The 72,089-nt window shown below is 35.9% G+C and overlaps 1 protein-coding gene and 1 long non-coding RNA gene across 3 annotated transcripts; one reads left to right on the top strand and one right to left on the bottom strand.

The window, feature by feature from the left end:
* Positions 1-19,484: 19,484 nt before the first annotated feature.
* Positions 19,485-28,030, bottom strand: LOC145669103 (uncharacterized). Of its 2 annotated transcripts, none has more exons than XR_014128134.1 (3): positions 27,800-28,030; positions 22,461-22,701; positions 19,485-19,743 (listed from the first exon to the last, which is right to left on the bottom strand). It is a non-coding gene; the product is annotated as an uncharacterized LOC145669103 (long non-coding RNA). The 2 variants fall into 2 exon arrangements; XR_014128135.1 differs by having other exon boundaries at positions 22,473-22,701; positions 27,800-28,022.
* Positions 28,031-41,218: 13,188 nt separating this feature from the next.
* Positions 41,219-71,705, top strand: LOC145667991 (uncharacterized). The gene is made up of 2 exons (XM_081735435.1): positions 41,219-46,299; positions 68,172-71,705. The coding sequence occupies exons 1-2, from the start codon at positions 45,779-45,781 to the stop codon at positions 68,719-68,721; spliced, it is 1,071 nt and encodes a 356-aa protein (XP_081591561.1). The 5' UTR covers positions 41,219-45,778; the 3' UTR covers positions 68,722-71,705.
* Positions 71,706-72,089: the final 384 nt, after the last annotated feature.

The following is a 72,089-nucleotide window of genomic DNA, read 5'->3' as shown; positions in this document are numbered from 1 at the left end:
AATGTTGTGGAGGATCAGAGTTGTCTTCAGCGTTGGGAGGCTGCAGATTTGAGGCTTATTCTGGGGGACATCTATTTTATCTCACGTTCCTTTGTAGCAATCGGACAAAAATAATCAAATTTCTCCCAAAGAACACATTTCAAATCGGATTATTGGGGAGAAGTCCCCCTCAGTTCCAAGATTGGAGGGGACATGTATCCGTCATCCCCCCCCCCCCACGGATTTGCGCCAGTGAGTAGAACATATTGTTTAGTTTACATCTACAACTTTAAAACAATGCTTATAGACAATGAATTTCTCTATTATTTTTTATAGCGACTTTTCACCCAAAATTGGAGTCGTCATATCCCGTTTCGCAAACTTATTGCCAACATTTTGGAAACTGGTTGCGAAGAGAGCTACAATGGATGAGTCGAGTTATTTCGTCGCTTCCGCTGTGAACCTAAGTACAAGATTCCAAAGAGATTAAGAAAAAATGAAATGAAACCTTTGAGTTTTACGTCCCACAGTTATGCCGGTTAGGCTAAAGGAGACGCTGATGATAAGCAATGAATGAAAGGTGGAATGAAGAAAGTGGAAGGAAACGGGAGAACCCCGAGGAAACCCACGCACAAGGTGTTTGTCCATCACAAAGTTCATTTTACGGGGGCTGGGATCGAACCCGGGACCCCAAGTACCGGAGGTGAACGCTCTACCACTGAGCCACCGCAGCTCTTAAGAGATTAAGAGTCACAAACATAGTCACTTTCAATTTTGTAATATATATAGGTCTATATATTGCATCACTGACTAATAACTAAAATCCTTGGATTGTATATATAAAAGTCGCCCCCTGCCCGTAAAAAGCTTCATTCGAACTCGGAATCGAACAATTGCATCTGTAAAACAGTGCTGATTTGATTTTAACGTTCCTTTCAGCAGCAAGGCTGTATGAGACGTGGACCTACAGATTAACGTGGAATCCGAACCACATAAGCTCCGGCCGGGAATCGAAAAAATGAAATGAAATCTTTGAGTTTTATGTCCTACGGTTATGATGGTTAGGCTAATGGAGACGGTGATGAGTAAGGAATTAAATAGTGGAATGAAGAAAGTGGGAGGAAACGGGAGAACCCCGAGAAAACCCACGCACACGGTGTTTGTCCACCACAAGGTTCACTTGGCGGGGCTGGGATCGAACCCGGGACCCCAAGCACCAGAGGTGAACCTTCTACCACTGAGCCACCGCGGCCCCCGGCCGGGAATCGAACCCGGGTGTCCCACGCCAAAGGCGTGTTCACTAACCACTTAGCCACGAGGGAGCTCATCTATAAGGCAGTGTAAGCAAACAAAAAAACGCACACTGGATGTTTGCGCAACTGAGGATCAAAACATTCTCAATGGAGTATGAGAAATAGTTAACGCCAATCAAAGTGTGCTTTTGCTTATTTATTACTTCGTTAATACTTAATTCCTTCTAGAAATAGTGAAACTATACTATGAAGAAACACTAATAAACTAATAACAATTACGTTGTATTTCTTACCACACCACGACCATTTTTACCACCCATAGAATTTGAACCTAGTACTATACTGCATTAGTCACGCCGTAACGAAAGATGAACATCTGGCACTCGTAGCTGTTGAAGCTACCTGTATATCACGCGGCCTGCGTTGGTACTCCTCAACATAAATACCTCACAGCCCAAAGCCAGGAAACATCACAGACAGAAGACAGGGGCACAAGCAGTGCCTGACACTTCACGAACTCTAAACCCGCCAAGACTCAACTCAACATGACCTTCAATTACGTTCTAGAAACCAAACCAATGCTAAGGCACAAACTTACCAACTTCCTATATGAAAACACAAGAAAAAAAATCTAACTTTTTTGGTTCCAAAGTGATGACATAACAATAATACTAAAAAGGTTTTAATTCTCAGTAACCCAAACATTAATTAACTAGGGAACATAACAAAGCAAAAATAAATAAAAATAAAAATAAATTAAATTAAAAAATAAAAATCTGACAAGTAAACTCTCCCGTACTACTTTTTTTTTTTTTAATTTCAGTGAGGCTGTAAAATATGTTAGTATCTTCGTAAAATATATATATTTCAATGTAAACAAGTTCTTTAAACAAAAGAAAGCTTTGTAGTAGAGCGCTTACCTCTGACGCGTTAGGTCCCTGGTTCGATTCCTGCTCCCGACAAATAGCCTTTTGGTGAACACTGTAGGTGTGGTTATTCTTAAGACTTTCCAGTTTCCTTACATTTTCTTGATTCCACCATTATCATGTATCTCATTGTCACCTTCTCTCTTACATTGATGTACAATCATGGGGCGTTAAACTAAAAGCAAAAAAAAAAAAAAAAAAAAAAAAAAAAAAAAATTTGCAAATATCCTAGTAAAAATGAGTTTTCTAGACTACACAAGTGGCCCCGCGTAGGGTAGTCGCTAGCGCTCTCGCCTTCGGTGCGAACGGTTCCGGGTTCGATCCCGGGGGAGAACTCGGTCGAAAAAGTATCAAAAGATTTTAAGTCCAGCCATCCTGAATGAGGTTTCCTTGGGTTTTCCTCATTCACAGCAGGCAAATGCCGGAGTGGTACCTAACATATAGGTCCCAGGCCGTTTTCTTCCTTCCCCAATCCTTTCTTCCCTTCCTTTCCCCGGATAGTGTACTCGCCGAGGAAAGTCATCCCTCATATGGGGTAACAAGGCCATTGATGCCGAAAGCCCAGAAATCTAAATCCTAAATCTTCACTACACAAGGAAATTTCCGCGCTGAAAACGGTTTATTAGCAATTATGTTAAGCAGTCCTGTAGTAAATCTGCACCAAGTAATAAATCGTCACATATAAAATGGAATGAATAAACACATAACATTCATTTTGCTACCTTGAAACATAATATGTTTCAAAACATTAATATTCAAAGTTTTTTCAAAATTCAGATTCACCCATTCCATTCTCCTCAATCATTTATGAGTTACAATAGTAAGAATTGTAGTCATAAACTACATTACTTACTTAGTACTATATTAAAGCAAGTTACACTAAAAGAATATATAATTAATGGGAATATTTAACTAAAGTAATAGTTAACTATTGTACTTACCCAGGCTTCCCAGGTTTCCTTCCTCTCTTCTGTTCCGTTTGTAAACAACCTCGTTTCGCAAGCAAACGACGGTAGTTCAATGACGTCAGCCATGGCGAAAGAAAGAGTGTCTATAGGCGGTCTGGATCTTACACACAGATGGACGTATATAACGTATAGCTGAAGTATTTAACATACGTATACGTATGTAAAATACAGAAGATTGTTAGATATCAGACATCCTGCAGAGACATGATGTAATATCTAAGCGGGTAAAAGGCAGTACCTATGTAGTATATGGATAAAGTACGCTCCGTACAGATTTCCTTAGTAAACATAACGAATCCTTGTATTTGTACAATATACCTCTGTCCGGATAATGGATTTTTCTCAGTGTAGCCTTCGCAGATGATGTTGCAGTAATAACCTCGGCAAACACAAGAAGAGAAATAGAAGAGAACTCGAAAGAAATAATAAGGATATTGCAAGACTGGAGTTTACAGTGTAAACTAAAATTATCAAAGAAAAAAAACTAAATTTATGATGTTCGGAACAAAATTGGTAAGGGATCCAATTATCAAAATTGGAGAAGAAAAAATAGAAAAAGTTAATGAATTCAAATACCTTGGCATTCAAATTGATGATAAATTAAATTTTGGACAACACATAAACTATATAATCGATAAAGGTCATAAGGTTACTAACAAACTTATAAATATTGCAAGTAACAAATACAAGCTCCCACGAAAAGTAATAAAAATTTATCATGACTCAATTCTAGGGGCAACCATGAACTATGCTGCTAGCGTGTGGGCCCACAGATTGTTAGAAAATAACACGTTAAAAGAGAAAGTAGAAAGACCTCAAAGAAATATAATGATCAGATTAAGCGGGGCTTTTGGTACTACTCCCCACAATGCGTTAGCTGTACTGATGGGGTTAAAGCCGATGCATTTATTAATAATCCAACGGGCGGCAACATACTGGCTCAAAAAAAGGGGATAAAAATAGAGTAAAGGACTTAATTGGGATAGAAGTGGATAACATACAAGATATAGAAAAAGCAATATTAGACAAGTGGCAAAGAGATTGGAATAATTCAGAAAAGGCAAGAAGAACATATAGGTTAATCCCAAACATAAGGGAAAGATTTAAATGGCACCACTTTGATCCATCTTGTCCACTTAAATGGCCTTGTCCACTTTCTCACGGGACATGGCCCCTATGGCCAATACCTTCAAAGATTTGGACTAAAAGAAGACGGAAACTGTGATTGTGGCGAATTTGGCACACCGGAACATTACATATTGTGGTGCCCTCTACTAGAGGATCGAATAAACGACAGGAATATCATAAGAACAAGAAGAATGGAAGATGTTATCTCCGATAAAAGAGACTTCAAAGTGGTAAATAAAATAACTTCTGATTTTTCCCAATGGAGTAAAAAATAATATGAGGAAAGGAATTTAGCAAATAGGAACCAATAAGGAATCAACAGATATGGAAGAGAAACAAACGAAGTGTGTTTGTGTCTTTCTTTTCGGACCGGAGGACATCTCATGGAACGCTGGTATTCCGCGTGCCCCGGAAAGAAACGCGTGAGTGAATGTGGGCTCGACACATCCCCGGCACAAACAGGAATGGAACTCCGGATGCGTCGGGCCGGAGTGAATTTTTATTTTCGGTGGCGGGACGTCGTGTTTCTTCAATAAACAAATATATAAGATGTCATGGAACTAAATAACGATACGAATCAATACGAAAGATAACGTGACCCTCCATGACTCAGCAGCGTAGGTGCCATTTCCGTTTCCGGTGCGACGGCGGTGGGACACAATCATTGGCGAAGGGTGATAGTTTCAAGAGGGTAGGCCCAATGTTCAACTATTACTACTAATAATAATAACGATAATAATAATAATAATAATAATAATAATAATAATAATAATAATAATAATAATAATAATAATAATAATAATAATAATAATAATAACAGTAAAATGAAACAGATTGGACACATATTTTACTACAGAAATACAAGAAGACGAATTCACATAAATTTAATGCAATTGTAGTTCATCGACAGCACTTATTCGATCCGGATCTTATAATTTTCATAATGAAATTGACGCATGTGACTCATAGATGATTTTAATTCGTCATAATGCAATTTAATTGTTTTAATTGGCGTGATCGGGTGGGGAAGATGGACTATCACATTATCTGCGCTTCACAAGAAACATATGTTGTTTAGTCTACATGTACTGAAACAAACTCTTAACTATGCTTGTAAAATTTTGTCTTTAATTATATTATTCAAAACACATGACAAGCATTCAATCAAGATATTTTGTGTGTCACTTAATTCCCCTTTAAAAACAGAATCAGAATTAAATAATTTTATACGCTGCTCTTTATTTCAACAACTACATATATATATATATATATATATATATATATATATATATATATATATATATAGTGGCGGATCCAGGATATAATCAAGGGAGGGGCTAAACCATAATTTGCCGTTTGAAGCCTATTTTATCCAGTGTAAACCTGAGCGTCAAGGGGGGGCTATAGCTGTTAGTCCTCTATATATATATATGTACCAGTGCATGCATAACTCTCTTGCCCTCTGCTTGTTTTATTTTCAACACAGGCGTTAGTCTTCGTTCCTTAATAACACATTAATTTTCAAAAGACCACTGACATAGAAGGTTCTTTAATAGGAATTATATTACGTATATTCATATTCTCCACTTACTGACATTTTCTCTCATTCATTTTTGCAAATGTAAGAAAAAAAATCACCCAAAATATCTCAAAAACATACACTCTTTCTAATGAACTCAACGAGTCTGATTTCGTACAGGTTTGCGCCAACGCAACGGAATAAAGAGGCATTAGTTTGCGATAATAGGCGTAGCGCCTTTAGAATTTTTTGTTCCAGTTTTTGCGTTGCGTTAGAGTCCGCAAAATTAAGCAAAGTTGGAACGGAATGGAGCCCACGTTATGTTGCTCTTTATTTGTTTGATATATCGAATCGAAATCGAAGGTCTCGAGAGAAACTAGTAGGTAGAAACGAAAGTCGATAAGCGCTGAGGCCGGTCTCTTTCGCAGGTTATACGCTGGTGAAGAAAACGTCATTTCCAACACGTTCTTTCCGAGTAGCTTGGCGGAGTTCTACTACCGCCTGAGACACTGCTCGGTGAGCCTCCCAGCAGTGGTGCCAACCACGATTTCTTTATCGAACATTTTTTTTATCAACTTAGAAAATATCATGCATTCTGTGCAAGGAAAATGAATTAATTATAAATTATAATTTCTGAAAGTAAATGGGTAGGCCGGGCCTCTTACCACCCTTCGCCACTGGACACAATTGACCAGGGCCCACACTAAGTGCTCTGAGTGGGTCCTAGGCCCCAAGCCGTTGCTCGAGGAATTGAGGACGTACAAAACCACCGAGGAAATAAACTAGAAACAAAATCATCAAACATGAGATAAACAAAGCATTAGAGAAGAACACACGACAGGGGAATGTAGTGAGTGCAATGAGTGTATTGAAATAGTGTTAAGTTGTGTTTCTCACACAGGAGTGAGATAGTGTGTTAGTGTTTAAACTACAAAAAATTAGTGTGGATAGTGCTAAATAGTGTTAAGCGATGTGTGTGATTAGTGTTATAATTGGAGAATGTGGTAAATTCTTGCACAGGAGAGAGTCAAATTACACATACAGGTGAAACACAAAACAAATCATACAGGGAAAAACTTGAACAAAACTGGAAGAAAAAGAGAAAAGGAAATAGTACGGGAAAGGCTAAGTATAGATCAGAAGCAATGAATGATGAAAATGATAGGACTGACATCAAGCTCAACTCGAGTCAAAATCAAAGTAGATTAGCTAGATTATAGAAAGGAAGATTACTCATTATCTATATATATAAAAGAGAACGCACAAATCCTTTGTGAACTCATCACGCTAATACGGCTGAACCAATTTCTTTCATTTTTGGGGGGTTATTATGATTTGGACCCTAGATGGTTTTTATCATATCACTTTAATTTTTAATTACCAGTGTCTTGAGATAATTGACCATTCAAGTGTCCATACGTACAAATCCTTTGTTATTAGTTCATCATAGGTAAAAATAAACGTATTTATATGCAACCCGCATGACCATGTGACTCGGCGGGTTAACATAAATGACAGGCGCTATAATTTTAACATTTACTGCAATTTGAAAGCGAAAAAGTAAAAATTATCTAAGTAACAAAGTTTATTGCGTTCCGGGGTGACCGCAGCGAAGCGGGGTGAACGCTGCTAGTCTTATATATAAAAGAGAACGCACAAATCCTTTGTTCCCTCATCACGCTAATACGGCTGAACCAATTTCTTTCATTTTTGGGGGGTTATTAGGATTTGGACCCTAGATGGTTTTTATCATATCACTTTAATTTTCAATTACCAGTGTCTTGAGATAATTGACCATTCAAGTGTCCATAACGTACAAATCCTTTGTTAGTTCATCATAGGTAAAAATAAACGTATTTATATGCAACCCGCATGACCGTGTCACTCGGCGGGTTAACATAAATGACAGGCGATATAATGTTAACATTTACTGCAATCTACTATGGTTTTTATCATATCACTTGAAAGCGAAAAAGTAAAAATTATCTAAGTAACAAAGTTTATTGCGTTCCGGGGTGACCGCAGCGAAGCGGGGTGAACGCTGCTAGTTAGATAATAATTAGTAGTTAGGATCCTGTTTTTTTTTAAATTTTATTGTTTGTTTTGTTTTGTTTCTTTTCTTGTTTTCTTGTTCAACGTTGTGATTTGTCAAATCCAACCTTGTCCTCGTCCTTGTACTTGTCCCTGTTCCTCAAATAAATATGAATGATAAAATAAAGGTTGAAGAATGATATTGCAATGATGATAGCCCGTCTCGGTTCAAATCTTCAGGTGCCGAAATCGAAGAGGCGCGTCTGAGCAATACAAAAAAAAAAAAAAAAAAACTCTGTCCAGATATTCAGTAGAATTTGAGCTTTCAAAAACAAACTCCCGGAATTTGAGTTTTCAATTTAGAGGGTCAAAGTCCACTTAAAATCTGCAATTTTGAACACATCGTACCAGGACACGAACAGCTCAAATTCCGAAACTTCGTGCAGATATTGAGTAGAATTTGAGATCTGAGAGAAACCAACTCCCACAATTTGAGCTTTCAATTTAAAGGCGCTAAGTCAACGTGAAAGGTGGTCCTGCCAACTTCACATTGCAGGACCACAGAAAGCTCAAATTCTCAAACTCCGTCCAGATATTCAGCAGAATTTGAGCTATCAAAAAAAAAAAACTCCCGGAATTTGAGCTTTCAATTTAAAGGTTCTAAGTCCATGTTAAAGGTGGTTCTGCCACTTCACGCTGCAGGACCACCGATAGCTCAACTTCTCAAACTCCGTGCAGCTATTCAATAGAAATTGAGCTTTCAAAAAAAAACAACTCCTTGAATTCAAACTTTCAATTTAAAGGTTCTAAATCCACTTAAAAACTGCAATTTTGAACACATCGTACCAGGACACCAACAGCTAAAATTCTGAAACTTCGTGCAGATATTGAGTAGAATGTGAGCTCTCAGAAAATCAACTCCCAGAATTTGAGCTTTGAATTTAAAGGCTTTAAGTCCATGTGAAATGTGGTCCTGCCAACTTCACGCTGCAGGACCACCGAAAAGTCAAATTCTCAAACTCCGTCCAGATATTCAGTAGAATTTGATCTTTAAAAAAAACAACTACCGGAATTTGAGCTTTCAATTTAAAGGGTCTAAGTCCACTTAAAAGGTGCAATTTGAACACATCGTACCAGGACACCAACAGCTCAAATTCTGAAACTTCGTGCAGCTATTGAGTAAAATCTGAGCTCTGAATTTAAAGGCTCTAAATCCATGTGAAAAGTGGTCCTGCCAGCATCACGCTGCAAGACCACCGAAAGCTCAATTCTCAAACTCCGTCCAGATATTCAGTAAAATTTGAGCTTCCAAAAAAAACAACTCCCGGAATTTGAGCTTTCAATTTAAATTGTCTAAGTCCACTTAAAAGCTGCAATTTTGAACACATCGTACCACGACACCAACAGCTCAAATTCTGAAACTTCGTGCAGATATTGAGTAGAATTTGAGCTCTCAGAAAAACCAACTCCCAGAATTTGAGCTTTGAATTTAAAGGCTCTAAGTCCATGTGAAAGGTGGTCCTGCCAACTTCATGCTGCAAGACCACCGAAAGCTCAAATTCTCAAACTCCGTCCAGATATTCAGTAAAATTTGAGCTTCCAAAAAAAACCAACTCCCGGAACTTGAGCTTTCAATTTAAAGGGTCTCATTCACTTAATATCTGCAATTTTGAACACATCGTACCAGGACACCAACAACTCAAATTCTGAAACTTCGTGCAGAAATTGAGTAGAATTTGAGCTCTCAGAAAAACCAACTCCCAGAATTTGAGCTTTGAATTTAAAGGCTTTAAGTCCATGTGAAAGTTGGTCATGCCAACTTTACGTTGCAAGACCACATAATGATCAAACTCTCAAATTCCGGCCAAATATTCAGTAGAACTTGAGCTTTTAAAGAAACCAACTCCCGGAATTTGAGTTTTCAATTTAAAGGCTCTAAGTCCATGTGAAAGGTGGTCCCTCAAACTTCACGCTGCAAGACCACCGAAAGCTCGAATTCTCAAACTTCGTCCAGATATTCAGTAGTACAAGGGGTTTCAAAAAAAACAACTCCCGGAGTTTGAGCTTTGAACTAAAAGGGTCTAAGTCCACTTAAAAGCTGCAATTTTGAACACAACGTACCAGGAAACCAACAGTTCAAATTCTGAAATTTCGTGCAGATATTGAGCAGAATGTGATCTCTCAGAAAAACCAACTCCCAGAATTTGAGCTTTCAATTTAAAGGATTTAAGTCCATGTGAAAGTTGGTCCTGCCAACTTCACGCTGCAAGACCACATAAAGCTCAAACTCTCAAATTCCGTCCAAATATTCAGTAGAATTTGAGATTTCAAAGAAACCAACTCACGGAATTTGAGCTTTCAATTTAAAGGCTCTAAGTCCATGTGAAAGGTGGTCCCTCCAACTTCACGCTGCAAGACCACCGAAAGCTCAAATTCTCAAACTTCGACCAGATATTCAGTAGTACAAGGGCTTTCAAAAAAACCAAATCCTGGAGTTTGAGCTTTCAACTAAAAGGGTCTAAGTCCACTTAAAAGCTGCAATTTTGAACACATCGTACCAGGAAACCAACAGGTCAAATTCTGAAACTTCGTGCAGCTATTGAGTAAAATTTGAGCTCTGAATTTAAAGGCTCTAAATCCATGTGAAAAGTGGTCCTTCCAACTTTACACTGCAGGACCACAGATAGCTCAACTTCTCAAACTCCGTGCCGACACTCAATGGAATTTTAGCTTTCGAAAAAACCAACTCCCGGAATTTGAGCTTTCAATTTAAAGGCTTTAAGTCCACGTGAAAGTTGGTCCTGCCAACTTCACGCTGCAAGACCACATAAGGCTCAAACTCTCAAATTCCGTCCAAATATTCAGTAGAAATTGAGGTTTTAAAAACAAACTCCCGGAATTTGAGTTTTCAATTTAAAGAGTCTAAGTCCACTTAAAAGCTGCAATTTTGAACACATCGTACCAGGACACCAACAGCTCAAATTCTGAAACTTCGTGCAGATATTGAGTAGAATTTGAGCTCTCAGAAGAACCAACTCACAGAATTTGAGCTTTAAATTTAGGGGCTCTAAGTCCGCGTGAAAGGTGGTCCTGCTAACTTCACGCTGCAACACCACATAAAGTTCAAATTTTCAAATTCCGTCCAAATATTCAGTAGAACTTGAGCATTCAATGAAACAAGCTCCCGGAATTTGTGCTTTCAATTTAAAGGCTTTAAATCCATGTGAAAAGTGGTCCTGCCAATTTCACGCTACAGGACCACCCAAAGCTCAGAATCTCAAACTCTGTCCAGATATTCAGTAGAATTTGAGCTTTCAAAAACAAACTCCCGGAATTTGAGTTTTCAAATTAAAGGGAAAGTCCACTTAAAATCTGCAATTTTGAACACGTCGTACCAGAACACGAACAGCTCAAATTCTTAAACTTCGTGCAGATATTGAGTAGAATTTGAGATCTGAGAGAAACCAACTCCCACAATTTGAGCTTTCAACTTAAGGCGCTAAGTCCATGTGAAATGTGGTCCTGCCAACTTCAAATTGCAGGACCACCGAAAGCTCAAATTCTCAAACTCCGTCCAGATATTCAGCAGAATTTGAGCTTTCAAAAAAACAAACTCCCGGAATTTGAGCTTTCAATTTAAAGGTTCTAAGTCCATGTTAAAGGTGGTTCTGCCAGCTTCACGCTGCAGGACGACCGATAGCTCAACTTCCCAAACTCCGTGCAGCTATTCAATACAAATTGAGCTTTCAAAAAAACAAACTCCCGGAATTGAAATTTTCAATTTAAAGGGTCCAAATCCACTTAAAAGCTGCAATTCTGAACACATCGTACCAGGACAACAACAGCTCAAATTTTGAAATTTCGTGCAGATATTGATAGAATGTGACCTCTCAGAAAAACCGACTCCCAGAATTTAGCTTTCAATTTAAAGGCTCTAAATCAATTTGAAAGGTGGTCCCGCCAACTTCACGCTGCAGGACCACTGAAAGCTCAAATTCTCAAATTCCGTCCAGACATTCAGTAGAATTTTAGCTTTCAAAAAAACCAACTCCCGGAGTTTGAGCTTTCAATTTAGAAGGTCTAAGTCCACTTAAAACTCGTGCCACTAACAGCTCAAATTCTGAAACTGGGTGCAGAATTTGAGCGGCATTTGCGCTCTCAGAAAGAGCAACTCCCAGAATTTAAGCTTTCAATTCAAAGTCTCTAAGTCCATTTGATAGACGTTCCTGCCAACATCACGCTGCAGGACCCCCAAAAGCTTAAACTCGGTCCAGATATTCACCAGAATTTGAGTTTTCAAAGAAACCAACTACCCGAGTTTGAGCTTTCAATTTAAAAGGTCGAAGTGCAATAAAAATCTGCAATTTTGAACACATCGTACCAGCACACCAAAAGCTCAAATTCTGAAACTCCGTATAGATATTCAGTAGAATTTGAGCTCTCAAAGAAACCAACTCCCGAATTTGAGCTTTCAATTTAAATGTCCATGTGAAAGGTGGTTTTGCCAATTTCACGCTGCAGGGCCACGGAAACCTCAAATTCTCAAACTCCGCCCAGATCTTCAGTGGAACTTGAGCTTTCAAAAAACCAACTACCAGAGTTTGAGCTTTCAATTTAAAAGGCCTAAGTCCACTTAAAACTTGCAACACTAACAGCTCAAATTCTGAAACAGGCTGCAGAACGTGAGTAGAATTTGAGCTCTCAGAAAAAAACAGTCCCAAAATTTGAGGTTGAATTTAAAGGCTCTAGGTCCACTTGAAAGGTGGTGAGAATTTGAGCTTTCGGTGGTCCTCCAGCATGAAGTCGGCAGTACTACTTTTACATGGACTTAGAGCCTTTAAATTGAATGCTCAAATTCCGATAGTTGGTTATTTTGAAAGCTCAAATTCTACTGAATATCTCCGGGGAGTTTGAGAGGTTGAGCTGTCGGTGTTCTGCAGCGTGAAGTTGGCAGGACTTTCTTTCACATGGAGTTAGAGCCTTTAAATTGAACGCTCAAATTCTGGGATTTGGTTTCCCTCAGATCTTGAATTCTACCCAATATCTGCACGAAGTTCCAGAATTTGAGCTGTTGGTGTCCTGGTAGGATGTGTTCAAAAGTGCAGCTTTTAAGTGGACCTAGACCCTTTAACACTGCAGTGGTCGCGCGTTCTACTATTGTAGAACAGGTGTTTTATTTTTGAAATCCTGAGCAGTTGGCAACACGCTCGACCTTGAGCGGTTATGTACCTTTTTCCGACAACCTTTTGTATATTCCAGTCTATTTTCAGCCCTTATTCTTGCACCTGCTCCGATTTGTTACATGATTTCATTAGTGTTCTACTATTGTAGATCACGCGACTATTGGCGTACTGGTTTGTTTCGTATTAGTGATTTATTTCGTTTTACATTTTCCCGTTATTTTTGTGGAATATGTGCTTGTATGTATTTGGAATGTCAGAACATAACAGAGAACAGATGCTTCTTTGGTTAGAGGAGGCAGAAACTGACTGTGAAAGTGTACTTGCGATCGAAGACATGAAGGAGCTCGAGGAAGATTTTGTTGAATAAACAGTTGAGTGTAGCCATACGAAAATGTACCAGTCATTATACCGGAAGAAGAAGAAAACATTCCAGTACAAGCCAGTGTTGAACTCACGGGTCCTGCTACACCACCTTTTGTCGACATAGGTGCGTTTTATATCTGTAGAGGGAAAAGTTAGAACCTCCTCGCTGGTATGTAGATTTCATAACGCCAAGAACCTCACGAACTCACAATTTGAATATAATACCAGCTTTTCGTAGGCTTGGCCTAGAAGGCATTATTTTCATGCCTAATTGGTGATGAACGTACTTGGTGTTAATGATCTTAATATATTTGGAGCAAATAAGAACGATGAAAATGTGTGATGCAAGAATTTTCTGCAGGATTTAACTTTTGACTTGATAAAACCAGCGAATAGCCAACGTTTAGCCATGGTATCCTTGTCAAAAGAGCTTCTACACAGAGGAAGACTTCTGCTTGGCTTCAGCGAAGGTGTTTCATTACCACAAGAGAGAGCTTCAGGGGTAGGAAAATGTTTCCTTCGTGACCATTCTCGCAACAAGTCAACCAGAAAAAAACTTGTGCCAAAAGCCAGAGATAGGTGTGCCCAGACCACCAGAAAAGCGTGTGTGACAATCGCTTGGAGTAGACAATCATTCAGAAAGGGTACATCAAATCATTTTACATGTATGATTTATCATAGAAGAAGGTTTATGCTGTTATTTCAATACTTATACCTAAACATTTATTAGATTTTTGTTCGAAATTGTTAATATGTTAAATAAGATATATATAATGTTTATTTTTGTCAATATTCTTGTATTAATCAAATAAAATAATTTAAAAGCATTTTAAAACCTATATAATAATATAATTAACATACCTAAGACCGAATATTGCTAAAAGTCATAACACTATAGAAAAATAATGATGTTCTACAATAGTAGAACGCGCGACCACTCACGTAACAGCGGAGGGCGCGACCAACGCAGTGTTAAATTGAAAGCTCAAATTCCGGAAGTTTTTTTTTTGAAGGCTCAAACTCTGGGAGTTGACTTTTGAAACCTCGAATTCTACTGAATACCTTGACGGAGTTTGAGAATTTGAGGTTTCGGTGGTCCTGCAGCATGAAGTTGGCAGGACCACCTTTTACATGGACTTAGAGCCTTTAAATTGAAACTTTAATTCTTGGAGTTCGTTTTTTTGAAAGCTCAAATTCTACTGAATATCTGGTCGGAGTTTGAGAGGTTGAGCTATCGGTGGTCCTGCAGCGTGAAGTTGGCAGGATCACCTTTCATATTGACTTAGAGCCTGTAAATTGAAAGCTCAAATTATGGGAGTTGGTTTTTCGGAGAGCTCAAATTCTACTCAATATCTGCACGAAGTTTCAGAACTTGAGCTGTAGGTGTCCTGGTACGATGTGATCAAAATTGCAGTTTTTAAGTTGACTTAGACCCTTTAAATTGAAAGCTCAAATTCCGGGAGTTGGTTTTTTTGAAAGCTCAAATTCTACTGAATATCTGGACGGAGTTTGAGAATTTGACCTTTCGGTGGTCCTGCAGCGTGAAGTTGGTAGGACCACCTTTCACATGGACGTAGACCCTTTAAATTGAGAGCTCAAATTCCGGGAGTTGATTTTTTGAAAACTCAAATTCTACTGAATATCTGGACGGAGTTTGAGAATTTGAGCTTTCGGTGGTCCTGCAGCGTGAAGTTGGCAGGATCACCTTTCACATGGACTTAGAACCTTTAAATTGAAAGCTCAAATTCTGGGAGTTGGTTTTTCTGAGAGCTCACATTCTGTTCAATATCTGCACGGAATTTCAGAATTTGAGCTGTTGGTTTCCTGGTACGATGTGTTCAAAATTGCAGCTTTTAAGTGGACTTATACCCTTCTCAAATTCTACTCAAATTCTGCACCGAGTTTCAGAATTTGAGCAGTTAGTGGTCCTGCCAACTTCACGCACCTGGTAAAGTGTTTCCCTGGCTCGTTGTTTTCTAACATGATATTTTTATTCAAAAACAAGGGAATGAGTTAGCGAAGATTTTAAATGCTATCCAATAATAATAAAGTATAATGCAAAACAAATACGAACTTTTGTTGAGTGTACAACATGTCCATGGTTAGTATCGGTGTGCTTTTTAAGTACCGAAATGCATCGTAGGAATGATACCGAGTCCGGAGACAACTTGCTTGAAGTTCGCGGTATCCAAATAGAAAATAGAAACCATTTTTTCCTTCCCGAAAGGCTTAACTAGCATTAATTAGTGACATCTAGTGAAGGAAAACAAGAAATGCTTAAGGTAAGTCCCGTGTTCGAATCTAGGTAATGCCACAGACACGGAAGTCATAAATTTAAGGCTCATATTGAACTCAGAAAGACCATAATGTTGCATCAAAAAGATGTTTTACAGCACTGTACTGAGCGAGTTGAAACTATTGAAACATGCAGTTAATTCAATTCTATTCTTGCGTTTGATCTCAAAATAAACCAAAATTTATTTCGTACTTGAGATTTTATTTTCACTAGCACCGAAGAAATACTACACTACTTCAAATATTTATTAATCATTGTAATTCAGCTTTTAGCCAGGGAAGCCATATTTAGCATCTTGGTGCAAGATCTATCATATTTCATACGCATCTAGCATCTTCACTTTAGATCTTGGGCAAATCTAGCATAATTTCGTTCTTCCCTACTGGAGAACAGAAACAAAACGAAAATTTGAATTGTTCCAGGACCGGAATCCCTTTTAGTTGTAGCGATGGTTGGTGCAATAAAACCAGTTATTATTTCCGCTGTTGTATTGTTGAATTCACAGAAATGTGCAAAAATTAGCAAAACGTGACTCTGCACAAAATGTTTACTTACTGTCAAGAGTTTTACTTCTGTCAACTGAAACCTGAGTGTGTGGTTATCTGGGATGTTTCTGTTCCTTGTCATATTACAATTTGTGAGGGAAGGAGGTATGAGCGTCAGGGACCACTAGTAATAAACCGCTAAAAGAAATGTTCAATGCTGTGTCGGAAGCGGCATGTTTTGTATATATTTTTTAAAATGTTATCCATTCTTATAATAAAATATAAATTCTACCTTCCTCCCCTAATTCTCTTTGCAATACAGAGATCCGATTCTTTAAATGAAGAAAGAACCATGAACCCTCTGCGAATATGCTAAGAGCACTGATGCGAATCAAATAATGCAGAAATATGGGAAGATGATGACGATGTTTGTTTGAGAATAACAGTGCTTGATGCAGCGAAAGTCCAGATGTAAACAGATTTGAAGGGTTCATATTTGTGTACGTGTACGAGTGTATATGCTTGTTTCTCAGTATTTATACGTGTGCCTTGTAATTGCTATATTAATATCCACTAGATTAAGTGAAATTATAAAATAGATTTGATGGCTGCCATTTGACGTCATCTCTGTAGGTCATTATTTTTTAATATTTAATAATATTAAATTGTAGCGTCGCTTTCAGGAGCAAAGCTCTACAAGACGCAAACTTACAGCGTAACGTCGGATTTGAAACATGAGCTCCTACCGGAAATCAAACTCCGTTCGCAAAAGACGCATACTCTAACCAGGAAGCAATATGGAGCTCAACATTTAGTAATATGTATATTAAGTTGTAAAATTGCATTTGTATAACTTTCACTAATATAATCTTCACAATGTAGAGCCTTCACTAGTCACATTACGTTGTTTAAAAACAAAGCCCATCTCTTATGTTTCAGTCTCGGTTTGGACTGAGGGATGATAGAAATTCGAATTACATGTTTTTATTATATTTTGTTCACTAATCTCCGTGTTTGATAAGAATGGGTGCCCTGGCTCACGAAAATGTATACGTAATATAGCAAGCCACCAGACAATATAGCAACCATGGAGATACTCCCCTAGAAAATTTTCTTCGGGCGCCCATGTCTGGAGGTAGACTATTTCGCAACTCAGTGGATACGATGTAATATTATTCAAAGTCTACTGATTTACCCATCAAACTTACATTTTGTAAGAATATTCTCTATGAAGACTAACCTCAGGATAAAATTCATTTAATGCGATCGCTAACCCACAGAGCACACCGACGTCCAATGTGCATCCATTTAACGTCTGGGCAAGGATTTACGGGATGTCCAGTGGACGTGTGGTTTTGGTCTATACAACATCTAGTGGATGTACACGGGAGAGTACAGGTGGCACAGTTGCCGTGCATCTACTGGACGTCCAGAACGTACATATTATGTCCATTTCTGGTACCAAAACGAACTAATTATGGACGTACAGACGCCCAATGGACGTTCAGAGGACGTGTTCTTTTGGTCCATACGACGTCCACTGGATATACACAAGATGTTACTTTGGGACAGTTGCCATGCATCTCCTGGACGTCCATTCGGAGCTAAAATGGATTTACGGGATGTCCAGTGGACGTGTGGTTTAGGTCCATACAACGTCTAGTGGATGTACACGGGAGAGTACAGGTGGCACAGTTGCCGTGCATCTACTGGACGTCCAGAACGTACATATTATGTCCATTTCTGGTACCAAAACGAACTAATTATGGACGTACAGACGCCCAATGGACGTTCAGAGGACGTGTTCTTTTGGTCCATACGACGCCCACTCGATATACACAAGATGTTACTTTGGGACAGTTGCCATGCATCTCCGGGACGTCCATTCGGAGCTAAAATGGACCTATTATGGACTTCAATCTGATGTAGAGGATGTCCATATGTGGATATCATTGGAACCTGAACGTACAAATTGTGACTATTTTTGGTCCCTACACGGACCAATTATGGACTTCCACTGAATGTTCTAAAGGACTGCCACAGAAGAACTATTTCACTCGAAGCCCGCTACGGAAGCCATACTATCTAGAACCAATCTATTTCTAACAGACGTTACACTTTTACAACATCAAAGTGGCATCTAAATAAACCTTATTCCATCAACTTTTACCAAGAGTCAATAAGTACACACGTCAATATTTACACTATAAAGTTCTATGTGCAAACAAAGAAACAATGAGACATTACTATAGTCACGTTTTTTAAGAATACGTTTAGTTTAATCAAAATTCTGGTTGTGTACCACAAAAAAAAAAAAAAAAAGTTTCGACTTTTATCTACTAAAAGGTCAAACTATTCGAAAATTATGTATGAATAGCAAATATAATTTCAATTTTACATGGATCTTTTTTTTTTTCCTAATTAAGGTTATACCATATATTTATTCATGCATTACTGATCCTCCTCCTTTAATAAAGGTCGGTGGGTTTTACACCGTGCCAATAAAATTAAAATATTCTACATCATGTAGTTATTAATAAAAATCTAAATAAGTATGAAATAGCATGTGCCCTTTACAGCTAGATTAAAAACTACAATAATGCTTCCTTATTTCCCGACAATAAGCACTCAAAATGAAATTAACAAAGTAAAGTATTCTGCCCATACGCTTCAGTTAATAGAATTTGTATCTCAATTTATCATCTTCAAAACTGCATCCTCTTCCACTGTTTGCATTTGCGTAGAGAAATATCGAAAACTGAAAACTCTATAGTAACACTTTCGTTTCATTACCGCCACCTTCCCCATTTCTGTGATTGATGTAAAAAACCTCCATTGATTCAGCCTGAAGTTTCATAGCGTTCACCTCCGGTGCTTGGGGTCCCTGGTTCGATCCCAGCTCGCGCCGTGTGGACTTTGTGGTGGACAAACACCGTGCTCGTGGGTTTTCTCGGGGTTCTCCCGTTTCCTCTCACTTTTTTTTATTCCACCATTTCACTCATCTCTCATCATCGCCGTCTCCTTTAGCCTAACCGGCATAACCGTGGGAAGTAAAACTTAAAGATTTCATTTCATTTCCTGAAGTTTCATAATTCGTTTCTGAAATATCACTTCTCTCTTTTCCTTTATATGGACAACAGGCTGGTCAGCTAATTTTCTTCTTCTAGCTTTTTAACATTGTCCCCAAAACCTCTTTTTTTTAAATATAATCGTACTCATAAGAAATAATAACTTAAACATGACGTCCCTTAATGCCCGAGAACGTTTCAAATACTTAACTTTGAAATTGTATACATTATAAAAATAAGGAAGTCTTAACAAAAAGAAAGAAATAAGATAACAATACACTTTATTGAGTGACCTGTCATTACGTCTTAAAGTTCTTAACAGTTTACTTGATTTATTTTCAAGAAGATTGTAATTTTTTACATTTGTATACAAAGAAAATACATAAAACTATCTAGCTATTTAAAAATAGTAAGATATTTCGCTATAAAACTATCTAGCTATTTCGCTAGGGCCCATGGGCACTAAACACTGAAATCTGGTCACGTACACAATGAGTGATTGACAGAAATCCTTTCTTATTGCTGTTCTCCACATTTCTTTTTTCTGAAATCAAGAAAATGGGAAAATTAATTCTAGATACTATCAACATCAGAACGATCAAAATTATAAAAAAAAAAAAAAAAAAATCAAATTATGAGCTTGTAGTTAAATAAGATTTTATGTTTAATTTTAAAGAGTAAAAATTACGTGACCGGGGTCGGGGATCGAACTTGAGAACTTCTAACTTTAAACTATACAAACGAGACTCAAAGGTACAAAGTTAAAATTCCAAATTCCAAATTGACCCACAAATTACAAAATGTATTGTTATTAAAATGTATTTACGTAAGCATTATGAAAGATTGAGCACTTAAAATAGCATGTTTCAAAGGAAGCCATGTCTTCTGGACAATAGAAAGAATGTGTTGAGATGAATAATTATGGAAATTTACGAAATCATATTTCGGAAAAAAAGGAAGAAAAGCACTTTAAGAAATGCATGCCCTTACACTTTTTTCTGTTATGACAAACTATTACAGAATTAGATATTGCAGTTGGAAGAAAGCTGAAAAATGTATATAAAACCAAGAAGAGATTCAAAGTTTTCTACTGTCAAATGAGAATTGAGCCGCCAGCAAAGTAGAAAAGTACACTCTGATGCTTATCACAATTGGGTGCAACACTGCATGCTTTCCACTAATCTAACATGTTCAGTGTCCTTGCAGGAATCAACCTCCAAAGCACATGAAATCTTCCTAATTATAATGTTTGTATATAATCCCTAATGTATACCATAAAGCATAGTCTATTTATTACTTTATTTTTCTAAAACTATATGGAATATAAAACTTTTTATTGAAAAAAATCTATATTTGAAATATTGTATGGCGCGACATCATCATTTCATATTCTTAGAATGACACTGAGAAAGACATATTTTGACTTCCTTTTTTTTATTAACTTTATCCACCACAATTAACAAAGGAACATAGTGCTTGGAGAAAGTCTTGTCATTGCAATGTGGGAAACAAATTTACTATAAACGGTTACGGTTGTTATTTAGTGTTAAAATTAATTTTAATTTCAAAAGTATTTAAGAAATTCTGAAGGAAAAGGAAATAATAATAATAATAATGATAATAATAATAATAATAATTGATTACACAAAGAAACTGCCTACCTGAACACATTTTTCAATAAAACTAAAATCATACCTCAGCCAATTCCAATTGGGTTTTACTACATGCAAACAAACTGAGAAAGTGAATAGTGAGCTAACAGCAACAGCAGATTATAGCATTCTTCAATAAACTACAGCATACTCCCGATTATACGCTGGCGTCTCCCGGAAAAAAGTTAACTCAATAAAGCTACTGCACGAGTCATACAGAACGAGACTGTTTAAATATAGAGTATAAATTAACTTACAGTATCGTACCTTGGCTTCACTGTAAATATACACTTTTCGTTGATTGTTTTACGTTGTACTGAACAATACCGGTACAAATATTTTTAGTGTTCTGTATACATATTTGCACGCTTTTTCTAACGTTTTACGTACAATACAATAAGTTTTTTAAGCTAGGACAATTTTTATTTTACGAACAAGTATTGTTTGTCATTTTCAGCTATTCGCGGTGCCTCTGCCAGCTAATTCCGCGAATAATCGGGAGTTTATTGTTCTCTTTTTCTCTACTGCTGCTTGTTCGGTTAACCTGAAAGAGCTTTCAACTAATAAGAAAACTTTTAAAACTGAAATGAAATTACGAAAATATTGAGCCCTAAGAAATTACTGAGTCTTTGCAGAATCATTATCCCTTCATTCATTGGAAAACTAAAGAGAAGTCTAATAATCTCCAACAGAAGGATAGATTCGGGATCCGAACCCCTATACTATATGTCGAAATTTTTATACTTTTTACAAGTTTCAAATTTTTATGAAAAGTCTGCTTTGAATGCATAAAGATAGACGATTTCTGCTTCAAACCAAGTAATTGCCCAAACTCAGTATCTCAAACACACAGTTGTAATTATAAATACATTATTGCACTTTTCTCCAGAAAGGCATAAGCAGATATGTCGACTTTTGGCGAAATCAAGATATTTTGCCTTTTTAGCTTTATCATTTGTTAGGTTTAAAACCTTGTAACTATAAGGTTTTAGCAAGATATGAACCATAGCATTTCATTCCTTTTCTGTAATGAAAAAAAAAAAAAGATCTGAATTCGGCTTCAGAGCTACAAATCGACGCAGAAAAGGGGCAGTTTCAACAGAGTTAGCAGCTAATACTGAATAGATATTTTTACCAAATCCTGTACTGTTGATCTACGAGGTTGCTGCATTGAACCGTCGAAATTTGTCTAACAGCTAATAAACTTCCAGTCTAAAGTATAACTACTTCTACTCCTGTATCCCTATACAATTTTGAAAGTAATACAGATTATATAAAACTTTAATATTCTCTTTCGCATGGATCCTCACGAAGCACAAAATTATGCACAGAACTTATTCGTTATTTCTTGAGCTTCATATGTTTTAATAATAGATTTAATTAAGTTGAAAAATAAAACGGGATTAAAATCTATTCGAACTTTGGAATTTCTAATAGTTTCTAACAAAATAAAGTGCCGAATTAAATCCATCAAATTCAGTTCAGCTAGTTTTGCATTTCCCGACCAATGCATATGCCTAAATAGGTGCAATGTGCGTGCAACGCGACTTATCACATGGAAGTGTTAGCGAAGCTTGTCTAATATAGCTCATTTAAATGAGATACTTACTTTGTTCCTTACCTTCAGCAGAAGCAAGGCACACGGAACTAACGCCAAAATCTTGGTTCCTAATAGATTTAGTTGCTTTAGGTGGTGTAGGTAGCATTTCGATCATAGAATTCACTTCGTCGTCCGAAGTTTCACTGTTAACTTCTGGTGTTTCGTTTACGTAAACGTCCTTCATCGTCTGTGTTCAGATCTGAGGTGTACTCAGCCTTTCTCAGCTTGCTACGAGCCTTGTCTTAGCTGTCTGTATTAAATAAGGAAATTTAAAATAGAATTAAAAGTATGGAAATTTATGTAACTTTCGATTTTTATATACAATACACTTATATGTGCAGATATCGTTATTCTGTAACACTACTTTTAATTAAAAAGCTGTAGTAGAATATTTTTAATACTTATACGTGCAAGCATATTTTATTTTTCGAAAATGTAAGTTTTATTTACACAAGTTGAATCAGAAGGTTGTTTACAACGCTTGAGGCGAAATTCTAGAGATCAACAGGAGAACAAAAACCTCAAAGACATCGTGTCTAGCTCTATTTACATGCGTTTTCGTAATTCTAACCTGGCAAGACAAACCGTGATGTTACCTAACGCATAGGTCCTATCCAACTTCTTTCCACTATCTCATACCCTTTCCCTTCAGTGCTGAGACAAATTAGTGTAAAAGTCACAAATAAAAATAAGTTTCCCCGGAGTCAAAAGAGGACCCAGTGCTAAAATGCTAAATGTTCGTCCCATTTTGATCTAGAATCACCTCCCAAGCGTAGGAACGACTTTTTGATACATTCCGTAGATCAAAATTTCTCTCCTTCCCCCCAAAATATATCTACTCAAAATTTAAAAAAAAATGACTCGTTAAAGGTTTCGATGCTCGAATGTAATACTATGGAAGGAAAAAATGAAGCACCTTTAAAAATTGAGTTGCAGATGTGAATGAGGTCACAGTGTTGGGCAATTGTCCAGTTAGAAAAAGCTACATATGTGAGCACGGGTAGAGAAATAAAAGGATAATTTATAGTACGACATTTATGCATAAAATCTTTGATTTCAAGTTCTTTGCACACTTAGGGTTTAGAATGATATTTGTGACTCCTATTGTTCGAAGCTGAACCGAGATAATCATCCTAAAAGAATATACGAACTTCTAAGGTAATTTTTGGTAAAGTTTTATTCGAACAACTTCGTTCAAATGGACAACCGACAAACCTTAAGCCACAACCACGGGCAACGAAGGCTTGCCTGCACCCTGTCTACTACTTTAAGCGAGTGTCTTCCCAGTGTTAGAACTAAATTTCATCAACAGGGGAGCCTTCCAAAGACGTAGAAGAAAGGTGTTTGTAATGTAAGTCAGAGTGGGCTGTGATGATATATAAACCAAAAAAATAATAGTTCAACACACATGCAATGAAGGAAATAAACGAAAGTACTTTTGGCGATTTTACATTGGTATCCTCGTTATTACTAATAGAGTGAATACACAAGCACTGGATTCACGAATGGTTAAAAAACGGTAATATATATATATATATATATATATATATATATATATATATATAAAGCAAGAAGAGCATTAATACGTATCACGTCACTACAGTAAAAAATACAAATTAACCAGTATTTTATTTATTTATTTATTTACTGCTTTTCAACCATTTGTGAAGGAAATACCTATGCATCCTTTTTAAACTGGTAACAACCTAGGATGACGATGTGAAATTGCAGAAACTACTTGAACAACACCCACCCACTCTATATATACTGCATATATATATATATATATATATATATATATATATATATATATATATATATATATATATATATATATGGTATTATAAAAATCGTGGACAAGCTCTACAGGAACTTCTAGAAGTCAAAAGAAGACAAAATAAATTATCTTGCGTTTTTTTCCTGTGGGACCTCCTTTCATTGGAAGAGTCCTTCTAAGGGTCCAAATTTGAATTTTACATTGGCTTTTAGGCAACTTTCGATGAACAATTTGCCAGGAAAGGAAATAGGATATTGGAAAGAAGTCGAATACGAGCTGTTCATAAGGTAACATTCTGCTTTTCTGTTATGCAGTGCGCAGATACAGGCTTGCAGTAAAACTGGACCATTAGGTCAAAATAGACCTGCTAACTACAAACATTTATCTGAGTCCTGAATGACAAAGTAACGACATGTTAATTTATCAATAAGCTTTATCCTACTTCTTTCCAATACCCCACACCCTTTCGTGGTCCTTTGTTTTTCGAAAGTTGCCTATAAACCAAAAATAAAATTCAAAATTGAGCTCTTTGAGCGGCCTTACCAAGGAAAGTAGGGCCCACAGGAAAAAAAAGACTCTTCTTTTGAGCTCTAGCGTAAGTTGCTGATAAAAATGAGGATATTACACAGGCGTATACGATATACTAAAATCTAAAGTATTAGGAATGTAGCCTACCATACAATACAGTTCAATTACTCACCGTCGAGCAAGACATGATACATTATGTGTAATTGAAAGGAAAAATGTTATAAGGTAGATATTTGTAATCGACTTCAAAAATGTTATCTAACATTGAGCCGATTTACTTCGAAAATATATTTATCGCACATTAAATGTGCAACATAAAAATTGTACTATTTCTTTTTTTAAAAAAAGGAGATAAACATATTTGAGTCATTGCACGTCAAATTATTACACTACAGCCCATTTTCAACCCGACCCTTTTCTTTCAAGTAAATTTTATTTCCGTGTTATCCTGGATAAAAAAATCATTAACTGTCTTAGAAGAAATTATGAAATCAATTACAATTTTAACTACGTCCATTATAGCTTACAATTTAGCCTTTAAATATTAAGACTAAAACCAAATCTTTAAATATTAAGACTAAAACCAAATTGATGATGCAATTTTTTTGACATTTTTTTATATTTCAGACTCGTGTCTCTGGTAACATGCTACACGTATGAACCTAACACCGCATTTCTACTAGGACAGTACCGCAAATGCCATTTAATTCTGGAGATGGTGTGCTATAGACTTACAAAACTTACAACCATTTGTTGACTTAAACCGAAACAATTAGCCATAGACCCCCAAAAATGTATGGTCCTCTCAATACAGACCGATTATACTATCCTCAAACCAGTTACCTCAAACCAAGTCTGTGACCAAGCAGAGATACGAAGGAGGACCACCGTTAGAAAGTTCCCCCTTATTAACTGCGTCTTAGTTATTTCGTCTCCGCTAGACGACCTTCAGAAAATTTCTATAGTTACATTGTACGTGTTAATCCAACCCCGATATTCGAAGAAAAGACGCTTCTACATCTCCTACTCCCAGCTTCTAGAAATCTGAGAGCTAAAATCTTTAACCAATGACATTTCTTCTATCCACCTGTGGCAGATGTGACGAAGAAAAAAATATCACTGCTAGCCAGGCCGGTAGCCAGCCCAAAAATTTAGGGGGGGCGGCTGAAGTTAGGGGGGGCCTGATCCAACCATGTTATAGTTCATATCTAAGCGTATCGTAAAATTTTTAAAGGGGGCCAGCAAAAATTTAGGGGGGGGGGCCCGGACCCCCTAGACCCCCCTGGATACGGGCCTGCTGCTAGCATTTGCTAGTAATTATTTCAACTTAATAAATATAAAGGATACTGTAAATAATAAACTTTACTATTATGATCCAAAAAAAAAATGACGCTATAAACCTTTTACGTTCATTTATTAACTGACATTTCTGTTTCTTGGCAAAGCGCTGATACTTAAATACACGATAAAAAATCTATACGGAAAAGGGTATATAAGACGTAAACTTACTGATTAACGTGGAATCCGAACCACCTGAGCTCTCGCCGGTAATCGAACTCGGGTCTCGCACGCCAACTGCTTAGCCACGGAGGAGCTCACATCCGCAATGTATTTATACTTATGGTATTACTGCTGTATTGCCAGAATACGAAAATAAGAAAAGGAATATTATTTGGTTTCTCACCCAAAATACTAGATATTGGCCCTGGCTCACTTGATAATGATTAATGTTCGAAATACGATGTGAACGTATGGCATAAAAGCTAGTCCATAAAACACTGACTAATTTGTGCTACGTGGCCAGTAAAAAGCACGAATGCCATCTAACCGAGTCAAAACAGGAGAGCAGAAACAGCGTCCGTAGGGAGCAGGCGCGTCAGCGGCGATGAGTATACGCATAAACGAGGATAGTGGAAAAACAATTTCATCTAACAGTTCATTTTATAAAATGCACGCCTTATGTGTTGCACAGCTTTGGGGGAGGTACTACATGCAATCCAAAAAAGTACCAAAATGTACTAAATTAGATTATACTCGATTAGGTTTGGTTAAATGTTCCTCTTCTTTTCTGTAGCTTCAATTTGTTTACACTAGTCACAATAAACTTTTTGCCTGTTTAGTAGACCATGCCTTTCACACAATTTCGACAACTGACACTCATTTTTGTATAATTTCATAAAACTCAATCACGATATGACACAACCTTGTCATTTACGCACTGCCTTTCCCAAAAATCATAACAAATATCCCGCCAAATAGTCCCTTCCGCCCGGCAAGGCTCTAGATTACTGGCCCCCCTTCCCATTGAGCAGTAATAAAGACAGAAAACAACGTGCCCTGCGGGGCTCTAACCCGCCTTCACTCGCTAACGCTCGCTCGGTAATACTGTATAAGTTAAATGTATACTCTTTAGTACAGAAAGAAACATACCCAGCTACTAATCTGCATGGGGGACCAGTAATCTAGAACCTTCCCCTTCCGCCCCCCATATATATAGTGTAGTTTACAATATCAAAAATAACTAACGACAAGTATTTTGGTAACTATCACCCTCAACTTACTTTCACTCACGAACCAAAAGAAACTCTCCAATTTATCTGGTAAATTTTCTAAAATTGGTCCGGCGATACAGTAGTTAACCCATACTGAGCCCTCCTGAAGTCAATCTGCAAGTAGTAATGGAGCTCCTCATTTTGTGCATGCTCGGCTAAAAGAAATACAAAACTCTAATCTAACCTGGGAATGTAAGAAATCTGTCAAAATTTGGTAGAACCGTCTTCTCGAGTAATGTCGAATTGAGTCCTGAGCTATGGTACAGAAGGAATGAACCTCACTAGTATCTTATATGAGGGTGTTATTACACCCTTCACCATCTGAATTCACTGATTTATATATATTAGCAATTCCCATGTGCTCATCTACGTTACCCCAGCCTATAATTGATAATGAGTTACTTTTGTCCACATACACAAAAACTTTCAGTTGTATAATAAATGGTGCACCGGAATAAATCTATATAAACAAATCACTCATCATATCTTACCTTTTTCGCAGTTCCTATTCTCTCTTCCTTCTTCAATCCAACATAGAACTAAAAGTATTAATATCACTGAAATTTCTACGCTTCTCAACCACTGAATTCAAACCTGCTGAGAGTGCACTGTGCAAGGATCTGCGCATGTGCCGTCACTAACAATTGAATGTTGTTTTCCGTACGTCCCTTTTTTATCCAGATCATGTAGCTCCGTGGACGTTTCATTCGTGGATTAAATATTGACATCCAATGGACCATCCACTGAAGTCCAGAAAATGGATATTCACTTCTGAACGTAATATGGACATCCAATGGACCGTCCACACAAGTTCAGAATGTGGATATCCATTGCCGAACGTAATATGGACCACCAATGGATGTTACGCATAAGTCAATGTACTAAAACTGGACGTTCTGGATCTAATATGTACGTCCACTGGCTGTGATGTGCTCTGTGGGAAAGGGGATCTTTTTTGGTTGTTGTCCAAAAATTCGTTCTCTGAGGTTTCCTCAAATGTTTCCCCAGGCTGTTAACAAAGCGTTTTTTTTTTTTTGGAGAAAAGGGTCCTCCACGATCTTTATTTAGGTGGTGATATATATATATATATATATATATATATATATATATATATATATATATATATATATAAGGTGGTAGGTAGCTCCAACAAACTTTGGGGGCGGTTCCTTATACGAAATGATAGAAAAAGTTCTAATAAACATGGGCCGAAAAATGCCTCCTTTCAGAGTTATGATCTATTGAAAATTCGAAAAATCATTTTTTAAAACTTCCTAACTTAGCAACTATAGGACCTATCCCAAGAGGTTTAAGGAATTATACAGAAACTAGTAGGTTCTCTATCTAAATATTCATGTTTTACCATCCTCCGTTATCGGTGAAAGGAAATGTAAAAAAGAAGTTAAAGTATAGGAATACTCCTTTAAGTACTAGTAGTGCGTTCGTTTCGCTGGTACCGGTGAATTCTGAAACATCGATATTTAGATAGAGTGTATACCAGTTCCTGTGTGATTCCTTAAACCGCTGGAGATAGCTCCTATAATTCTAAGTTAAGGAGTTTTGAAAAATAGTTTTTCGAATTTTCAATGGATCATAACTCTGAAACGAGGCACTTTTTGGCCCATGTTTATTAGAACTTTTTTCTTTCATTTCGTTTAAGGAATTGCTTCCCAAAGTTTGTCGGTGGAGTTATATACCACCCTATATATCTCTATCTATCTATCCATCTATCTATCTATCTATCTTTATATATATATAATGGGCACGTCTTTAAAATTAGTACGGAAAGATAATTTGAAAATCTGACAATTTGGAAAAATCTAGCATCATTCAGTTCGGGTTTGGCATCATCGCGAGTCTTGAGTGTGGCAACCTTGCTTTGGCCCTGGCAAATTTTACGAACGCGAGAACCGGTGGAAAGGCGCGGGTGGAGTATTCAGTAGTTTGAAGTGTGATGCAAATTCCGTTGCAGTTAAATACTATGCTGCGCGTAGGTGATCATAATTTTGTCTTTAAGGCGTTGTTGGTTGAGAGTTTTGCTTCAGCTTACGTTGAGTCTTGAAGACAGTGATGCCAATTGAAGGGAAATTTCCCTTGGTGTAGGGAAATTTTAAGTAAATTTTGGAGAAAAGGGAAATTGCTTGTATATTGCAGGGAAATTTGAAAATATGTTCAATCATTTATAGATTGAATGTATTTACGTATCTGATTAATCTCATTTAAATTCAGTATAAATTCAACATCCTATTTGTTCCAAACGTAATCCGTTGCACATATGCCACATAAATTCTCATAAGTTATCTTGCTTTGCATTCGTTAATATTTATCAACATTACACATCGATCAACATATTCAGTTAAATTCGAAACATTACAACAATGCTTATTTAAAATCTTTTATCAAAACTAATCTTCTCATTGTTGAATTAAATGCAATGCAATAAGATGAAATATTTCTTAATTAAATTATCACTCAGACTATTATAACAGTTTGGTTTTCCCAATCAGATGATGTTTTTCCCAACCAGAAAATTGATTGTGAAGAGGATTAATCGATGTAAGAGAAGAAAATCTGCGTGTCGTGAATGTAAATATGTATGTAAGGGCGAATACTGTGTCATTAGTGTATGTGTGTTTGTGTAAGTTTACAAATTTTCTGGTAACTGTGCACAAGAATTATAAATTCTTAAGAATCCCGCATCTATAAACTGTGTATTGTGCTTACGAACATTCCTCGTGTACAGCCAAAGACAGTAGCACCTAGAGTTTTCTTTGTAACTGTTCCTATTCGTTTCAGTAAATATGGGAGTGCTGTTCTTAAGTAAGTACATACCAAATATATACTTAATATTTTCTTTGTACCTTAGGTTACATTAGTATTAAAATCTATCATGATATCTAGGATAAAAATTAAATTTACATAATATTTATTTTATATTTTTTATGATTTATTTAGGTTGTCCGTACTGACCGAGGTATTTATAGGGTTTTTCCTCAGTCACACCAGGCAAATGCACAGATTGCATCTTTAACATAGGTCCTGGCCTACATCTTTTCATATCCTTTCCCCTCTCTATCGCTACGCCTTAGATACCTAAACAACAAATCAAGTTCAAATTCTGTGTAAGCTCAAAGGAAGGCTGTCAGGTATCTGCTTGTATGTGGTTATAAGATTGGGGTGATGGGGTGGAAGCGAAAACGATTAAAAATACGTTTACCAAATACAGTACTTGAACGGTTTGGATGAAGGGAAATTTTGTCCGGAAAAGGGAAATTCTGAAGCTTGTGAAGGGAAAATGGCTCTGAAGGAATTGGCATCACTGCTTGAAGATGAGTTGAATCAATGATGCCAATTGAAGGGAAATTTCCCTTGGCGCAAAGAAATTTTGAGTAAATTTTGGAGAAAAGGGAAAAAGGGAAATTGCTTGTAATCTCTCAATATTGCAGGGAAATTTGAACCTCTCTTCAATCATTTATAGATTGAATGTATTTACGTATCTGATTAATCTCATTAAAATTCAGTATATATTCAACGTCGTATTTATTCCAAACATAATCCGTTGCACATATTTCATATAAATTCTCACAAGTTATCTTGCTTTGCATTCGTTAATATTTATCAACATTACACATCGATCAACATATTCAGTTAAATTCGAAACATTACAACAATGCTTATTTAAAATCTTTTATCAAAATTAATCTTCCTCTTGTTGAATTAAATGCAATGCAATAAGATGAAATATTTATCAATTAAATTATCACTCCAACTATTATATTTAAATAACAGTTTGGTTTTCCCAATCAAAAGATATTTTTCCCAACCAGAAAATTGATTGTGAAGAGGATTAATCGATGTGAGAGAAGCAAATCTGCGTGTCGTGAATGTAAATATGTATATATGGGCGAATACTGGGTCATTAGTGCGTGTGTGTTTGTGTAAGTTTACAAATTTTCTGGTAACTGTGTGCACAGAATTATAAATACTTAAGAATTCCGCATCTCTAAACTCTGTATTGTGCTTACGAACATTCCTCGTGTACAGCCAAAGACAGTAGCAGCTTGAGTTTTCTTTGTAACTGTTCGTATTCGTTTCAGTAAATATGGGAGTGCTGTTCTTAAGTAAGTACATACCAAATATATACTTAATATTTTCTTTGTATCTTAGGTTACATTAATATTAAAATCTATCATGATATCTAGGGTAAAAATTAAATTTACATAATATTTATTGTATATTCTTTATGATTTATTTAGGCTGTCCGTCCTGACCGAGGTATTTATAGGGTTTTTCCGCAGTCACACCAGGCAAATGCAGATATTGCACCTTTAGCATAGGTCCTACCCTACACCTTTCCATATTCTTCTCCCTCCTCTATCGCGACGCCTTAGATACCTAAACAACAAATCAAGTTCAAATTCTGCATAAGCTCAAAGGAAGGCTGTCAGGTATCTGCTTGTATGTGGTTATAAGATTGGGGTGAGGGGGTGGAAGCGAAAACGACTAAATACAGTACTTGAACGGTTTGGATGAAGGGAAATTTTGTCCGGAAAAGGGAAATTCTGAAGCTTGTGAAGGGAAAACGGCTCTGAAGGAATTGGCATCACTGAGTTGAATCCAAAACACTACATCTAGTGATGGGCAGTTTGGTTCCTTTCCCGGAATCAATTCCTTTGAATCCGTTCCGAAGAAGGAGTCGTTCCTCTCTGGATCGAATCCTTTGGTTTCGATGAGTTGGAATAATTGTGAGTTCTCATATGGCTCTCCAATTCAATTCTTCCTTTCACCTAAAGTAGTCAAACCACTCTTATCGCCTGAGAAGTTGCTGCAGTGTGGTGGTGTGGGAAATTGGAATGAGTAGAAGCAAAAGAAGGGTTTGCAGTGTTTTGAAACATGTTCACAAGGTTCCATTTTTTCCTGATAAGGCAGACATAATATTGCACATAGGACAAGAACAGATACAGATATTGTTTGTTTCTTTGAATTTTTCTGTTTTATTAAAGCGTTTTGCTAAGAGTTTCCGTTGGAACTATTAAAGAGTAACAAGTGGTCTTCTTTACTTCTCATTTTTTCACATGACTATTAAACGCCAAAAAAAAAATAAAAGTTTGTTATTTTCATTCTTACTATTTATTTAAATACGTAATACCAGCAACATCAAACGAAGTCTCGGGCTTTTTTGTGTAGGAGTGTCATTTGGGGAGGGCAAGGAGCAATTGTCTATCCTGATTTTGAGAATTACATATATTTTTAATAAACTGTATAATAATAATAATAATAATAATAATAATAATAAGAAGAAGAAGAATAAGAATAAGAATACCTAATGTCACATTGCTTCTATACAATAGATGAATATAATCAATTAAATAGTCACAATGTAAATAGTAGTAGCAAAGTAACAAGATAGGTTCATTTATGTATAAGGTATGCTGTAGTATTGGTATAATGATATTTCAAATTACTGTAATGTATAAAAGTATGAATTATGTTTAACAAATGTGTCTAATATATATGTACTGCATCAATTAACCATGACGAATCCCATGTACTATCGGAAAATTTTTTCCAAGTTTGTACAGACTGGAGGATAAATAAAATGAAATGAAATGAAATGTCACTACCCACCGTTTCCTGCTTTGAACAAAGGATGGCAGGTAAATACATTGTTTTGTTAAAGTTATGGTTAATGTTCCGTTAAGGGGGTCCAGTGTCTTTGACACCACTCTTTTCTGTTGATTTTCGTTTGATTACATAATATAACTTTATACTAGGTTTTATTAACTTAGGTTAGGTTAGTTCAGGTCAAGTCAGTTTAGGTTAGCTTAAGGGGGTTCAGTGTAGTTTTGGACCCCCTTAACGGAACATGGACCAAAGTTATCTCCATTGGAATATAAACAAACTTTTTTGTAGAATCGATACAAAACTTAAATGTTCGCTAAATTCTGTTCATATCAGGTTAGGTTAGTTTCCAAATATTTGGTCCCCTTCGTCTAAGCAGAAACTTTTTCCTATAAATAAATAAATAAATAAATAAATAAATAAATATTAAAACATATATATCTCGTAACATAGGAATGCAAAGTTATGTATCATACATCAGTGGAAAATTTTGAACTTTCCTATTTATTTTCGTTTATTATTTTATATATTTTTAGAATATGACAATATTAGAAAATGCATTAGGTATTGCGTAAAATTTACAAATAAATAAATAAAAGGTTAACGTAAGAGACATACAAAAAGGAAGTCGTGTACTATATTTTACCTGCTGTATTTTGTTTATTGATAGTAGCTTTTTTTTAAAAAAAAAAAAAACACTACGGTGTATCCAGTGATGTTAACTTTCTTCATAAATGAAAAAGAAAAATGGAATCAAGTCTCTACATGCTTCGAACAATTTGTCACACACACACATTAATCACATATCAAAAAGAATAGTTTGTTTTGGGTTTTTCAATTGTACAGAATACAAATATTGATCAAAACCATTGGAATATAACTCTGTATGGAGGAACCATAAAATACCTCTGTATGGAAATTCTTCTGGCACTTTCACCTAATTTTTGTTCCAAATTTATGAGCAAGACATCAGTAGACATACCTTCTCGACATTTTTGCCTGAAGAAGACATCCACATGGCTATCTGATATACCTAGAGAATCGTAAGGAGCATTTCCGTATCACCTAGTATCTGAATTACATCTCAAGTATAAACCAAGATTGTTAATCTGTACAAGTATGAAAGAAAACATGAAACACATTTTGATTTGGAAGACGTTCTTGTACGTGATCAAAATCTCCATATGTTCCGCCACTGCCTGTTTATACATAATTAGTATTTCCAGTGTTGATATGTCATTCGAGTAATTTACTGTAGCAATAAAGTATTCAGACTTTTTCTCCCTGAAACTGAAAGACATACTGGGAAAACATTGGTAATGCTGGTAGGTCCTATCGGGAAATAAATTGCCTTTGGTTGTTTCGTGGCTCCGGGAGGTGGCATTCAATGTGGTACGTAAAGAAACTTTGGGGAGTTTGTCTAATTGTTATTATATAAGGGACCAAAAAGTATGTCTCACTCAAACCCACATTTATAAAACAGAAGTACCGGTAAAATAAGACCTTTCCCATCAAAGAAAGAAAAGCTTTATATGAGCAGGCCTTTATTTTTGTAAAACAAATTTATATAGAAAATTTGATCAAGGAGAAAGGTATTAAAGTTCCTTAAACTTTTCTTTCACTTTAATTTTAAAAAGAAATGTTTTTTCGTTAGCATATGTGCCAATAGGACAGTCCAATATTAAGTTTAGGTGGAACTGATGTTGATGTTTTAAATATCGAGAAACATCGTTACATCGAAAATTTCAGTAAAATATATAGTAAGGTAACAGCACCAATAGCTGACACTTTAAGGATGCATTTCTAAATCTAATGCTTTGGTTTGTAAATAAAACAACATAGAAGGAGTATGGCTTTCATAACTAAAAGGTTTAAGTTTAAGGAATGGTTTTCAATTGATATGAGACCTTCAGATAAACATATGTGAGTTACTGAAATTTATATGGAACATAACCCACTTGTACCAGTTGCTGACACGCAGAAAATACCAATGATCCAATGCCTGACATAGTAATGTACCAAAAGCTGACAGTAAAATGAAATAATTTATAAGTGAATAACATCATATATTCTTTCAAAATATAGGTTAAACAGAAGTAACACTACTTATAATAGGTAGAATCTGCTCTTTGGATACTTATTCAAATGTATCCATTTTAAATTCCAAGACATTTCTTACCTTTTGTTAACATGGTATTTCTCAATTTCTTCTATCAGATATGCACCCATCTGGAAATCATATTAGGTATTGATTTTTTTTTTCAAAATGTCTTCATATGCATAGCATAGCTTGTCCTCAACTTTCGGCCAATACCAGCCATATCCAGTCTTCAGCATGACTTTGACGAAAGCTTCGTTTTGCTCGGTCTTCAAAACCTGTCCTGGAAAATATTCACTTTCATACTGAACAACTACATAATCATTGACGTGAAAATTGCCCTCGGACTCACTTCCACTAGTTGACAACCTTCCCTGATACCAATCGCCACTGTTTCCGTTAAATTCAAGTTGAAGCTCAATGGAAGAGTCGGATGATTCCTCGAAGAAAATGCCACATTTTCTCCTTCCGTCGAACTTTTAGTTTCTTCTCTTCCTTCACCTTCTTCGCTAATTCTTGTTGCTTTCTTTATCTCCCTTTTCTTCCTGGATACGTTCCTTTTCCTTTTGCTTATTTTCATATTTCTTCCACTCTGCCGAAATAAAGCTCTTTTAAATGGTGAGGGAATTAGAGTATATTCCTTTGCTTCCTGTTCTTTGGTAGGCACGTCAGTTTCTGTAGTGTTCGAAGTCTTTGGAATTGAACACATAGTTTCACTTCTTTTTTGATGAGTAGAAATTTCTTCCGTAACTTATTCATTGTCTATTCTGGGTGGAGGATCACATCCGTTACACACTTCTCTACATGCAGCTTTATAGATTTTCACAGAAGGATTTTTTTTAAATATTGTATGTTGCCTAACCACGTGCCATCACCATCGGAGAATTTTTTAACTTTCTCAGTACTAATTCATTGTTCTATGAAACATAAGAATTTATTTATTTGGCCGTGATTAGTTTCCTTGTAGAGATTTCTAGAGTTGTTCCTTCTTTCATGAAATTTTGATAGTGTACATTATCAGCGTTGAATGGATTAAGACTGCATGCTCTGAATAAATTTTGTATAGTAGTTGATGTAATTGACATTTTCATTATTTTTCTTACAAAAAAAGGTGCAAAGTCTTCGTTTCTCAGCTTTCTACTGCCATGTTCGATGCTCCACTAATGAACACCACATTTCCAGGCGCTCTTGACTGGATGGAAAACTGAAACATCCATTGGTTGAAGAACATGAGTGGAATTCAGATACAAAGCTAAAAGTTACCATTGTTACTATAAAAAATGCTTAGAGGCTCACTGAGATGCGATACACGACCATCAAGGAAAACCAACACAGGAATTTTGATATTTGATTTTTCAAGCCACGGTTGAAACGCATTAGTCATATATTCAAAAAATATATCTCCTGTCATCCAACCTGACTCAGGTCTACCAATACCCCAATTCTTAGGCACTATATTAACTACAGAAGCTGGTATTCGTTTGTAACTGTATACAACTATCGGTGGGAGCCAAAATACCCGAAGTACTAGCTATAACCAGCGTTATCATACATTCTTTTTCATCATTGCTTATATGTGTATACATTTTCTTCTTCCTTACGAATTAACACTATTTCCTTTTGAACATAGAAAGAATGCAGTCTCATCTGCGTTAAGAATTCTTAAGGTGCCTGGATAAAATACTGTTGGCTGTTCCAACAAGTTCACACACCTCGGGTCATCCAATTTTCCAACAAGAGGAGGAAGTAACACTATCTATCTCTGCTCTAATCAATGAAAAGTTAAGAAAAGCAAGTCATGAATTTTTGTCTGTTTAGAACAACCACAAAATACTTTTTTTCCCTGTAAAATAACGGTGTTTGCGTCATTGCGTTGCTCAAATTCAATGAAATTCTTTTCATGTCAGGTCTTGGTACAAAACAATTTTTTGTTGCTCCAGTAAGTGACAGCCCCTGTCAGCTTTTGGACCGAGACATCCAAATTTAGTGAAATTCATAACAGAAGACAAGTGTTACTTTCTCGTGTAAATTATGTATGAATTTCATAAATTAATGCCGTTATGCTGTTTACCAATGCCTGACATGCAGTGTCAGCTACTGGAAAATCTTACACAAAATGACACCAATACCTGACACCCCCCCCCCTGAAGTTTTAGAGTTTGAAATTTAACAAAATTTTCCTCCAGCGATTCACTACCTGTTTCACCAACACTATACATATTCAACATGCTGCTGAACTAGAAAAAAATCATAATTAACATAAGAATAACGACGTAAGTAGGCTTACCGTATTTCTTAAGAATTCTTCTCACTTCTGCATATTTCCTGACAGCACGTAATTCAACTTCGGCATACTTCTATCAGTTGGGGCGAAAATTAACCACGATTAAGCAAAATGTTGCCAAACCACCAAGAAAAGTGTGTGCGTTCATAAATCTGTTAATGATCAAAAATAATCTTATTATGTTCAATTTAAGATAAAAGTGTCAGCTTTTGGAGCAGTGTCAGCTACTGGTGCACTTACCTTATACCTACGCTCGTACAATATTCGTTCTTTCCTAAATTTAAGGTAGGTATGCGCTGTACTGTAAAAATATTAGGTGTTATATGCCCCATTACATCTTATACAAGAGCTCTCTAGATGCAATTTAGTTCTGTGTGAAGGATCCGTTCATTTCTGGTAAGAACTTATGTTAGGATCGAACATTAACAAGGAAATCCCTGTTTCATGTAACACTGGTATTAAAATGAACGCTGTACAGCAATACAACCAAGAAACTCCATAATTTACTAGTAAAAGTATCCAGTGATAATTTAATACTAGAAAACCGAGAATACCGAAAAAGTGCAAGACCTGTAAATTAAAACTTATAACATAGAAGACAAAGTAAATTTAACTAGAAATTGCTAGCACTGACGTATTTCAGAAAACACGAAAGGTTGTGGAGAATAAAAATATTTGTCTTTTAAAATATTACAGTAGTTGTTAGAAATGTTATCCATTTTTAAGTGGAAAATATGTATAGCATTGGCTTTCATATTTTACTGTATTTAAGATATATAATCTAGTGATATAGCAGAGAAGAGTTTAGTGTTGGTGATTTCTGTCCTCATGCAACAATGACAGTACGTTGAGATTTCGTAACTTTACTTGAAAAGTAAATTAAAAGAAAAAAAAACGAATCTTACAGCGATAAAATGTATCTATGAATAACAAAAGCAAATATAATGATATGCATGAAACAGTATATGGGTAACATTGTATTGGAAACATTATTTGGGAACCTGCAGCAGGACGCGGTGGTTGTGAAGATGTTGTAAGCCTAGCTATAACATAGGTTTAGGAATAATATTCTTATAGTTTATTTTGTAAACTCTCTTGTAAGACTTAACACTGCTAGAATAAAATAAAATGGAAGTTGTTGCGCAATTAAGCCCAGAAAATATGCGAGCTTTAAATTCAATAGAAACAAATGACAATCGAGGTAGACCTACTAAAAAAAATAATAAATGTGAGTGTACTGCATCTGAAATTTTGAGTATATTGTATGAAGAGTTGTGCGCCTTTAAAAGTGAAGTGGATTATTTGAAAACCGAAAATGCTGAACTCCGATTTAATGTAAAACAAATAAGTGAACAGGTTAAGTTTGGAATGCAAGGTGCTACTCAAGAAGTAGTCGCAGGCAGGATGTAGTAGAAGTAATGTAAATAAAACTAAAAGGTTGAAAAATAGTGAGGCCAAAACAAAGGATGCATTGAAAACCAAATATTCCCGTGCTATTTCCATGAAAAACCAGTATTAGCTACTGGACATCGAAGTGACAACAAATTAAAGACGAAAAGTAAAAAGTGTGCAAGGCAAAGAAGAAACGGTAAACATACCTACGAAAACAACGCATGAGGAGAAAATTTTGCCCTAGACAGAAGAATAGCAAACCAAGAGGAAATAAGAAAATATTAATTCTAGGGAACAGTCACGCCAGAAACACAGCGGTTCTGTTAAATGACGTATTAAGCAACAGTTATGAAGTGTCATGTATCACGAAGCCGGGTGCCACCATGAGTGAAACAATGAGAGACTGTGGTTCGCTGTGCAGGGATATGAGTATGAAAGACACACTAATAATCATTGGCGGCGGGAACGATGTTGCACGTGGTGAGGGTAACAAAGCTGTGGTAAATCTATACAATGTCTAAATATGTTAAATAACACTAACGTAAGTGTAGCAGGTATTCCACATAGACATTACTTAGACGGTAACTCCTGTGTTAATGTACATTTAAAACGAACAAAGAGCAAAATTTCCAAGAAAGGCAAAGATTATTGTAATGTAAAATACGTTGATTTGGACTTTATGGAAAGGGATAATTTTACTAGGCACGGACTACGGCAAGTCTACTTTGACTTCAAATGTGACTTTAATCGGTTCTTATAGGTTCAGTCACTTCCTGGAACTGTTTGTGCGTGAGTCACTTGTTGGAACTTCGTGCCTTTGGTGTGACGTCTTAGTTCATATTTTTCCCACTAGGTGTCTGTGTAGTCATATGGTAGTTTGTTAGTGTGATGTCACATGTTCTGTGTGCATGTATGTGTGTGCTGCTGTTTGTGGCATGCGGGAAGCGCGTAATTGAATTGGTTGAATTGAATTAGAGAAAACCTATCATGGTTGTGGTCTAAAGCTGAAGATATTTTCGACGTATTGTAAAAGTGGACGTTTATTGGTTTCTTGTTTGTAATAATAGCAAGTGTGCTCGGTTTAATAAAACGACGTGTGTGCGGAAAGGAACATTTTTCAGTAATGTTGAGTATTGAGCATGTGTTCTTGGTATCTTATTTTTTCGTGTGTGGAATCAGCAGTTATGAGTACATTATTCATGAGTGTTCTCCTATGGCGAAATGGTGAATGTTTTCTTTTTTTAATTCATATTATTTTTATTCTTGATTTGTTTTGCATTTGAGTATTAGGCAAAGTATTTGGTTTGCTGCTGCTTGTCCTATTGTCTTGTTGAGGTGTAATTTTTTTTCTTTGTCATGCACTGATTTATGATTAGTGACGAGTGTTTTTTTTTTAATTTTTCCCTTCTTATCTTAGCTTTATAGTAGTGGCGTGATTATTTATTATTATTTTGGATTTTTTATGGTACTTAAGCTGGGTGTCTGGGGGCGGTATCTCCCCATTTAGATCTCAAAATTCATAGTCACCGCTTCACCTGAATTGATGTTCAATAACATTGTGGCCCTTGTACGTATAGTCTAATTCTTAACATCGTGTAGTAACATTGTGGCCCTTGTACTTATAATTCTTAGCATCGTACATTACTTTCACTGTGTTAGTAATTGTAATCGATTCATCAGATCCGGTTGAAGTCACTGTTTGAGTCAAAGTAAAAATTTGCCCGGACTACATTTAAACAACACTGGAAAACGTTCAATATGTAATAAATTTGCTCAACTTGTAGAATCATCGTCTGTAGTCTCGACATGTGTCATTCTTTTGCCATGGCAAGCATCGTTAGACTATAATGAAAGTCTAGCATCTGTAGTAAGAGACAGTAGCAATAACGTATGCAAGACACTTGATACATACTCCAATATTAACGTAGAGTGTGGTAGTGTAGGAGTAGATCGTATTGATAGGATTAGCTTAATACAAAGGCCAAGTAGTTCAGTCCATAAAGCAGAAGATTGTAATAACATAACTGAAAATGCTCAAAAGATAGAACGGCGGAAGAGAATGCGTAAGATGTTATCCAATGATTTTTTATGGTAGGAAATACTGATTCTTTACACCTTCTTTTTCATAATGTGCAAGGTTTAGGGAACAAAATTGATCTTCTGGAGATATTGTTGGAAAGCGACTTCTCAAATATATAGTTTCTTTCTATATATGAATACTGGTTGGATGCAAATATCGTCAATATGGTTAGTTTAAACGGTTTTAACATTATTACTCACTACTCTCGTTCAGTCAAAAGTCGAGGCGGTGTCGCAATTGTTGCTCGCTCTTATATACATGCAACTGAGATTGACGTTCGGAAGTTTCGCGTCGAACTGCATTGTGAGGTAGTCGCATCAAAACTTCAAGAGTTACATTTGTGTTGTGGGTATCTATAGGACCCCTTCCGGTAATTTAGGAATATTCTTTAAAAATTTTGAGAAACTTCTAGCGAACTTATGTAGAAACGTATCTACTATGTATGTATTAACGTATGTAGAAACATATGTATTAACGTATCTACTTGTCAAGGAAAGACAGCTATCGACCAAATTATTATTCCAAAAAGTAATCCTAAATGTTTCTTTGAAGTTACTGAACTTGGATTTTTTGATCATGAAGCCATTTTTTGTAGAGTACCTACCGAGAAACTGGTGAAGGAAATTCCGAAATTGATAACGAGAACAACTAGATTTTTTTTTTAACGGAAAATATCAATTATTTTTGTTTTCTATTGTGAGGGCCGCGTTTGCTCAGTCGTAGAGCGTTCACCTCTGGTGTTTGGGGTCCCGGGTTCTATCCCAGCCCCGCCAAGTGAACTTTGTGGTAGACAAACACCGTGTGCGTGGTTTTCCTCGGGGTTCACCCGTTTCTTCTCGCTTTCTTCATTCCACGATTTCATTCATTTCTCTTAATCACCGTCTCCTTTAGCTTAAGGGCATAAGCGTGGGACGTAAAACTAAAAGTTTTCATTTTTGTTTTCTATTATCTCGTGAATCTTGGAACTCCTTGTACGACTTACCTAGTGCTAATGACAAATTCAATTATTTTGTTGATGATTTCTTACACAATTTTAACATAGCATTTCCATTACAGTTGCGGAAAGGTCTTAATAACATAAAAAAGTGGGTCACGCAAGAAATAAAAATTTCAAAGCAGAAGCTTACGTATTATAATAAACATAAGAAAACCTGTTATTTCCCATATAAAAACATACAAAAGAATATATCAGAATGTTATTCGAACAGCCAAAAGAATCCACAATGTCACTTTAATACACGAAAACAAAAACAAAATGAAAAATGCGTGGAACGTAATAAACAATTCATCAAAGACTGTTCCAATGCCCGAAATATCAGAAGTTAATTATAGAAATAATTCTTTCGCTGATCCTCCTGCCATTACTGAAGTCTTTAACCACTATTTTCTTAATACGAATTTACCACCTGGGTAGTCTGATCTCGCTGTAGAGCCAAATATTCCATACAAAAAGATAGTGTGTATGTAACTCCGGTAACTGATGAAGAATTGTTGGACTGTATCAAAAGGCTTTCTAGTTCCCGTTCTGCAGGTATAGACGAAGTTCCATACCTAATTATAAAAAAAGAGTGCGCATTTAATAGTGAAACAACTTTCCTTTCTTGTAAATGTATCATTTGAATCAGGCGTTTTCCCCGACAGATTGAAGACTGCAAAAGTTATACCTTTGCACAAAAAAAGAAATACTTATGATGTTCAAAACTATAGTCCTGTTTCTATTTTGTCTGTTTTCTCCAAGATTTTTGAATCACTAATGTTATCGTGCTTGAGAAATTTTATATCCTGCCATAACCTGATCTCGTCTTCTTAACATGGTTTCCAAAAAAACAAATCAATTGATACAGAGTTCTTTAACTTTATTAAAGAGGTTTCTACTTGAGTACTTGATAACAGAAAATATGCAGTATATTTATTTGTTGATTTTTCCAAGGCGTTCGACTGTGTTCAACATTCTCTTCTGCAGTCCCCTCTTAGGGAGCTGCTATTTATATTTGTATATATTACTATTTTTATTATTTTTGTGTATTGTTTTATTAATTAATATAGATTTAGAGAGAAAACCCGGCCGGGTAAATTATTATTACATTTCATATAATCTATATTTTTATTCTTGTCTTTTTATAATTTTTATTTCTATGGCTTATTAACTAACAGCAGTTCCTTCTTTGCAAACAGGATTTCTTTTTCTTTCTTTCTTTTTTTTTTTAAACAGCTCACTTAGGGGAGAGCCAGAAACGAACGCTGATCTTGTCCGTTTATATTTTTTGTTCGTTAATTTTAAAATATTTAAACCAAGCATCTGGCTAGTGACCGTTGGTTGTATCTTCTATATAAGAGAAGGAGAATCGTAGGTAGGAGAGGATTCCAGCTCGACCGTCTAAAAAGGTAGATGGTTAGGGTTCTGTCCAAAGAGGGGACGGGATCTCTTTTCTGGAATTCTCAGATTCTCGGTCGAAGAGGCGGCTAGAAATTGACATAGTGCAGCAAGAGGGCTGTATCGCCGTGATGAAAAAGTTTAGTTTTGACATAATTTCAGACCACAACCCTCTTAAGAGGAAGAGAGTCTGGGGGGTACGGAGATTGTTGGTCTTAAACTGTACCACATAGCAAGAGGGTTGTGTGAAGGGGGATGCGAATTAAGTCGCTGAACCGTTTTTTTAACTGGCTTTGGGGCCACGCCACTCCTTTAAAGGGAGGAGAGGCTAAGGGTTCAAGTCCCGTTTGACACCTCACGTAGGAGGCGAAATTAGACTTATCTTTTCGTTAAACTAATTCGTTTAGAATTCTTCGGCCAATTCTGGGATTTTTGTGCGTTAAATGGTTCTCTCCTATAAAGGGCTGAATTCTTTTCTTCGAAATGAACGATGCGAGTTTTTTTTATTAGTATGAATAAAGATTTATTATAAGTTAATCCTTGGGCGTAATCTTTTCTTATTTTAACTTCTCATTAAGGTTTTTGGATCTACCTATCTGATTGTTGTTTTGGTGTATTGAAGCTTTTGTTTAAATCTGATACATCTAAACCGGACTCTGTACATTGCTTAGAGAGAGAGATTTTATGGGGTCTCGTTTATTTAATTTTTCTGTTTTATTCAACTATGCTATTCCTCCGGGGTGCATACAGATGTTAAATGAGCCGCTTTTAATCTGTGGACACAAATTCGGTTCTCGGGATGATTCCTTTAAACGAGGAATTGTGAATTAGTAATTGGGGAACGAACTTTTGGAGGTAGCACTTCTACTGGCAAAACTTCAGAAATATGGTATTAGGGGTGTAGTACATGAATGGTTTCGCTCGTACCTGACAAACAGAAAACGAGTAGTAAAAATACAAAAAATAATTAACAAAAAGCAAGTCACATTTTCATCCAAAACTGCTATCTTTGCTGGTGGTTCTCAAGGCTCAGTTCTTGGGCCAATTCTTTCTTTATTTTCCATAAATGATCTTGTTCAATATATGTATCCCCAACATATTGTACTATATGCTAATGATGTAAATGTCCTTATAACAGCGGATAATGCAATTGAACTAAAAAGTAAATTAAAACAAACTGTGGAGCGTTTAATAAAATGGACATCTCAGAATCAACTGCTGATAAATGCAAAGGAAACAAAAGCACTAAATTTTCATTACTCATGTACGCCTTGAACAGTACCTCCCATTATGATAAATTCAACTGATCTAGACTATTCAAAATCCATTAAATTTAGGTGTAACAATAAGCAATAGGCGTACATTGGATTCACATATTACTGAGCGAAATAGCAATTCAAGCCATATCTGTTTGGTCTTTTGTAGACTACGTGGTTCAGTGTCAAGAGAAACTTTGCTGTTATTGTACTATGGTAAGTTTCAATCCTTGTTAAATTATGGAATAATTTTCTGGGGAGCCTCCTATTTCAGTGTTATTACTTTTCGTCTACAGAAAAAGGCAATAATCTATTTTTAATCTGTCACCCAAGGGTCTCATGCATAAGGCTCTTTCAGTCAAATAAAATTTTAACTGTGCCTTGTCTGTACATATACAAAAGTATCAATAAAGTAAAGAGAAATGAAAGTAGTTTTCATGTTGACGATGTACATTCATGCAATACACGACAAAAGAGTAATATATTCACAGCATACCAAATCTATGCGTACATCAAAAGAAGTGTCTTTCGTATGTCCGCTAAGTTGTTTAAAAGCTCCTAAGTTATTTGAAGGATAGCAAAAGCATACTGAATTTCAAAAATGAACTATTCATTTTTTGTGTAACGAAATGTATTATGATATTAATGAATACTTGGGTGATAGTTTGTAAATTAATGTAATATCAGTTATATTGAAATGTCTTCATATTATTTCACAAGTCCTGTGTACTGGTCTCTGACAAATAATGCACGACATGGATGAATAAAAGAATGATTGAACTATATAGCCCTATGATATACTTGTATGTAACGTAGAGAAGTATACTCTGTTTTGCTTTAACAACATAGAAAAGAAAGTAGCGGATATTAATCGATATTTTGATATTTCCGTATGTTTTTCTATTTTTTGGTATTCAGGTAAATAAATATTTTCGTATGAGTTGTAGGAGAATTTCAGATACTTTAAGATAGTTTCGTTGCATATTGCATGCCTAGTCTGATCCCAAAGAATTGTTCCCGCTAACTTAATTTCATCTGAAATGGAACTTACGGGAAGGTTCTAGAACACAGGTCCCTCGATAAAGGTTCGTAAATAGGTTATTTTTTTTTCGGTACCAAAGTTTAAAATTTATTTTACAGAGCATTACCGAGGGAGCGCTAGCAAGTGAAGGCGGGTTACAACCCCGCAGAGCACATTGTTTTCTGTCTTTAATATTGCTAAATGGGAAGGAGGACATGTATTCTAGAACCGGGCCGGAACTTACCGATATTTTCTCTCTTTCGCACGGCAATAAATTTTGTCAAAACAAATAATATTTTTCTTATTCTTTTCAGATTTGTTTGTTTTTGTTTAACATTAAGTAATGAAGTTTCAAATGCCCAACTTGAAGGTTTTAAAAAGCGAAATGTCTTTTCAGTTTTTGAAGTTCTCTAGTAATGGAATTGAAATGGAAGCAGAAAACGTTCCTATTAAAGTTGAAGTAAAAACAGAGAGCGAACAATTTGAGGAATGTAATTATAAATTATGTACTAGGAATACTAATTATGATAAGGATCCTCTTGCAGTACGTTGGGAATGTAAGGAACCAGAAAGTGCAGTGGAAGAAAAGAATATCGCTTCCGAAATTAATCAGGATGAAACAATATCAGATTGGAAACTAAATTCAAGAGCAATATGTTTGGTCAAACGTTTATCAACAGCTGAAATACTTGTAATAACGAAATGTTTTCTGAATGACATCAAACCAAAGTCCTCCGATTTTATATACAATACAAAACAGTTGAGCAGTGACAACTCTACCAGTATTGGAGATCAGATTGATCACAGAGACGACGTTGAAGAAAATGATGACCGAGAAGCAGATGACAATCCTCAGGCCCGCAGGTACGTTTCATCCGTTTCTTTAAGCAGATTTATGTTTATATAAGTTTTTCTTTTCAACCCTTGCAATACTTAGTTAGATATTCTTGTTTTCATTTAACTTAAACTGAATTAATGGAATTACAAACATTTGAATACATGAAAGAACGCAACCTAATACATAGCTATATATGAGATGAGACAATTCGGCAGTGAAATAAGTTTCCAAACGTAACGGGAAATCTCTATAAACCTTCTCTTTACAGCAAGCCTTGAGTGTTATAATTGAGTTCTGACAAGTTACTGACTAATGCTAAGAGCATTTCTATTTATAAAAAGTGCTCGTAAGTAAAGCGTTCGATCAGCATTACCTTAAAGTGCCTTCAAATCCCAAAATCATTTAATAGGAGTCTTCTAAAAAACTATCTGTAATAGAAAGTATTTGTATTTTTCGGGCAAAAAATTCAGTAATATGATTTCTATTATTGACAACAGTATCTTACTGCCTTACGTATAACACTACCCTCTAACTTAAGATATTTTCGTGATACGAAGGTGTTTTTCTAGAAGTTCAAGATTTAGGGAAGTACTTATCCTTACTATGGATTCTTTGTAACTAGATTTCGACGTTGCTACTCCAACTCTGATAGAATTATATTCAGCTCTGAATATGGGTAACCCCATTACGGTTATAATAATAGTATCTTACAGCATTTATTCCGTCTGGCATCCGTACCTTTTACACTGGTATAGACTTCTAGTAGCGTGATTAAGGAACTACATTTCGGTTCCTAGGCATTACCATGCCCATGTCATGTGACCGTATACGAAAGCTAGTTCATTCTATAAGGAAACAAATAAACTTTTGACGCTTTTTGTTCAGAGGTCCTCACACCATGAGTTGAATGCGATTAGAGTTAAGGCAAAGGTCAGTTGTTGGTGAGAGAATATCCTACATACTACCTAGTTGTGGCAGTTCAGTTACACTGTGAAGTTGCGTAAGGACTGGGTAAGCATGTGACCTCCACATAAAGTCTTAAGGGTATGTATTCTGTACGAGTTCAAACTGAGGTCAAACGCCGCTGCAGTCGGACGGAAGATATGTCAAGGTCTCGGTGATTGTGCCGTGACTACTCGGAGAGTACAACGGTGGTTTAACAAGTTTAAGAACGGTAAGGGAACACTCGAAGATACACCACATGCGGTAAGACCAACACATGTAAAAAATGAAGATCTTCAGGCAGCATTTGTGGCTAACAGTAACTACACATGTGAGGAACAGGGACTACAATTGAGTTTGAGTGGAAGAACCATTCATCAACTTGGGAAGCGCTAAAAGTTGGATCGGTGGGTTGTACATAATTTTGCTGACTGGCAGAGGGAACGCGAGCCGACTCTTGTGTTTGTTTGCTGTGTCGTCTGAAAAAGGAGCCATTTCTGGACAGGATGTTAACATGTGATGAGAAGCTCTGCTGGGCCGTTATGGTTGGTTAGCATCTCACGAACCGGTTCGAAAACAGTCAAAACCAGTACTGCACCAGAATGTCTTCTTGCGTGTTTGTTGTAGTGCTCGCGACATCGTGCATCGGGAACTGCTACCAGCTGGTCAGAGAATCAATGCAATTTTATACTGTCAGCAGTTGAGCCGTGTTCAAGAAAAACTCAAAACTCTGGAGCCAGCACCACTGAATCATAAAGGGGTCCTCCTGTTACATTACAACACTAAACCTTACGTATCTAGGATGACTTGACACCATTCTACGCCCTGGATGGGAAACACTATTGCCTTCACCATACTCCCCGGACAATGCATCGTCTGGTTTTCACCTATTCTGTTTCTTGCACATTCACCTTCAAGGGCGCCAGTGAAATCCCTAGTAGATTTGCAAAGTGCACTTGATACATGCTTCGTTTCACTTCCCACCAACTTCTACCGCGATGGATTCCATGGCCATGGCAGAAGGTCGTCCATACTGATAGGGACTATCTCATCTTTCAGGTACCTCGTAGGTGACATATCGATGTCCAGAGGTTATGGGTAGAAAGTAACAGAACGTTGTTGGTTATCTTGATACTTTGTTCAGCTAAAAACACAAATTACACTTAAAATTTGTCGGGCAGTATGTAAATTTTATCAAATATAGCAAAACTTCTCTACTCCCGATCCAAGGCTTTCACCATAAGCGACGTAAAGGCATGGTCTAAATAGCAGAGGGGAAGTATATAGTGCACTTCCTTAGACCTTCTACTTCGAGCACTGCGTAAAGGAACAGAAACAGTTTTAAAATCGAGACCTTCCTATTTCGAATATTTTCAATGCGTAGCTGATGATTGTTGTATTTACGCTATTGGTCTTAGCTCCAGGGAGTCAATGCTATCTAATTTCCTCACTACTTCAAGTTGCGCTTGCTATTTTCTTACCAATGCCGTATCTACATTAAAATGTGAAATCGAGCAGTACCGAGTCTGGTCAGAGGAAAGATAGGTATGACCATTCGTACTCACCAGACGGTGTTCATGTTACGGCATCCATCCAGTGTCGCGAGGACAATTGGGAAGCTTCTTAAAAAAAAGTAGCAAACTGTAGTCTAGGAAGCTACCATTAACGACCAATGTACCCGATCTGCTGGAAACACATCACCTTACAAGAATGAGTGCCATAACGCCAGCCCTTGTAAAGTATGTTACGCCATTAATTTAATTATCATTATTATTATTGTTAAGAATAATAGTGTTAGCACTAGGCTTAATAAGCATTCTGCCTTAGTAAGTATATTATTTCTCTTTAATTGATAGGCAGGTCAGTAATTGATCAGTTTTCCAAATGTGATTTTTAACATGTATAAAAAGTGGACAAACTGCAAATTAGGATACCCCACAAAGGAAATTAACAATGATAGCTTTATTAGTCAAATATTAACCTGCTAACCTGCTTACCTAATATTATTAATATATATTAGGATCTTTGTACTTAATACAGTGCTTTCTAACCATTTCTTTTTCTAAAAAAGAGGCGTTTTAAATTAACATTATAGACAGATGGCCTGTCTAATAATGATAATAATAATAATAATAATAACAGTAATGATGCTATTTATAAGTGCATTAGTGCATCACGCTAGCTCCTAACAGTAAATCACGTTGATGCTGAATACAATAATATAATGCAATAATTTACATTTATATTTATGTAACCGCAAGTTACTTGGTCAGCTAACTAAAAACAGTGGATGCAGAGAATTAGAGCTCTTAGTTACAATTTTAATCTATAATTAGTGCTTGAACTTTTCGAGTAAGCAGGTACCATCCGCTACCCTTTGCATTTGGTTTACTCGACCGTTAGACCTTATAAACCCATTTGATTCGTTTGACCCGATAGACTGTTTACGATAGAGCTCTTACATGATAAATGGAACGATTAGTTTTACGATAATGAAGTGAAACATTGCACCATTTACAATAATGGCAGACTAATCTCGTATTCATAAAAACGGGATTATCAGGCCAACCGTATTCAAATGGTCAAACTATCCAACGCGATTCATACGGGTAAATATACAACATCGGTCCAACAGGCGGTCCAGAGTTGATTCTATATCATTATTATTATTATTATATTAATAGAAGAGAAAGTTACTTCGTTGAAGAACCTATGCTTATTCTTGTTTTATTTATCTGCTTATTGGTTTGCAACAGTGTATACGGATAATAGTTCCTCTTCGTTGTTTATCGTGGAGACAGGAGAAGCGGGTAAGTTTTTTATAATACCGTCAACATCCAACTGATTAACAAACCGCACACGCCCGCTAAGAACCTTTTGACAGTTTTACTGTATATCGTAAGAGTAACGAACTCCTATTTCACCAACCGGAAATTCAGCTTTTGTAAACAGTTTATTTTAATACATGACTTAATTAAACTGGCATATAAAGTTTCGTGTCTCAGAAGTTTATTATACCGGGTCTCATCATATCTTCGTTTAAGATAGCTTGTGTGTCCAATCTGTTAAATTTTCAGTAGACGAAAAGAACTTCACTCCATGTATTAACAATACTAATTGGTTATGCCTTCCGGAAAGTGCGTTATCCGTAAAAAAAAAAAACTGATAAGCTGATATAGTTACTCTCTTCACAACACGAATAGCTATAATACATCGAACTCGCTGCCATAGGAGATGACTTAAAATTGTCAAGAATCGACATGCAAGTTAACGTAATAATAGATTGTTTCTCAGTAATCGGTTTTTGTGATGTACGAGGGTTGCTATAACATACGTGATTATTTTCTCATCAGGTTCGTGCCAAAATTCAATAATTCGGACATACGAGGAATTACATCTTAAATGATTAAATGACTTTGTACCGCGGTCAAAGCTTATAAAAGAATAGCATTTGTTGCTACTTTGTATGACATTTGCGATAAATTGGTTTTGTGGTGTGCGAACATCGTTTGTTTGTGTTTCTCGGAGTACTTCTGAGGCTCCCACTTTTCTCATTCCACTTTTATTATGCCTCTAATCCTCATCCTCTCTATTAGCCTTTGTGGATAACCGTGGGATGTTAAACTTAAAAATGACAAAAAATATGTTCAAGAAAAAGACTGTAAGAAAATTAACATTCAATCAAAATCGATAGGATCTGATAGCATTAAAATAATAGAAATTTGTGAATCCTTTATTTAATTATTCTGCTCAGTGATGTAAATTTTTCTGAAAATTTTCAAATCAAAAATTTTCCGATTCATAAAAACATACTTCACTTATACCTACATCGTTGTTTAGCCGTAAAATTTATTTCTTATTAATATTGTAATATGACTAAAGCATTTTGGTGAAGGGCGATTAATAAAGTGTGATATCAAATAGCAACCAGCATTGTACTCACCCAGACTTTGACGAGTGAAGGTTTTTGAGATGTCGATCCTTCTAGTCAGATGGTCACTTCAAAACTCTTTCGAGTTCCCTACTCTTTTGTCCACCTACCTTTTCTTCCTATATTTGGTAGCGTCGTTTCTTCCGCTTACCATTACATTTTTAGAATTACCTCATAATGTGAAGTAGGAAGTGTTATTATTTCCTTGATACATTGCTACATAACATAATTTTATATTTCCTATTTAAAAGAATGTTTTAACTGGACATAGTTTTAAATTATTATGAGACTTCCTTAATTTCTTTGCATGTGTGAATGACCTACAGCACCAGACTGGGAATTGAATTTTATTTGCATTTAATATAAAATGGTTTACAAAATATTGAAGCCAAAACCAATAAAATATTAATCGCCCTTCACCAAAATGCTTTAGTCATATTACAATATTGTAGGAAAGACATTCCAAGAAGTGAAAATCTAACGATTCTGCAAAAATGTTTCATAAACTTTAATGTATTCTTCTCTCAAACTTCACCTTTGATCTCACAGAATTATATTTCGTTAATTTAATACGCATAACACGATGTTTTCTCATAGCTTTAAACACAAAAAAATCAAAATATTTCTTCTTGTTTTCTGTTACAGAAATAATCTTCATAAGGAACTAGAACTTGTATGTAGTTATTTCATTACATCGGCAGGCGTATATGTGAAGAAATAGTGGAATGTTTTTTAAATAACATATAAATTCAAAAAGGTTTCTTTTCGCTTTCTTGTTACATTTTAAACAATGAGATAGGATATTTGTACTCTACAAACTCTATTTATGTTCCCTGAACTTTACACGTACACACACACACACAAACAGACAGACAGGGAGAAACACTATGTAAGTTTTACTTTCTCGAAATATTAGATAATTTTCCAGTTCACGAAAGTTAATTGGAAAATTATAATTTGTTGCTGTCTAACTTTCTGCTACAGGAATTCAATTTTATGGATCAATGTGCAGTTAAATGTAGTGGAAAATTTTCCATCTAACATGGCTGTACATAATATCCAAAATTGTCCGGGCTATGAAAAGTTTTTCTACTTGTTTCTACATCATAGTGAAAATTTCCAACCAGGAAAATTACTTTCACTTGTTTCCAGAGACAAATAAATTTTTCCCATTCATAAAATGTTCCCTACATAGTACCAGAAAGTTTTTAAGCCATGCAAATTTTCAGTTTCTTTAAACGATCTTCCACTTTTTAACATTTCTATGCAATGAATTCAATCAATTTTATGGTTAATGAGGAATAGCTACTTCGTCATTGATATTTGTTTAGCACGGAAAATTTTTCGGAAAATATAGGGGAAAATTTTCTAAAATGGAAAATTTTTCACTTCACATCACTAATTCTGCTGCTTCGATTTGTGCAAATGAATTCATACATTTTTTCAATATTTTGCTTATGTGAACACTGCAATGCTTCGTCTGCAACGAAATATCTTGAAATTATAATTTTAGATGTTTTTGTTTCATGTTTAATGATTATTCGTTATATTATCGTTTAACTCTTTATTTACGACATTTTGAAACAATGTAATTAGACATGAACTTGTAAGGTGTTTTTCTTGGATCGTGCCACAATGAAATATTTTTGTATGGCAATTGCAAAAACGTCATTTCTGAATTATTGGCCGTCACTTTGACTCAAAAGTATCGTCAGATCATGAATGTTAATTTTCCAAAATGTACAGGATATGTGCATCAATATTAATTTCGACCCAACAAGAATTTCATAAATATTGTACAAGTTAATTTATTTAGTTACCGGACATTCTTAAACTCCTGGATGTTCCCACTGCCCCCGCCCTGCCTCTTGCTCCCTCACATCATTTTGACTCCTAACAAAGAATGCGACATATATTTCATCCTTTTGGTAACAATTGACGGGAATATTTTATACTGAGTAGCGCTCGGTATTTTTTCTCTGCCTTTTCTATATTAGTAACAAAGGATTTTCTGATGTTCCGTACCCCTACAGATACCCTTTTCTTACGCCTAACTTATTCTTGTTTCCTACCCTTCACATGAATGTATAATGCCACCAAGTTGATAATGCGTGGTGCACCGCAAAACTTCTTCAGATTACAATTATTTCCAAATATATTAACAGTTCTCGCATTCATCTGATGGATCTAACGATACAAGCATGTCGCAAAAGTAATGGCAAATTTCATTCATACCACTTGATTCATCTGATGACTAGAAAAAAAGTCAATTATAAGACATGGGAGAACAATGCCTCATTCTACCCTCTATCACATGCATCAGTTTACAACTAAGAAATATGAATATTGACTATCATTTATTTGAAATCTTTCACGTTTCATGTTTGGTATTCTTTTTTCATATTATTTCGAAATATACGTTATATGTGTTTAAAAAGTGTATGGAGAGAAATGACCCCTTTACCCCTGCCTACATGTGCCACTGCTTACATCTGAGTTACGTACATGTCTCCTTCAATTATTCAAAGAAATTTCAAGTACAGTTCATGGAGAAGGATACTCGAAATTCTTCCTAGAATATCAGAGAAGAAAGTAAAAAAGAGCCAAAAATTATATAATTTTCCAGCCCTAAAGATACATGACTATGAATCGTGTTGATAAAAGTAAAAAAACATTCGAGCACCTAATTTTATTAGATTAAGTTAACGGGTCTCTTAAACACTGGATAGTGAAAACGACGACTCAGCCCTTTTGATTATCTGAAACAAAATGACATTAGCGGGAAATATCTTTCTTCTACATCATGCTGCCACCTATTAGTAGATTTGCGAAACATAGAAAGTTGTTTCCAAGGAGTACCGTTCGAACCCATAATGATCTCTATCCGGTGGCACTCTAAACTACCGTTAGTAAATAAAGGGTTAAACAGAGACATTGTAAACGGTGCTTAATAATTGTTTAATGCAATGGCAGGCAGCATACACTCTCTTAGGATGATGTGTAATGTGATTCGTGTGGTAAATAATTAAGTATGAAATTCTTTGAGCTATTGCCACCAAGCAATTGAATAAGTAAATTGAGATCTTCAATAAATTGAGGAAATGTGTTTTATTTTAAGGAACATTCGTTGGATATATTCTCCTTAAGCGACATTTATACCGTTATTTACTAGAAGTAGACTGCGTAATTAGATAAGTAATGTTTGTCTGTATTCTATTATACAGAAAGAATATCAGTCCTGCATAGCTCAAAATCATAAGATGTATATGTGGATTATGGGGAGATATTTTTGGTTTCAAAGGTTACAAAAACAACAATACTGAGATTTATGCGTAGCGAAAAAATAAAACAGATTACTTTCGATAAAAGCTGGGAGGGCATTTTTCTTCATAAAACTATCTCTCTTTTCGTTTATTTTTATCCCTATGCGAAATATTATTTTCTTAGTTGACTTCTCTGTTATTACTATTATAGGTAGTGGTATTCACATCGATATTTGTTATGATGCTAATCTTGGCCTGTTCTCGAGGTTGTTGAAATTGCTTTCCAGATATTCACATGTTTCATATATAGACAAAACCTATTTCATAATGTTAGCAAAACACGTTTGAGCATCTATTGCATATACGATCCAATTTTTGTAAACCATTTGAAAATATAAAATCAACTGAATAATTGTTATTTCTGGTTTGTAGATCAGATTCTCAAACTTATTTTGTGGTTTCTTTATGAAACACATACGTGCAAAAATGCGATGATTCCGGATGCTATGCACCCTTTGTGTTTAAAAGCAATAGGTTAAAACTTTAAGCGAGGCAATATACTAATGTATATGTTAAACTGCAAGAAGCTGTCACGATTCTTCAGACGCAATCGCAATCAGTGGGCCAAACAAGCATTGGATTATATTTAAATTTAGCGTGCAGTTGAACACCGAGGGTAGATAAGACATGGACCTACAGCCTAACCTGTTATCCCAACCACATAACCTCCCACTGGAAATTGAACCCGGGTCTTCCCGCTTTTCGGGCGTACGCCATTTACATGGGTGCTCATTAGCCAAACGAGCATAATGAGGATGTAACTCTCAGTGTGATTCTTCTTTAAATAAATCATTTATATGTATTTTAAACTTTTTCTTTTCGGACACATATAACCGATGACTTCTGTTTACTTGTTTTCTTTCACTTTACGTTCACTCTTGATGTAAAATATTCGTCCATGCCAAACTGTTTGTGTGCCTTATTGTAATGTTAATATTTTTTCCAATAAGCATACTTATTCAGTTCTAACACTTCTTTCACATCATTTGGTTTTCTATATTCTTTTTAGTGCCATTCTGATACTTCTTTTCCAACATTAGGTGAAAGTTCTATCTTCATACTAGCCACATTGAAATAAATGAAGTCGGTAAACTTATACTAATATCTAGCTCATTCATTTCGGTTGAATAACATTCGTGGGAAAAAGATTGCTACAACTTGCAAAATAACTTTTTGTTTCTTGTTTCCTGATACGACGAACACACCTTTGATACGGAGAGCAATTGCTATTTACGCCATAACAGTGGTAGCAAGTTAAGTTCTTCGTAGCTGTATACAATAAAAATATACAGCTTTAATTTATATATATTAGTTTTTCTTTCAATTCGTCATAACAACTTTTTAAATACATTATTAAAGTTAGATTATTATCTTAAGTCTATATGCCTGTAAGTATCTAAAAATTTTCTATTTAGTACGTTATACTAATAATTTTCTTTACTGTGATTGGTTGTGGATGAGCTTACTATTTACATGTGCTTAGGGCTACCATATTTATTCAGTACTTTTGGCATACACCAAAAAAAAAAAAAAAAAAGTTTTAAACTTACATAAGTACCAATTCTACTCGTACTTTTTGCGTAAATTGTACACCAAATTTTAAACGAGATATGTCTACACATTTTTAATGGAACAGATACCTCATTTATTCTTGTATGCTAATGCCAATTTTCGGAGTAGATCACCGTCAAATATGTTCATAATACACTTTTTCATTTTTTTCTACAGTATTAATTAACACTGTTCAATATACTTTTCTACAAAGAATAAAAATAATATATGGTAAGGACGGATGACTTGTCCTATGTTATCTTTGATTTCTTGTCTAATTTGAGATGTTTTGCTATTTCTCTCTTATTAATATTATTTTATTACTACAGCGAATGCAGCATTTCACATTTGTATTGGTCGATACATCCTGTGACGTAGATATTGGTCAAATTTAGGGTAGAACTGCGCGTATTAATCAGATATACCTTCGATTACTTTGTACTACTCGCAGCTGTAATGATCAAGAACAATCCCCGCCTCTACTTACATAAACCTGGTCACATATCTTATGACATTATTTTTTTTCTGTAGAGTGGGGGACTAAGGTCATCAAGGAACTGATTAATGTTTCTGTGTGATCAATAAAACAAATGTTGTTTTCTTTCGTTTATCCGCTCAACGCTGGATACTTGATTCTTTATATTTATTATGTGAAAACTTGTGTGCTGACTGGCGTTTAGTATATAGTCTACTAAAGCATTAGGCAACTTGTGTTGTATGATTGAATTGATTACTTTTGCTTATGCAACAGCGATATTTCGAACGGTATGTCCTATTGTTTTCGAGAGTTATGGACCATACTGGAACTTGCGCAATTAGCGTGTAAAATTGTAAATTTTTTTGTGAAACCTCTACTCGTCTTACGGAATACGTCACGAGCGCACTACGCTTGTACGATTGTACAGATACTCTTGTCAACAGTGTTACGAACTCATACATTACACCACAATTTTATCGGGGAAGGGGTGAAATAGTACTCGGAAAACACTGCTAACACACTCTGTGCATGGTCGATTGTCTGCATCGAGGAAAATTTCATTAATTCTGGAGCGTTATACAATTTTGTATGCATACTACCCCTTGAAATCATCACTAGTTCAAATAATTCTAGAAGAATATAAAATAGCTAATATAATATCGAAATGTGACCTTAGGGGTTGCTAACTTCTTTCCAAAGCTATGCTCCACCAGGATTTGAATCAGGGTTTGCGGGTATTTGCAGTTCATGTTAATCCTTTTCTTTTAGATAGGGAATTTACATCCTTAAACAAAGTTATAACAAATTTAAAACGTGTTGTACGAAACGAAAGTGTCTTTTACATATTCTAAATACATTTTTTTTATGTTGATATATACAGAGTATTAGTGAAGTATAAGAACAAACTGTACGAAGTGATTTCTCGCATCAAAATAAGAGAAAACTTCATATGCATCTATTACGAAAAGTGAATAATTTCAGAGCTAGGGCTGTCCAAAATCGCGAAAAATCTAAATTGCAACAGAGCCCATTTAGAATTTTAGAAACTGTGGCTTGTGGTCCTTTTCTGCGTAAAGGAAGTCACACATACACAACCCAACAATGCATATTACATCAATTTTCAGTGCGCGAGCAGGATATTATGTGCAGGGCATAATTCTTAAATAAGTTCTCAATAGATTTCTCAGATATACTTTGATTTCTAGGAGGATTCAAGTAGACTGGAGGTAAGCTCTAACAACAATCGACATCCAGTGCTTTGGAGGGAAGTCGGAAGTGTTAGGGACCTTCAACTTCATACTTTTTGTGTTCGGAATAACATGGTATGCGAAGTATTTCTTTACGGCATATTTCACATTTTCTTCACTTATATGCGTGAAAGGAAACATCGCAGCATCTTTTTCCGGAGCACGATCTACCGAGCTGTTAACGATCTTTAACACTTCCGACATTGCGTCAAAGCATTCAGTGTTCGCTGCTGTCAAGGCTTATCGTTTGCCTACTTTGGATCAATCATAAAATCAGAACGTATCTCAAAACTCGGTTTATGGCATGTCTGGGAATTACACCCTGCAGGGTATACTCTGAACACCCATTGAGAAAAATGTAATATGCATTTTTGGATTGTGTACGCATGACTTCCTTCACGCTGATAAGGAACAAAGCTCTATGGTTTCTCGAAATGAAAATATGGTCTTTTGAAATTTTGCATCTTCGAAAATTTTTGACAGCCCTAGCTCTGAAACTATGCACTTTTCCACACAAGTCCATATGACTTTTTGACTTATTTTGATGTGAAAAATCATGTCTTACATTTTGTCGGAATGGTTCATTAATGTACTGTATATATTCACACATACATACATTATATATATATATGTGTGTGTGTGTTTGTGTGTGTGTGTATTCTTGTGTGATACATTTTGTATTTAAAAGAGCATAATTATATACGCGCTCTCATTTTTCACTTAATATTGCGATCAGCGGACATTTTACTCTTAATAAAACCGATTTCTCTTTTATTTCTGTTTGCCAAAAAGGAGACTATCGCATGGAAAAAGCAATGTGACGTGAAAGCATATCCATGTGGCAATTTGATATAAGGGAGTGTATTAAAACTAATCTTATATTTTTTGCCACCCTATTTTAGAACAAAACACAGTCTGGAAAGAGGCTGAATTAATGATTTTCCCATTTAAGACGAGACTGCTTCAATATTGTCAACAGAATTCTAAGATATAGAAAATAAAGCTCTTTTGAAAAGCTATAGTCTTTTTTTTTTTTTTTTAAGAAATTATTCTTTTACTGGAAGATTGTCCTGGTATTCAGTGATTTTTATTTAGTAACCCAAGCTAACCGATTACTATTCAATGTATACCTTAAAGTCGCACTTACGTCGACCGGAACACTGTTCCTAAATCACATTTTGAGTTGTACGCCTTTACCTGACAATTGTCATTGATAAGAAACATAGTGTTTTTCCTAATTTTTCGCCAATTGTTCGTTGAATGTTGAAAGTTTCTTGGTTCTGAAGCGCTCTCGTATAGAACTGACTTTTTAGAGTAAGTCATCTACAATCCAGAAAGTAATTCTACATGTGTCTGTGATTCTTGCGTCCCCTTCAATAAACTTTTATTCATATCTGTCACAAAAGTTTATTAGGCTGGAGAACTTCAAGCTTAAAATCAATGGTGTCGCGTTGTAGGAGAACTTTGCTTTATTAGTATAATAATATACGTGGCTGATAATTATTTCTGTAATCGTGGTAATAAATGTAGATACTGGACTAGGCCTGTCACCCACCAAGATTTTTTTTTTTTAGCATAGGACCGGTCGACCTACTTGGAATCGAGTAGGAAGGAAAACCTGTGTGTTGAGCAAGTTCACAAGGTATCTTGTAAAAGAAACAATTCACATGCAACTCCACGTTGCGAGAAGGGCGATTTCCCCCATTTTGCCCTAACTTAAGATGGTTTAAAAAAAATTGAAACAAGCCCACTCTGTTGTATTATTTAGTTGGTCACTAATGCACAGGGAAGAGGACTGATGGATATTGAGAACAAAGGTTTGAATAGGTTACTTAGCGTCTGCTGAATTGAAACAAAATTTACCTCTCAATAGATATAGTTCATCCTTACAATAAGAAGAAATCACATACCATTACACAAGTAACGATATCAAAATGTCTAACATAAGTGAATCACATCGCTTGCGTCAGTAATACGCATAGGGATCGTGAAGTTCTTGTAAGAAAGGCTATGTAGCGGGTTTGCTAGGGCAAGAAACAATTAGAGTATATTAAACAACAGGATCGTACAAAGTGACTGAAAGGAATCCAGAGTGACTTACTTTCCTCGATAGTGATATCCAGTAGATAAATTTTATTTCTGAGGCTCTGAATTTTCGATTTCAGATAATCACAATGTGAATGTGTTGCGTATATTATCGAGTGTGTACTAATGTTTAACTGTGAAATTTATATTCTGTTTTCTTTTGTGTTTAACATTTGTTTCTAAAATTGCACAATGTAAGTTGCTATGAAAACTTCAGATCAAATTCATAGCTGTTGCTTTATTTAACTCTTTTCGGTCTTCATTCATACTTTCGCAAATGTGTGCACAAAAAGTTCTCTATCTGTTTCTAGTCAGCGAGACACACACCTGTTCACGAGTGTGCGATCTCTGCAACGGAATATTCAGAAAACCGATGCATAACTTGAAGTTTTCACTTTCACAAATCGTTCGGTAAATACAAGCGGGAATAAGCTTATGTGTATTGTCAAACAGGTTGGGGATTTTGGAGGTCCTTGATCTTATTTGTAACTGGAGTGAAAAGTTGACAAGTTAGAACTCACATTTTTATATGGAAAGCTAACTGTGATGATATAAATGAAATGTCTACTCTTTTCAGAATGCATTTTTAAATGCGCAGACACAACATATTTCGTAATTCTTACTCCCTGTAGCGTGTGTCTAAAATGCCATATGTCTAAATCTATTAAAATACGTGGATATACTTACAAGGCAGAGTATCCCGCTGTAACACGCCGATTGCGATAAAATTGAACAGACTTAGGTAACATCGAGGAAAAATGAGACACGCATTTCATTACATAGGCCAACAAGGGCATCGAAATAGTCAAATAAGGTCATAAAAATCAAGTCAAAATAAGGTCATTAGATTATGCGCAACATACCGAAAACGAGAAGAGATATCGGAAAACGTTAAATGCCGTAAATATTACCCATAGACTACGCATGGCAATGAGGTAGAATGGATCCATGCGAAGAAAGGAAAACGTCTGAAAATGAACAAGTGACGTTTACATATTTATAATGTATTTATAGTACGGAAATATGTGAACAGGGTGGCAAGGAAGAGGAATAAAGAAGAAATGAAAACGGAAAAATATGTTTTTGTTTGAGTGCATATGTCGCTAGTATGGGATGGAGACGGAGATTCATCTCAATGCACGAAGAATAAGGGATACGCAACTATTGCACGGTGGGTTGCATATATATATATATATATATATATATATATATATATATATATATATATATATATATATATATATATATCAGATCCTCAGGTTGAGTAATGCAAAGGTCTAATAGATGAAGAAATGCAAGATGAGATTACGTTGTACATCATAATACGTACAAATACTGTAAAGAATGAGCACGTTGACGCTGAACACAATACCAGTTGTGAGCCATCATAGCATGGGACATAGCATATGTAATACCAGCTTGATTAGGCATGAAAATTTGCGAAACGCGAGGTTTAAACCCAGTAAAGTCTGTATATTCATTTGAGTGTTTCACAGGTACTATCTCCAACAACCCAAGCAAGGCGACATTGAACTACATGTGAAAACTTGGGGTGAATATTGGCAGATGGAGTGGTATTTGATTGTTGTGCACCTGGTGTGTGTATGTCCGTATTTGTGCGTATGCGACAAATTGGGATGAGATGCAAGTGGGTGCGAAACGTTCGTAAGAAGGTCTATGTAAATCCCCTGAATGTAGAGGATATGCTGATGATATGATATTAGGCAACACAATGTGTCCGGACACCATAAATGCAAACGAATATGTGGTTCAAGGACTACATTTTTTACTTCCTGAAAAGTGACAAGACTAATGGACACATGTATGTTGACATTGGAAACAACGTATTCTGGAGCTAGAGAGATCAGACACCCTAGTCCAAGATAACACTGTGAACTTCGAATATAAGCGCAAGGCAGTATCGTTTTCGAAACGTGGAAAGAATAGAAATATATTTTCGAAAGCTGTAAAAGAACAGTGTCAAATGCAGAACAGATTTATATAGATGGGAGAAACATAGAAGGTAGATCCAACATGAAAAGTTAACCGTGGTAGACTGAACTGTGGATGATAAATTTACATCAAAACAGCGGCACCTAATTGTACATAACACAGATTTGCATTTTTGGGAGTTAGAAGCAACCCAAACAACAGCTATTGCTAAGTTCAAAGCTTCAAAGAAATAGTTATGGCGCTTTAAAATATATCACCAAAGTTTCAAACAGAGTTATAAAATATGTAACACATAGTATGGGAATGTTATCCAGTGTCATGCCAACATTTTCGTCCAAAATCTATGTTCGCTCATTATTGATCATGGCGAGGATAACGTAATAACCCCAATCAGTGCTTGAGGTTGCTGGTTCGATTCCAGCTTGCACCGTGTGGACTTTGTGTGGACAAACAGCACGATTGTGGGTTTTCTGGGTGTTCTTCCGTTTCCTCCCACTTTGCTCATTCCACCATTTCATTGATTTCTCATCACCGTCTCCTTTAGCCTAACAGGCACATTCGTGGGACGTAAAACTTAAATATTTCATTTCATTTTTTGTCTGATTTTGCGACGCGAGAAGCATATCACAGCAACAATGCAAACTCTACCTGGTATCATACATCGCTACACAATGAGCTTTAGGGTACATTTTATTCTGGGCCACGGATTTAACAGAATATTCCGCCCACAAGTCTTACACATTTCTACATCATCATCTGTGAAAACGACAAAACAGATCAATAAGGCGTGGTTATATTCGGTGATCCTTCCATAAGTCAATGAGGAAACGGTACTTTGAGTCGACTTGTGGACAGGTTAAGATCGAGCCGACTTGGCAACAATACTGCCTCTGGACAGCAGTGCAACATTATGAAGTTAACTACACAACTTTGTAATACAACCTCTGGACGTGTATGCTTTAAGAATTGGGAAGAATTTCGTACTCAAACTATCTGATGCGGTACGCCTTCAGCAACTGAACACCAATTTGCACAGCAGAGACAATATCCTGACACTTAAATGCCATGTTGATATATTGTCATTCCCATGTTATGTACGTCTTTTTCAATACTTGTAGTTCCGTTCTTTATATCTTTCAACACGACCAGATTACTTTCCAAATTCAGTGGAGTTATGTTTTTTTCAGTCGACGTCATCGGCCTGTGAAACAGAGTGCGACAACATATCCATCATCAGGTGTTCGTAGTGCCAAAACTTTTCCATTGAACGATTTCTTTCTGAAACAGCACTTTTGTGCTACCAATTATTAGTGAGCGTCTTGTTTCCAGGTTTTATCCATGCTTACATACATATGTGCGCTGATTTTAGTACTGGTGTTATGTTGATTCTCATCTGATGTACTGCTGTTATTGTTTCTCATTATCTTACATATGTGGACCACCTGATATTACTTTCTAGTGCGCAATGCATTTTCCTTTCGTGTTACTGCTGCTTACACACATTTTCGTTTCCAACATGTATCTAATCGTCTTTCCCTTTAAGCGACATATATAATCCCTGTGCAGTACTGTCACTTTGGATGTCTATACGGGCGGCGTTTGCATCCTTCCTGCGTGTTCTCCCATCTTCCTGCGTTGAAAGCAATATCTGTCTCTTTCACATACTAAGGAGGTATACACCCAAAACGAAAACGTATTTTCTGTTCCCGGTTTTGGTTTTCTGTAGTTCCTTGCCACTCTTTTCTCTCATTTGCTTAGCAAGTTTTGACAATGTTGTACACGTGATTCGTCCATTTCATTATGTTTTGCTTTCTACGAATGGGTGCATTCTATGTCATTAAGTTCCATCAACTATCGGTAGATTTTGTACATTTAATCTTTTCCAGTATTTCTTCTTGTTCTCGCTATATTCCACATTTCTCATTTTGACTCCATTTTTATAATACAATATGACCCTTTCACTGCGCTTGTTGTCCATTGTAAGATAGATGTCACAGCTTTTTCAATGATCCCTATTTGTGTTCAATGTTATCAGAATCGGCGTGTTACATTAGGATATTCTGTCTTGCTAGTAAGGGGTCCCACAAAGTTTGCCCCGTGAACATTATAGTTTTAAAACTCCGGAATGAAATATATATATAATATGAATGTTAATTAAGCAGGAGGAATGTGATATTCTTGGACATAGTTTCTTCGTAAGAGTTAAAATAGTCTCCGTAAGTAACGAGACATTGATGAATAGGTAAACGTTATTTAGAAGGAAAATTATGGGAATCCTTTTTTTTCCTGAAAAGATTTCTTGACTCGAGATCCACAGTTTTAGAAGTTACCCATGTTAAAAAATATCTAAACAGGTATAAATGTTGTGTTTAATGTGTATAGGTATTCAGCTCAATATTAGTTCGCAACATTGCGTAAAACCTAGTCTTCCTATTATTTGTTTTATTCTTTGAAATTGTCAACCCTAAATTGACAGTATCAGATGACGTGCGTTGGATGTCTGTATTTCATGAGTCAATTTTGTATCGCACGGGAATTTTACGAATAAGAATACCACGTAAATTGCCAATTTATACAATAAAGCGTACATTATTCTCCACTGGTTTCCAGCAAAGATTTGCTGTTTCGAATTCACCACACTTACATAATCCGTTCCTTACAAACCTTATTTTTGGTATACAATTTAAAACTATACTATTACTTATAGGCAGCGGTGTTATCCTATTTTTTTAAGAACCGGTTTATATATATATATATATATATATATATATATATATATATATATATATATATATATATATATATATATATATATGGGTCTAGGTCAAAACCCCCACACTCAAGAAATGTCAAAACGCCCACACGATCGATCATAACTCCCACACAAATGGACAAATCCCCCAAACGCACGAACGGTCAAAACCCCCACAGCCAAAACCCCCACACTCAAGAAATGTCAAAACGCCCACACGATTGGTCATAACCCCCACACAAATGGACAAATCCCCCAAACGCACGAACGGTCAAAACCCCCACAGCCAAAACCCCCGCACTCAAGAAATGTCAAAACGCCCACACGATTGGTCAAAACTCCCACACAAATGGACAAAACTCCCACACATAGCAACGGTCACAATCTCCACATAAATGGACAAAACCCCCACACAAATGGACAAAACCCCCACACAATCGGACAAATCCCCCACACTCTGAAAATACCGTGATTAGTGATGGGCAGTGGGAATATTCCCGGTGGGAAGGAATTTAAAAATGGGAATATTCCCGGGTTTTTTCCCTGGCCTATAAATTCCCGGGAAGGAATTTATTTCCATTTCTCTACTTTATCTTCCAAATTATAAGAATCATATGACTAATTACTTTATTTTAATATATTATGATTTACTTCTGGGTTCTAAAGAATTTTGAGGTTAAAAAATTTAATATTATTTGACGGTACTTTATATAACTAATAATATGAGTATTTAAGTTCCATTTGCACTTGAACTAAAAAGTAAGGTAATTGTATAGTATTGAGGAGCCAAAACTAGCGAAAAGTAGGATGATTTACGGAAGAAATGAGTTGACAGTGATGTTAAAGTAGTCAAGAAAGTATCGAACACATTTTTTTTAGGGCAGTAGGGGATTTATACAAAACGGAAAGGTAAGTGAAAATGATTTCTGTGAAACAAGAAAGTGAATTGTTGGTAACGAAGATAAAAAACAACGTGCCATGCGGGGCTCTAACCCGCCTTCATTCGCTAACGCTCGCTCTGCAATGCTGTCTGAATTTAATTTTGGTAACGTAATTTAACGTATGAAACCATAAAACAATCGCATCGGAATAGAATATCGCAAAAAAAAAAAAAAGGTGCAAAAGCTGGCCCTCAATGCTAAAGAACAGCCAAAATTAGCAAAGTACTAATTTACAAATGATGAAGAGGAACCATTTTGTAAAGTAATTTAGAATTATGTAGAAATAGAGATGAAGCACTATTAATAAACCCTGAACCACCATTAGTAATAGACGTCGGTCTGTCTCCTCTCTCTGACTCGAATTTCTGAAGAGGTACTCGGACTTCTTTTACATGTGAATTAACGTCCGTATGCGCAAATGTTGATAAATTGGTGAGACATGTATCTTCTAGCATTTACCCATCTAATTGGTTTATAACATTTATAAATTTAATGTATTTATAATATCAGTAATAGAGTCAAGTTGAGCAAATCCACTTACATATAAATTTAAACTGTTTAGTGGTTTAAAAGTATTAGAGCTTACTATATAATTTTTCACATATATTTAATTGATAGAACATATTGTAAATAAATATACAGTTATGCGTACTCTCTAAATATAATAAAGTGTTAATAAAGTAACATAGTACCGTTCAGAATATACTTTTTAAAGAGTCCTCTGTGGACAACAGTAATAAAATGCTGTGATATAAAAGTCAATTCAACTTTGAAATCATAATATAGTAATAGAATGCAATTTTCTTTCTGATTAAACATAAATTCCTGGATAAATTCCTATTTTGGGAATCTTCCCGGGAATATTCCCAGGGAACATTCCCGAAAAATATCTTCCCGGGAATTTACCCATCACTAACCGTGATTGCACGTCTTTGTTGGGGCTCTTTACGACGCCCACTTTAGTGTTTCTGTCATTACAAAACAGTGCAAGAAGAATAGTTGCAACATCGGTTTAAGTGGAATAAAAAATGTTATTAAAAAGTACAAGGGCAAGACATACAACCAGGATCATTTCAGAGTGTGGGAGATTTGACCAATTGTGTGGGAGTTTTGTCCATTTGTGTGGGGGTTTTGTCCATTTATGTGGGGATTGTGACCGTTGCTATGTGTGGCTGTTTTGTCCATTTGTGTGGGAGTTATGACCGTTGGAGGTTATGACCGATTACTAGTGGGGGTTTTGGCTGTGGGGGTTATGACCGTTCGTGTATTTGGGAGATTTGTCCATTTGTGTGGGGGTTATGACCGATCGTGTGGGCGTTTTGACATTTCTTGGGTGTGGGGGTTATGACCGTTCGTGTATTTGGGAGATTTGTCCATTTGTGTGGGGGTTTGACCATTTGTGTGGGCGTTTTGACATTTCTTGAGTGTGGGGGTTTTGACCGGATCCCATATATATATATATATATATATATATATAGAGAGAGAGAGAGAGAGAGAGAGAGAGAGAAGTCCCTGGTGGTAAACGCTTAGCGTACGCACTTTTGGTGGGGGAGACCTGGTTCGGTTCTTAGCGGGAGCTCATTTGTTTTTTGTTGCACGTTGATCAGTAGATCCACGTGTCATATAGCCTCGCTCCTGAAAGGAACGTTAAACTGAAAATCACACACACACACACGCCATATATATATATATATATATATATATATATATATATATAGATAGATAGATAGATAGATAGATAGATAGATAGATAGAACTAAGGTAGACCAAAAGCAAATTTTTTACTGGATACCACAAGTGAGAAGTAAAGACCTATACATGTTCCTAATACAAGAAAATTAGTGTAGCAACGCTTATACCTTGGAAACGAATTACTCAAAATAGATAATGGACATACAGTGTTGGAAAGACCGTCATCCAGCAACGGCTTGAAAATTGTTGATAATAGTATGCAGGCGTTTCAAATGTAAATAGACCTCACCACTACACTCATGTGATTCCAGTTCTCATTATTGATATATAAGCATTTGAGATTAAGAAATAAACGCCTATACCTTGTTCTGAGAGATCGTTGTTTAACCTTTAGCTGCAAGAATTTCTAGAAACAACTAAACTTTTCATTGGTATAATTGATGAAATGTACTTCGTTTGGGTGTAAGAAACTGTTTGCGAACGAGAAATATTTTACAAGTGATTTTTGCGAACCGGCTGAATAGCAACATTGGTCATGGGATCGTCATTCAAATAGAAGTAACGTAAAAAATGAAGAGAGTCGTTTGAGGGACCGTTCTACCTGCAGCGTAAAGTTAATATTAACCGACGCACCCCTTCTAAAAGCTAATGACTAGCAGTATGCCATATTTAGGTATTTGGAACTAATATTCCCATTGTGTCATCTCGTTCTAAATACGGTATTTTCGAAAACCTCGGTGTACGCGAAAGTTTATTTTAAATGGGAAATTAATGTTTTAAATTTTCTCTTTCTAATAAGGGACACTCATGAGATGGCAATTTATGACGTATGTTTTTAATCGTTATCCTCTGCTTATGACACTCTTTTCAATGAAAGTAATGCGTTAAAAAAATCCCAGTTAAAAAAATATCCAGAATATGATAAAATGTTTTTCTCACAGGTGAACTTCCTTCTTTTTTAAAATAATGTATAACGTTTCACTTTCATCTTTTTAATATGCAGAGTGGAGCAAAATTATGGAAAAGGATTTACTCAAAAGTCATATTTGGGAAACCACAATTTAATACATACAAGTGTAAGTCGACATACGTGCCAGAAGTGTGGAAGAGGATTCAACTGTAAGTCTACTTTTGCAAGGCACATGTATATTCATACGGGTGTAAAACCTCATGCCTGCCTAGAGTGTGGAAAGGGATTTAATCATAGGGCAGATTTGACAAGACACGTGCCAATACATACAGGCGAGAAAAGTCACACGTGTCAGGTATGTGGTAAAGGATTTAGTGCAAAGTGTAATTTGACAACACACATGTCTGTACGTTCAGGATTGAAACCTCATGCCTGCCAAGAGTGTGGGAAATTATTTCGTCAAAAGTCATACTTGGCAAAACATATGTTTATCCATACGGATGTAAAACCTCACGCATCCAAGTATGCGGAAAGGGATTCAGTGAAGTATCAAACTTGGCATCACACATGGTTATACATACAGGTGCGAGAGCTCATGCCTGCAAAGAGTGTGGAAAAGGATTTAATCGTAGGGCAGATTTGAAAAGACACATGCCAATATATACAGGCGAAACACGTTACGCATGCCGGAAGTGTGGAATGGGATTTTATCGTAGGACAGATTTGGCAGGACATATCCCGATACATACGGGCGAAAAACGTTACACGTGCCAGGAGTATTCAAAGGGATTTAACTATAAGTCATGCTTGTCACGTGTCACTACATAAGGCGAAAAACGTCATAAATGCCATGAGTGTGGAAAGGGTTATATTAGGAAGTCAGATTTAGCAATACACATGTCAATACATACAGGCGATAAACGTCACACGTGTCAGGTATGTAGTAAAGGATTTAGTGCAGAGTGTAATTTGACAAAACACATGTTCGTACATTCAGGATTGAAACCTCACGCCTGCCAAGAGTGTGGAAAGGGATTTCGTCAAAAGTCATACTTGGCAAAACACATGTTTATACATACGGGTGTAAATCCTCACGCATGCCAAGTATGCGGAAAGAGATTTAGTAAAAGATCAAACTTGGCAACACACATGGTTATGCATACGGGTGCGAGACCTCACGCATGCGAAGAGTGTGGAAAAGGATTTTTCCATAGGTCATTATTGGAAACATATGTTGATCCACACTGGTGAAAAACCTCATATGTGCGATGAGTGTGGAAAGCGATATAGAAGTGGGTCAAATTTGACAAGACATGTTAGCACATTCAGGTGAAAAAACTTTCATATGCCAGGTGTGTGGAAAAAGATTCAGTGATAAGTTACGTTTGGCAAGACACGTCGTTACATGCTGGCGAAAAACGTCACACGTGTAATGTGTGTAGAAAGGGATTTATTTTTAGGTCAGGAGTAGCAATGCACATGTCAATACATACAGGCAATAAACGTCACTCTTGCAAGGAATGTGGAAAAATATTTAGTGCAATGTATAATTTCACAACACACATGTGTGTACATTCGGGTTTAAAACCTCACACCTGCCAAGGGTGTGGAAGGGAATTTCTTCAAAGATCACACTTGGCAACACACATAGTTATTCATGCGGGTGTATACCTAGCAGCGCGTGCCAAAGATACGGAAAGTGATTTGGTCAAAGTTCAAACTTAACATACGTCTTAATACATACTGTTAAAAAATCACTTATTTTCCAAGAGTGTGCGGATCTATTTAGAAAAATACTTAGATTTGCCAAGACAAATGTGACGCTATAAAGAGAAAATTCTCTCACGTGCGAAGAACGTGCAAATGGATTCATCGAAAAGTCATGTTTGGCAAACATGTTCATACATACGGATGTGGTACCTCACGTGCGCCAAGAGTGTGGAGGGATTCAGTCGAATATAAAGCTTGAAAACACACATGTTAATACATACAGTTGAAAAATCTCAGATGTGCCAAGAGTGTACAAAAGATTCGATCATGATATATTTGGCATGACACATGTCAATAGATGCAGGCAAAATTTTCAAACGTGCGTAGTGTTGAATCAGATTAGTAATAGGTCAAGTTTGTCAAAACAGGTTAATATGTACAGCTGAAAAACTCAGAAGTGCCAGGAATGCTGAATAATATTTACACAAACGACACGTTTGGCAATACTTCGTACTAAATACTGGTGAAAACTTCTCACGTTACAATGTGCAGAAAGTGATTTCATTATAATTTAGTTTTGGAATCACATTAATACATACAGATGAAAACGACAAAAGTAATGAAAGAAGTGTAGTTTAAGGTCTAGTTCAGCAGCGCGCATATCGATATATACTATTGAGAACCTTCAACATTATGAAGGTGTGGAGAGAAATATAGTTAAAATCAAAGTTGAAACACATCTTAAGGAGTAGGGTAAAAATATAATATACAGCACTGATGTCAAGAGGAATTCATATTAAGTTTGTATTTAGCAAAACGCATATTGACATGGAGAAGGTAAAGCCTTACGAGTGAAGAGTTTCTTGCGCCTAAGATGGGAGCGAAAATTTAGCTAACTTCAAGTATTACAAATCAAAAGCTTACACACGCACTTCAGAAATTCGTAGCCAAAAGAGTGTTGGTATAATATTTGGTACAAAATCACGTTTTGCGAGACATGTTTTCAATTAGTTTAGTACTTACTTCCTGAGGCCATATTTGTAAGGGTGTAATTATTTTCTGATATACATTATGAGAGAGTTCGAAATATTACTATGCTCATCATCCACATGAGGCAAATCGGTGGCAACTTTGTGCCGCGGTGGCTCAGTGGTAGAGCGTTCACCTCTGGCGCTTGGGTTCTCGCGTTCAAACCCTGCTCCCGCCAAGTGAACTTTGTGGTGGACAAACACCGTGTGCGTGGGTTTTCTCGTGGTTCTCCCGTTTCCTCCCACTTTCTTCATTCCACAATTTCATTCATTACTCATCATCACCGTCTCTTTTAGCCTAACTGACATAACTGTGGGACGTAAAACTGAAAAATTTCATTTCCTTTTTCGATGGCAATTTTATCTGGGGCTGCTCTAGTTGATGCAAAAAACTTTTCCCAATCCAATAGACTATGACCAATCCGATACATAATAGTACATATTCCGGACGTAGATTAGGTAGGCACAATACTGATATTTTCCGTTCCATTTATCCAGCCATGTGTACACACACACACATCCATATATATATATATATATAAAATTGTGTTTTTTTTTCTTTTCATAAAAACGCATTGGATACGCTACTGAAGTTAGTGTACATAAAAGCTTGCCATCAATGTACAGTGTTATTCTGTTTTTAGAATAAGAACACATTTACAACATAAGCTATCATGTGTTCTCTTTTGAAAATAGAAAAGAAAAATGCTATTTTACCGACCAACTACGCTAGCATTTAATTACATTGTACTTCTATTATGTTACCTTATAATCTTCCAGTATATTTATTGTTAACAGGAAATAAGCCTATCGCACAATAATAAATGTTTTATCAAAAAAATAAAAATGTGTCAGGTTAATAAAAATTATTGCAAAAGCAGCAATTTGAAAACCATATTGTATGGATTTTGTTTAATTTTCGTTTTTGAAAAGAACTTGCTACAAGAAAGCCAATGGTAAGTACTAGATGGTAACATTCAATACTGGAAGATACAAAAGTAAGTATTCAACTCCGTCTGAGAAAACTAAGTGCAATCTGATAAAAGTTAGTTAAACGCAAAGCGTGAGAAAATCTTGGCCTTAGGTTCTGCATTCTATTTACAAAATTATGGCTGAATTGGAAGTAACTTTTAGAAATGATAGTGTACAGTGTTAAGTATTAAAGTTTGAATGAGTACTAGTCTCCAAGATTGCATTCGGCTTGAAATAATTTTTACATATAAAATTCAGTTCGATTTTTCATAACACAGTTAATATATTCGTGAATTGTTCG

The sequence above is a fragment of the Thermobia domestica genome, chromosome 13 (assembly GCF_964235325.1).
Source record: "Thermobia domestica chromosome 13, izTheDome1.hap1.1, whole genome shotgun sequence".
Lineage (NCBI taxonomy): Eukaryota > Metazoa > Arthropoda > Insecta > Zygentoma > Lepismatidae > Thermobia > Thermobia domestica.
Note: the sequence above shows the minus strand (reverse complement) of the source record. Positions and strands in the feature narration are given on the sequence as shown.

Coding starts and splice junctions, on each gene's coding strand:
- LOC145667991 (XM_081735435.1), top strand. CDS start 45,779: ATGAAGTTTCAAATGCCCAACTTGAAGGTTTTAAAAAGCGAAATGTCT. Junction 46,300..68,171: donor GACAATCCTCAGGCCCGCAG/GTACGTTTCATC, acceptor TTTAATATGCAG/AGTGGAGCAAAATTATGGAA.